We start from the raw sequence: 65,113 nt of genomic DNA, 5'->3' as shown, positions 1-65,113 counted from the left end.
ATATGCGCAAGAGCCCAAGATAACCCTCCTCCTCTGGAGGGTAACTTCAAAGCGCTGCCCTCCTGCTCTGTTTGAAGGTGTCTGCAAGCCGTTCAACCCTGGAGATGGGCTCCTTTGTGGAGACTCAATTAGTCTGAGCCCCATTTACATCACCCAATCTGGATGGCCCTGCATAATGTCTGAGATTGCCCTTCCTCCCCATCCTCTCTTATCTCACTGGGGCCCTCTTTGTATTGACCATGCCCCCAGGGAACTAAAGGGGCTCTTCCCCCAACCCCTAGCACAATCCAAGCGGTGACCCCTCTGCAGAGCCACAATTGTGGGAGTGCCAGAGACACCTGAGCCAGAGTTAAAGTTCATTGCCTACTTTTGAGCTTTTTCTACCCACAGGATCTGACCTGTCCTATCCTAGGCCCACAAGAGCTGGGTGCTGCCTGCAGGCTACGTTCCTCTGTTGGAATTTGTTTCTGTCATGATTTTAGCTCCAGTGAAATAGACTCTCAATAAGTCCAGGGTCACATCATTCTCACAGCTGACAGGGCAAGCTCAGGGAGGATTCAGCTCTGCTCCTGCCAGGGCATGGCATCCTTTGACATCCATAAACATGTTCCTGGGTGTAAGCACCCCTATCTTCATACTCCAAGTTACAGTGTGCTGCAGCCCCTGTGAAAGTCCCACAGGGAAGGTCATGTCTCTGTCCTCCCTTTGCAGGTGGAGCCATTTCTGATATGCCCCTTAGTTTATCCTGGTTGGGTCACACAGCCCAGTGCTGTATTGCTCTTGCCTTCTCCCTGACCAGGGAAGATAAAGAAAGTGCAACCAAATTTTGTTCTCCAGAGACCATGACAGCACTGCGTTTTCCTTTGGTCCAAGACAGAGCACTGGAAAGGTCTCAGTTCCCCCCCTCTCTTTCCTGGCTGCGACAGACAAACCCAAGGTGAATTTTGGAGGACCGTTCCCAGGGGGCAGGTCTTGGCCTCCCGAGGAACATCGACCCATCCAGATACCTCGGGGGCTACGGGCTTTGCAGGGCCTGGTGAGAGTGCCAGCCCGGGAGGGGGTGTCCCCCGGGCCGTGCCCAGCCCGGACCCGCTCCGGGGAGCCGCGGGGCCCGGCGCCGCCCGCGGGCAGGGCAGGGCAAGCCGCTGTCCGCGGTGCTGAACCCGGCCTGGCGCTGGGCTGCAGCACCCTCCGCTCCGCGGGCTGCCCCGCCCCCCCCTCAGCCCCCGGCCCGGCGCGTGTCCCAGCGGTGGCCGGGAGGGTAAGGGGGAACTTCAGAGGTGGCAGAATTACAGCTGCAAACTGAACGGGGCGGGAGAATAAGAATCGTAGAGTCATAGAATGGTTTAGGTTGGAAAGGACCTTGAAGATCATTGAGTTCCAACCCCCCTGCCATAGGCAGGGACACCTCCCACTACACCAGGTTGCCCAAGGCCACGTCCAGCCTGGCCTTGATCACCTCCAGGGACTGGGCCTCAACAACCTCTCTGGGCAACCTGTTCCAGTGCCTTACCACCCTTAAAGTGAAAAACTTCTTCCTAATGTTCAATCTGAACCTGCCCACTTTAAGGGGGAACAAGGCGCTCCCCACTCCCACGTTCCCCCAGCAGTGGTGGCTAGGCTGGGCACAGGAGAAACAGCTCAGCCGAGTATGAATATCTGAGTCCAGGCTGGGCCTTTCCCGTGAAGGATTAGATGCATGTATCCCCACATGCAGCCCACAGGCATGGCACGAATGACAAATGGCACAAGGTCTCCTACTCCAGCTACATGCAGACATGTAGGTGAAAGCCCCAGGGCTTGAGATGCATGTTTGAGACACTGGTCACAAATACTGTCAGCGCAGGGCCATCAGGCTCCTATGGTTGTCTTTATGCTCTAGTGTCCCATCTCTACATGTTTGTACAACACTAAGCATGGTGAAATGTTCTTCCCCAGCCAGTGGACACTCCAATACCACCTTGAATCCATGCCTGGAGCAGGCCCAAGAAGGCCTCACCCGTAATGTAAGTCAGCTCAGCTGAGACATCCCAGAGTCCTGCTTTCAGCTCTTTTGAGGACCACTAGGAGTGCAGGAGGAGAGGTCTCAGGCTGGGTGCTGCATTTTAAAGGGCTATGCAAGGATTGGAGCACAGTGCATCATCCTTTCCCATGGGGACAGGCAGCATCTCCCTGTAGGAGGGAGAGATCTCCCACCCCAAGAATTGGCTTACCCCCTCTTGTGCAGCCCTTGGGGTGGGTGCTTTTAAAAGGCCATGGTTGTTTGCCACAAACAACCTGCCCATTTTTGATCTGTTCCCATTGAAAATATCTCCATCCTGTATGAGCATAGTACTATTCATTTGAGATGGATGCAGCATTAATATTTCTGTTTATTTAGGTTAAATTAAATGGTTATGGTTGAACATTAAAAAAGTCTTTTCTGCCAACTGCCAGCGTGGTTTGAAGCAGCAAAAAGACAGGTTTTAAAAAAATGCGTTCCTGTAGAATCCTCTTGTGCTTAATCCCTTTTGCAACAATTTTGGCATCCTCTGGGGAATAAAGCATCCCTACTCCAAGGCTACTGCCATATCTAGGCATCTTAAGACACCCAGAGAAGACCACCTCCCTGCGTAATCTGTGCTGATAACTCCTCCCTCCATCACCATCACCAACTTTGGCCAAGGTCACTGCAAAGGAAAAGGGCCTTATGAAAGGGCTTCTTCGGTCACCTGAAACAGAGCTGGACATGGAGACATCAAAAATGTGATCATAGTGGGATAGAAGAGAGGAAGGTTTCTTAAAAGAGTAGCTTGGGATAGGTTAGTCAGGGTAGCATACAAAGATGTAGAGTATGATTTGTTGTACATTTCTAGCTCATTACACAATCAAGAGATTTATTTTTTTTTAATATCAGTTTCACTTTAGAGCTCCATGGTCTTGTCTGGATGAGCGATACTCAACCAGTGCAAGACAGCCTTTCTTGAGTTGGAAGCCACCTCAAATGGGCATTCCTCCCTACCTGGGTATTTAATTCTGATCAACCTGTGTGGCTTACCTTACAAAGAGGAGTTACAGTGGCCAGACAATACAAAAAGCATTTTGCTACACGACTTTAATTTTCTTTAGCATGGGAATAAAAAGTCACCCATTAAGAAGTACTATTTAAAATGCAATTTATTTGTACTATTTGAAGCACATATGCACGAGCTAACTTATTTTGCAAGAAAATCTACTTTCAATATATTTCCTCTGCTTTGAAAATACTGTTTAACTTTTTCTTATCTCTCAGTCTTGCTGAATAGCTATGTTATGCATCTTTGGCTGGAGTTATTGTTCATTTAAACCTGCATTACGGGACTCAGAATCAGACTTGTGGCATCGATATTCTTTAACCATTCCACTTGCACATAAAAAGACAACCGTGAATCCTGGTTCTCAATATCACTATAGATTTACTGCTGCTGTCACTCACAACAACAGCCAGTAGCAGAGGAGCTTGGAAAGCTGTCTCAGGATTAGTTTGAAAGACTTCACCCTTGGGGTGAAATTTTCTCTTTGTGGTACACAGTTACCTTATGGGTCCTATTATATTAAGAGGTAAAAATATAGGCTACATTCACACTGAAAATACATGCCAAGCAGGACTGAAAGATCTACACAGATGTTGTCATGAGAAAAAAAAAAAAAAAAGGAAGAAAAAAGATACAGAGATTAAAAAGCTTACTTCAAAGCACCAAAGTGATATCATTTTGCATAAGTATATGTCTATTGAAAAGGGTTCCAGCTGGTATCCTTAAATTAATGTTATTACCCACCATAAATATAATGGAAACAGCTGTACTTTCTATCTTCCTAAAGGATGATGCTTACATTAAAACTCCATTGATTTTCAAACTATAAATACAAGAGTAGTACAATGGTAGGTATGAGATTTGAGGACTTTCAAATCCCTCTCCATCTTTGGATCTTCTAACAGAAATGCAACTCCTGAATCATGTTAGTATCACGACACAGAATTGTTTCAAGCTGGAAGTACTGTTCTGCTTTGCTTTGCTCTATTCAGTTCCAATGTATCAGTGCTGATCTCCTCTCTCCTTCAACTAGGGAACTGCAGGGAGGCATTATACAATGTGGACCAGTCCAAAAGGTCATTTAGCTGCTTTGAGTGAAGGTCATTGGACAAAATACAGAAATAGATATCTGAACAGCAAAGTTTTTCTCTCAACCTTGCGTCCATTTGCTGTCTCAGTCAAGCTATCCTCCAGAAAGAATAAAACTGCTTTAACCAAAAAAGGGAGATTAAAGCTCAAGCAGAGCCTGAAAGGAAGGAGACTCTAAAAAGTATCATGACCTAGGAGCTGTCTTGAAATATATCATGTTTGGGTTTGAATGCACTCAGACTGGGACACAGCTAAGCCAGGTCTTCCATAGCTTTGGTGGGGACTCTAGTGACAGATACAGTGAGTTAGGAGTTGGAAGACTCTGATGTCTTCAGCTGCATTGGAAGAACGCACTTCTCCTCCATTTCCAAAGTGTTGGTATCCACCTTCTGGATTGTGAGTCCATAAAATCAGGAGACACTTTGTAGCAGCGCTGAATAAAGCATTCTCAGAGAAGGACATGCACAACACAAGATAGCCTTCACACGTCAGCCTTCCACAGTGACTAGCTGAGTGTGTCTGTTAAGAGAGGTCTCCCCGTTCTGCAAGCAGGCTCGTCCTGAATCAGCTCTGAATCCATGATGCTACACATTACAGCCAGCACAGCTCTGAGACTGGACTAAAAAAGTCTTGATGCCGTGGTAGAACATCTGCATGGTTTCTTGCTTGCACAAAGTATTGACAAACTGACCTCACATCCAACTGCAAAAAGGCACACAGACTTGCCTTTAGGTAACTCTTCTCTGAAGGGGCTTTTTTGTGGGTATTGTATTGAGGCACGGACTCCATGCCCTGAATATGCAGCCTCAGAGCCTTTGCTCTGCAAACCAATGACACAATGCAGCATACAGCATTCCTGACCTGCACAAACCTTTTGGGGATTGGTGCTTATGCAAATATAGTATATTTATTCATGGTGATAAATCTTTGTTAATGAGACTGCAGCATACTTGCTGTCTTTTCCACTATCATCTGTGCTTTGGATCAATGGCAACATTACATTTTTAGGAAAAAAAAATAATTTCAGGATGCTTGTATGTAAAAGTAGAGGTACAGAGGGCCAAGCAGTACACGTATATCCCCTGAAAGGTGTAGAGTTTGGGACTCCATGAGAACCTTGCAAAAATGTGAGCCTGAAGGAAGAGTGACTGTGGGACAAAACGAGGTGGATCGGCCTGTTAGCGTTGCCATCCTGTCCCTGGGCCCAGAGTGGAAATGCAGCCTCACAGCTGCAGCAGACTATAGCTCTGCAAGGTGGATATCTCCTTCTGCTTTGGCACAAGAGATGTGGAGCCTTTCCCCACATCCCCAGAACTAAGGGCACTTTTATGCATTAAGGAGAAAAACAGGATTAGCGTCTAAAGGCCAAAAGAGTCAAGGGTCACCTGCAGGTGTCGTTTTCTCTGCTAATCTACAGTAATTAAGATATATAACATAAGCATTCATGCAGTACACAGGAAGATAATAGACTGAGGCTAGATGAATACTGGCATTTGCACATGGCAGCTTCTAGTTAGTAGCCAGTGATTAGCAAGATGCAGCGAATCTTCATTTTATCTTCTGGAGGGCATTGCAAAGGATCCCCATCTCACCTGCAAAGGAAATAATCAGAGCAGTTAATCCTAGAGCTAGCTCATCTCTAACACTCCTGTATATATTTACCCTTTATATCCATTCCCTGAAAGAATAAGGTGAACACAGAAGTGCTGGATTGGACACATTTATTAGGGTCTTACTGGAGTAAGGTCTGCAGAGTCAGCCCTTTGCCTTCGTCAGCCATACAAGAATGGCTCACAAGAGCAGTGGTGCTGGTTCTCGGCAGGCTAGCCAATGTTAGGGGGAAAACGTATCAAGGAAAAGGCTAGAATGGCAAAAGGAAATGTGATCAAAGCCAAACTGTTCCTTTTCGTCCTTACTGAGAACAGCTAGAGCCACACATCAGAATCCACCACAAGGCCCTCTGGCCTTTCCTAGCAGCTCCACTAAAACTGGGTAGTTCAGATATAACAAACTGCACTCAAGTGGAAAAGCTATTTTGAAGCTTGGCTAGAGTTAGGAAGCAATTTTTGCACCAGAAAGGAGACGTGTGCTGCTTGACCTTGCTCAGGCTCGGAGCATTTAATGCAACCAGAAGAAATCTGCTTTATGGTTGCTATTTCTGATCCAAGTTTTGAGGTATTCACGGTAACAAGTCTGCAGTTCCTTACTATTGATAGTGTCGGCTAAGTTCTTCAGCTGCTTTGCGTTGTCCAGGACTTCAATCCTCTGGGTGTAGGGATTGTACCGAACAGAGAAAGGACGAGGGATTGTTTGAGCAAATTTCCTGAGGCAAAAATACAAAAACACATACAAACTTGAAACGCTCCTTTTTTTCAGTAACTCGCTCTTGGTGTGTGCATTTGTTGATGAGGGGAATAAGAAAATCTGCGAGAGGAAATAACTGAAATTCCTGCCGAGTGAGCTGAGACATACAGCATTCCATAACATGCTTGAATCTGGATTTGTCCTGACTACCTTTGCTTTTTTCCAAGCAGGACTAACCATGCTACTGGCATGGTAACAGTGCTCCTGGTATAGGCCAACTATGCAGCTATCGAGATTTGCCAAACTTGGAAACCTCATTTTCCTTTCTGTAATGCAAAACGTAGGAATCCTGATCCAAATTTGCAATTTCTGGGAAAGTAAGGTCAAGTACCTATGCCATCCTGGCATAACAAGGGGCAAACAAAGTTATAACTTCTAGCATGGTTGGTAGTGCCTTCCAGGTCATTGCGAAGATAGGAGATAGTCAACGGAGTGAAGCAGCATTCTTGCCACCCCTTATTTGCAGCCTTCCCTGATGCAAAACAGTTAATTCCATGGCAGAAACATTAAGATTTTGGTATCTTGGGAAAATGTTAATTTGCATAACCACAGAACTGTGGAAAGGAGGACTCTGAATGGGATGAGATGGTCAGAGCTATTGTTCCAGACTCCTTGTAGACCCCAGCAGGATGCTGGCTTATATATCTGCTTTGGATTACTGAAGTTATTTGCTGAAAGAGGAAGGAAAGCACGCAGGAGTTGATTATGGAGCCCCAGTATACAGACTGTGACTCAGCATGGCAAATCCCATATGCCCAGAACACTGGAATACGCTGGATGCCACCTCCACGTTGCTCCTTCAGTTTAGTCCTAATTATTATCTGCTAAGGCCATTGTCTCAGAGTTCAGTGTGAGCAGACCACAAGGTGTGACAGTAGAAAAAATTATGTTGGCTAGAATGAAAGTGTTTAGTGGCATCAGTCCAGTTTTTCTAAGGGGAGAGAGCCACAGTAGAAGACAGTCTTCCTAAATCCCAGCTGAAGGTAAGATCCTAATTAGAAGATGAATGCCTTAAACTGAAATATTTTAGGTCAGGCTCAGAATAATTTTTCAGGGAGTTTTTTTATTACACACAAACACACACGTCCAGGTGCAAGCCACAAACATGCTCACTGGACCAACCCCTAGACCTCTATTTCAGTTTAACTACTTTTCCAATTTGGTCATTGAAACAAATAACAGAAGCTCCAAGATCGTTTTTATAGAATAAGGCACCATCTTCCATTTTCTCAAGGAACTTGCTACTCTGTTAGAGAAGTATACAGAGAAGGTAGAAACTGTGTACAGGATATTAATAGCACAAACCAGAAGAGAAGGCCATCTTTCTCAGGTATTACCCCAAAGAAAAGGGCAGAAGGAGAGGCTGCAGGCTTATGATGACTGAGGAAGCAGCAGGGGAGGTATCTGGGAAGACCTTGGAGCTGGGGACCCTGGGGCAGCAGAATATCTTGGGTATCGGTATTTGTTTATCTTGAATGGGAGAGACTTCAGGTCTGGGATAAGTCCCTGTGTGGTACCTCCAAGCAAAAAATTTGTTGAGTGTGAACCAAGGCTAACCCCCAGTGTATTGGTTAACATCCAGAAATACGGTGGTGTTTTTTTTAAACAGAAATAGAAATATTGCTGTGAGGTGGAAACCAAGCTGAACCTCAAACACAGTCTGAGCCATTCCTGTTTCAAGAAAAAGAACTGAACCTGGACCATTATTTCGAAGTCTTGTTGAACTGGAACTGAATCTGTATTTCAGTCACACATGACTGAAAGATTTACTGTGTAGCCCTGTAGTCTTGTAAACACACTGCTGGTAACAAGCTGGAGGCTCTGTATTAAGCTAACCACACATGCCTCAGGACTGGGTTTATTAGGATTGCTTGTAGTTTTGTTTAGCTGTAATAGCAATTGTCTAATGACCATGTAGCTATTACCTAATTTGTTTTAGCTTTGCTTAATTCTGAATAACTGTGTGCTATAATGCCTTCCGTTAATAATTTTTATGCACGCAGGAATGGCAAATAGTTACCCTGTACATAGTGAACTGAGTCTGACCCTAAAGTAATGACGAGGCATAAAGAAATACCAGCATGGGCTGATGACAGAAGCCTTAAAGGCGCGAGCATAGGATGATGCTGGTGGTCCCTGGGCTATCAGGAACTCCCCACTGGTCAGTTATTCACAGTGAACCAAACTTAGGAGTTGAGGAAACAAAAGGGACAAAAAAAAAATATTTAACATAAATTGTAATGTCAGAAGTAACACAGTTTTGCAGACCTTTGTAGAAAGAGCAAGATGTAAAGCACATTAGAAAACATAAAAATGGCCCTGAGGAAACCTTGGGCTGAGGGGGAAGAAAGGAAGCATCAACACCATCCACCTCCTCACAAAAGAGAGGAAGAAACTCCATTCATTAAAATCATAGCCCTGTTCTGAAGACCTCAAGATGCTGACTACTTGACAACTCCACCCCCCACCACCAGTATGAAACTGTTCACTTAAGACACAAAAGAAAATGTAAGGATGAACATAACATCAGAGGAAAAGGAGTAGATACTAGGAGATTGTCTTGTACAAGAACTTTTAACTATAGTCTTGTCAAAGAGATTTGTTTTGCATTAATTAGCTAGCTTTGACCCTAAGGAGGAGGATCCAGGGAACTACAGAGCTGTCAGTCTGACCTCAGAGCCAGGGAAGGTTATGGAGCAGATCACCTTGAGTGCCATCACGTGGCACGTACAGGACAACCAGGTGATCAGACCCAGTCAGCATGGGTTTATGAAAGGCAGGTCCTGCTTGACTAACCTGATCTCCTTCTATGACAAGGTGACTCACTTAGTGGATGAGGGAAAGGCTGTGGATGTTGTTTACCTGGACTTAGTAAAGCCTTTGACACTGTTTCCCATGGCATTCTTCTGGAGACACTGGCTGCTCATGGCTTGGACAAACATATTCTTCGCTGGGTAAAAAAATGGCTGAATGGCCGGGCCCAAAGAGTTGTGGAAAATTGAGTTAATTCCAGTTGGCATCTGGTCACAAGTGGTGTTCCCCTGGGCTCAGTATTGGGGCCAGTTCTGTTTAATATCTTTATCAATGATCTGGATGATGGCATCCAGTGCACCTTCAATAAGTTTGCAGATGACACGCAGGTAGGCAGGAGTGTTGATCTGCTTGAGGGCAGGAAGGCTCTACAGAGGGATCTGGACAGGCTGGATCGATGGGCCGAGGCCACTGGTATGAGGTTCAACAAGGCCAAGTGCCGGGTCCTGCACTTGGGTCACAACAAACCCATGCAGCGCTACAGGCCTGGGGAAGAGTGACTGGGAGGCTGCTTAGCAGAAAAGCACCCGGGCGTGTTGGTTGACAGCCAGCTGAATATGAGCCAGCAGTGTGCCCAGGTGGCCAAGAAGATCAAGAGCATCCTGGTTTGTATCAGGAATAGTGTGGCCAGCAGGAGTACGGAAGTGACTGTCCCCCCGTACTTGGCACTGGTGAGGACCCACCTCCAATACTGCATTCAGTTTTGGGCCCCTCACTACAAGAAAGACATTGAGGTGCTGGAACATGTCCAAAGAAGGGCAACAAAGACGGTGAGGGGTCTAGAGAACAAGTCTTACGAGAAGCAGCTGAGGGAACTGGGATTGTTTAGTCTGGAGAAAAGGAAGCTGAGGAGAGACCTTATTGCTCTCTACAACTACCTGAAAGGAGGTTGCAGAAAGGTGAGGGTCGATCTCTCCTCCCAAGGAACAGAACAAACGGCCTCAAGTTGCACCAGAGGAGGTTTAGATTGGATATTAGGAAAAATTTCTTCATGGAAAGGATTTTTTTTAAAATAAAAAAAAATAAAAAAAAATAAAAACATCAAGTCTTGGAACAGGCTGTCCAGGGAAGTGGTTGAGTCACCATCCCTGGAGGTATTTAAAAGATATGTAGATATGGCGCTTAGAGACATGGTTTAGTGGTGAACTTGGCAGTGTTAGGTTTACGGTTGGACTCAATGATCATAGAGTTCTTTCCCAGCCTAAATGATTCTATGATTCTATCATTGCAATGGGACTAATAATATTTTTTATTGCATTTTGGTTATTTCGATTAAACTCTTAATTAGACTAACCACAAATTCCTTGCTTGATGTATAAGGTATGTTTGCCCTATCGCCCATAACAAGATTTTGAGTGTAACAACTGTTTAGTCTCCTTAAGCATTGCACATCTTTTTCTAATGCCTCTCAAAATGTTACTGTCAACCCCAGAGCTGTTATGGTAATGGGATCCAATGTATTGGCAATGGACAAGAAATCGGATCTTATATGGAATGACTGGATTACCTTAACTTATCTTTTGCATCTTTAAAACTTTCAGCAACATAGTAGATAGGCTGGAACTCAGTAACGGGGTACTTCTGCACAGCAGTCTTCTCCAGGACAAGAGGTTGAATCTCAGGTTTACTTGATAAACAATACTGTGAGCAAAAGAGTAAGAAATTTATTTCAGTTTTAAAGTGCTTGAATTTGCTGTGAAAGAAAGATAGAGCCTCTGAATGCCACCCAGTTTCAGACAGGAAAGAGTTGCTCCTGTGAAACACAATGATAACATCATTTACTAGGAAAGAAGCAGGTATGAGTCCCCTGTGTATGCATACACTGACACAATTATCAGAGCTCTTCAATGAAGTACAGCATTTCATGTATTTCTATGCACAAAGCATGAAGCAAAAGAAGGATCTGAAGACATTCAGAAGAGAAATGTTCCTTTCTAGAACTCACCTGCAGCTCCCCAAAAGAAGACAGCAGCCCAGCACCATATGCCTTGAGTGAATCGCCTTCCTTACATAGTCCAAACTCCACCGTAAACCAATAAACCTAATAAGAAAATTAGATAGAAATGCGTGATTCTTTGATCAAAAAAAGGAGGTGAACATCATTGATTTGAATACATTTGGAGTTCACATTTCTATTTAAATTTTTGCCATGTGTCAAATATCAACCCTATAAATACAATAAATGTCCCCACAAACTGAAATTCTTCTCCTAGAGGGGGCACGGTGCTAGACCCAGCGTGGCTGTGAATCGGTTCAGTGCCCTGACAAACACAGTTGTGCTTTACTGTGCTTACATTTGTCAGCAGAGCAGACACAATGAAACTATGGCAATTAAATTTCATTTTGGCTGGACAACCCAGTCAAAGTTTGAACCTTATTTGATAGAAATTTGTTTCCTGTTTCACATAGAGGGCATGTAGCTGCAGCAGCAAGAGAGGGAATGGGCTGTTAGTGCAATATTGAAGGAAGATGGTGTGTGGCCCAGCTTGACGTCTTGGTCTGTCATTTAGAAGGATACCTGCTCTGGCTCAGAAGAACTACCTCATCTATCAGAAACAGCAAAGATAGTGCATTGCTTTGCCCAGGTAAGTTGGCACTGGGGATGCTAATCTCACAGGCATATCTTTGGTTTTGTTTGAAGTTTGCAATTCTAGGTGTCCGTAGTCTCAGAGTAGAATTCAGATGAGGCACGCTGACTGCAGAGGACATTACCTGCCTAGAAGGGTGGAAGAGAAAGGACACTTACAGGTAGAACAGCTACTGAAGCTGCTTCCTGAAATTTCCTGTGGTGATGTAGTAACATGTAATCTCTTCTTGCCCAATATGTTTGTGCTGGAGGAAATCTTGTCTGGGCTTCTGTGTTTAATCACAACTGTCACTTTGAATAAAGGGTGCCAAAGTTATTTTCCTTTAATGCAACTGTTTCAGGGTGGGGTTTTCCAATCATGGACTTCACTCTGTTCCCATTCAACTCTATGGGAGTTCTATCAGTGACTTCAGTGGCAGCAGAATTAAGACAACACAGGGTGCTTTGGAAAATTGAGCCCTCATTTATTAAATTACCGTAGCAAGTTTCTCGATGAAATCATCTGGAGCTCCCAGAGATGCCAGTCCAATTTCCTGTAACAATAAACCATTATTCTTCAAGCTGTTTATTGCAAACATTCTTCCTGTCTTGTCTTATGTAATTTCTCACATTTTAAATGTTACCATCGCTTACTACCACACACAAATGTTTACAGGACATGTTCCTATCGTGCAACATCAATTTTAAACCAGAAATCTCTCCAGAAATGAACAAAGGGTCCTGTCCAAATGTCATTTACAAGGCATGATCCTTTGTGCCTGGTACAAAGCCCACTGAGGTCAAATAAAATTTTCCTCTTGCTTTGACAGGCTTTTGATTAAGTCTACAATGCACACCCGTGAGAATGATATGGTCAAAATGAGGTAAATCAGTCACATCTCCACACCTTAAATATTTCTCTTTGTTTTGATGGGCCCTGATTGCAGGAGTTTTCCTGCAGCCTCGAATGAGTTATTTTTTCTGAATGGCAAGGCACAATTTGAAAGAGCTTATTCATACCTTAGGAGTTAATGGAGACTGTCCTTGTAGGCATGCAATAGCTGGATTCAGAAGACAGCCACACAAGACAGTATATGACCAGGAACCTTGCTTGGTTTGCTCCAGTGAGGACTGTGCAGTGCAAAATCAGAGCCCCACACATGCCCACACCAAAAGCATGGGAGCAGCCATAACCATGTCAAATCCTAATAAGCTGAGGTGCAGTAGGGCTTATCTTGAAAGAAACCCCACTTCTGGGAAAGGGTAAAGCCTGAGGACAATACTGAATGCTTACTAACTATATCAAGTTGACTTTTGTCTTGTGAGTAACGTTACATCAAGTCCATTTTCCCTCCCTCCCTCCCTCCCTCCCTTCCTTCCTTCCTTCCTTCCTTCCTTCCTTCCTTCCTTCCTTCCTTCCTCCCTTCCTCCCTTCCTTCCTTCCTTCCTTCCTTCCTTCCTTCCTTCCTTCCTTCCTTCCTCCCTTCCTCCCTTCCTCCCTTCCTTCCTCCCTCCCTTCCTTCCTCCCTCCCTCCCCTCCTTCCTTCCTTCCTTCCTTCCTTCCTTCCTTTCTTCCTTCCTTCCTTCCTTCTTTCCTTCCTTCCTTCCTTCCTCCCCTACTTCCACCTTTCTGTCCTCCATCCTTCTTTCCATCCTTCTTTGTCTCCTTTTCTTTCTCTTCTTGTCTTTCCTTTTTTCCTTTTTCCCTTTTTCCTTCTTTTTCTTTCTTTCTCTTTCCTTCTCTTTCTTTCTCTTTCTTTCTCTTTCTTTCTTTCTTTCCTTCCTTCCTTCCTTATTTCCTTATTTCTTTCTTTCCCTCTTTCTCTCTCTCTCTCTTTCTGTCTGTCTGTCCTTCTCTCTTTCTGTCTTTTCACATTTTCTGATAAGATGCAGCCAAAAGTTTACTCCTTCACCAAGGTTTGGCTTCTTTTCCAGAGACATTAACACTACCAGAGAAAGCTCCTCTCCAGCCTTCTCCCATGCTTGCAGCTGGGACAGTTCCCCACTTTACTCAGCCTCCTCTGTGGCTTCAATAGAAAACAAACAAAAAAAGTATCTTCACTTTCCCTAACATTTGCACTGCAGGGTGGGGCAATAATTCATGTGACTCATGAGCCATTTAAGTTTGCTCAGAAGGATCAACATCTACAACAAGTTTTTTAGATGATGGCTTCACAAAGGGTTTGCCTGTAAAAAAAACAACTCACACAAGACCGGCATTTGGAGTTGGGGTGTATGAGTTCACCTAAGTGATTTCTGTCAAGATTTCAAGCAATAAATAAAACACCCCACCCCTCATAGCTCTTAATTCATCCTCTGAGTTACCTAGTCTCTGGTGTGTTCAATTATAAAACCAGTAAAACCACTGAGCAACTTACCTGGGAAAACTGAGCAAAACTGGGATCAGCAAAAAGAGGCACGTGTCCTAGCAGCTCATGGCAAATATCACTGCAGGAAAACATGACATCTGAATACCTTTAGTTTAGAAAAAGACCAGCAATGCTGGATGAATGCCCTAGAGTCTGCACATAGGCAGGAGTGCAGTGCATTTGCTCCTGCTAGCAAACGATGCTCAGGACTCATGGGAAAACGTTTTGCTCTAAAATTATTCTTGTGATGCAAACACTTGCACACTCCAGGATTTTTGGTGTTTTTATCATCACACATCCATAAGAGGAAGTATGATACATTATTTGCTTTTCCTTACGGAAGAAAAACACTCATTCAACTGCCCACCCAGCTCAGGAAGGCCCAGAAAGAAATCACCCCACCAAAGAGGATATGGACAAGAAACCTCTTTAGGTGAAGGTCAGGCTACTAAGACAATTCACCATGGTGTCAACATGTACCTCAAGAGCTCAGCTCTAGTCCCTGTTCAGGCCCACAGCCTCCCACTGAGAGATGGAAGCTCATCCTTCCTCAGGCAGGGCTATTTTCATCACAAGTTGAAGTTGGCAGCTGGACAGGCATGTTTGGGGAAGAACTCACCTAGGGACTGCTAGATTTTTCAAAGATAGAGAAGTGATTTGGTGAGACAGAAAGAGGGGAGGGATAAGGGCAACTAAGATGATTAAGGGGCTGGAGCATCTGCCTTATGAGGAAAGGCTGAGAGAGCTGGGACTCTAGCCTGGAGAAGAGAAGGCTGAGGGGAGACCTTATTATGGCATACAAGTATCTAAAGGGTGGGTTGAAGGAGGATGGAGCCAGGCTCTTTTCAATGGTTCCAAGTGACAGGATGAGGGCCAATGGGCACAAGTTAGAACACAGGAAGTTCCGTTCAAATACACGGAAAAACTTCTTTATGGTGAGGGTGACAGAGCACTGGAACAGGCTGCCCAGGGGGGTTGTGGAGTCCCCTTCCCTGGAGATTTTCAAGACCCGCCTGGATGCAGTCCTGAGTAATGTGCTCTAGGCAATCCTGCTTTAGCAGGGGAGTTGGACTAGATGATCTCTAGAGGTCCCTTCCAACTCTGAAAATTCTGTGATTCTGTGATAAGGTGCTCCCAGGAAGGCCAGATCTGGAAGACATTTCAGCCTGGCTTTGTGCAGGATGAGAAGGAGGTGAGCAGAAGCAGGGGGGAAAAATCAGAACAATGAGGGATAGAAAAATGGAGGGGAAAAGGAGGCTGTGGGAAGAAGCAGGAACCAAAGAAATGGTAAGGGAAGGGAGGAAGAATCGCAAAAATGTGAAGCAGAGGAAGAAAAATTTTGAAAATGGCAAGTGGAAAAGGACAATGGACAGGGACAAAAACATCACGGCATAAAAATGAAAAAGAGAAGGGATCTGGGCTTCCTCTATCTTGCTGCCAGAAGCTTGCTTGCAACGTGTTGAGTCATTCCTGCACTAGATTTCACACCCCTGTTTGGGTGCTAATAGCTAAGCTAAATGCCTTTGTACACTACTCTATCGCGTCCCAGCCACCACACAAGCATGCCTTCAGTAGCAAAACTGTCTGATCGGTCCCACAAGAATTCGCAGACGAGGATGCAGCTTGTTAAAAAGACTAGAAATCTTCTGAAAATGTTTTCAGAAGAGAGCAGTCGCTTGGCCGCTCTCCACTAGCTGTGTTCCCAGGAGTGCTTCAGAGTCCCACACGGTTATTATCAGTTGGGCTGACCCTGCTGTTAATCTGCTGCAACTTTACACACTCTCTGTGCCAAAGTACTTACGGCTCTGGTGTGTACATGGGTTTGGATGCATGGCGAATATACTGCGTGGAGTGAAATACTCGGAACGCCAGCCCGGCCAAGAAATCCCGAGAGGAGAGCAAGCCTGCAACAGGACGCAGGCGAAATCCAGTGCAGGCTGAAAGGATAAAAAAAAGGCATCTTAAAAACAGCTGGTGTGTTTGATTTATCCTTATCCAGACTCCTCACAGTGAAAAAAAGTTTGTTAATTGTCTTCTTTGCTCTCCTTATGTTAAATAGAGTTTAATTGTGAAAGAGCAGGTAATTTTCCACCCATGCGTACCACCATCACAGTATTTGAGCATGTGTACCATTGTACCCCCGGAAGTTTTAGAGAAAGACCTGAGACACAGGCTGAGTGTTGTGCCCAAGCACCACAGGGAGCCTGTGATAAAGCAGGGACTGCTTTTCTGCTTCTGGAAGCACTACCACTGACAGATGAGGCCTTTCATTCAATCTGGTTCTTTTATATGCTTCAAACTTACTCTGCAAGAACGTTGAAATATCTTCAAGCTGGGGAATGTTGTCCTCCCGGTAGCCACAGTACTTCTCCAGCAGTGGGAACACGTGGTTGTGTTCATAACAAGCATGAGTTGGATAGAGACTCTTCAGCTCCCTGAAGACGGTGCCCCACGTTTTCTTTTCTTCTTCTGTGTAGGTAACTCGAGGAATAGGTTGGCCACTGGAAGGAAAATGAATACCCTCCATAGCAGCGACAGCGAAAATGTCCTATGCCACCAGCATCATACTCAGGAGCTTAACACGGGCTGGCCAGGAGCTGCTGGTGCAGGAGGGGAGATGCTTTTGGTCTGACATGCAGGTGCAAAAGGAGCCTCACTTGCCCCTAGGCACAGGCTGAGAAACCCTCTACTGACCTCAGCTGAGATACTGGCCTTTAGAAACCTCCTTGCGTTATTGTGGTAAAAATAAATTAGTGATTATTTGTCTTATCAAGATGTTCTTCTAAAAATATTTGCTGGCTGTTAGTTTCAATTTATTTGCATTTCTAGATACGGAGCAGCTGTTGTATTTCTTGCTCTAATACACATTACATTAATTGTTTTGGTTACAACAGGGAAACCATCAGAAAACTCTTTCTTGGAGGGGCAGAGAAATTCTGATCTGTGCTTTATGCTGTAATAGATGCAGACTCCAGCCAGTTTGACTTTTTATAATTGTAATGAGTAATTTTGAGTCAAATCCCACCCTCAGGCCTCCGTGTGCTTAGCTCATGTTGAAGCTAGCAGGAATAAGACAATTACAAGCAATGTAGTTCGGCCTCCTGTGAATAGTCAATTCCTTAGCAATAATGATAGGGCCATAGGTGAATCCAGCAGCTTTGAAAAATCAAAGGGGTTTAAGTAACTTAATAGGGTTAACATCACTGCTGGAATAATGCTGGAGCTTTCCAAGCCCCAGAGACCCATTGTTAAACTCTTGATGACACCCCACCATCTCCCACTCCCTCATTTTTTCCTTGAGCCTCAGGGCAGCTCCTCTGGGGAATTGTCATTTTCTGTCTCTCTGTATCAGCCCTCCTTGATCTGCGGAGCTTTAAACACCATGTTGAATTATGAGGACTGCTGGGGGATTGTTGTTCCTATGGTACTCCTAAGTAATCCTCAACCACCTTCCAGGATTACAGGGGAAAGCTATGCCTTAAAAACCTTTCAAATTTCAATTAAAAAATGTCAAGGATCAACAGGGCCAGAAACAAAGGAAGGCAGAAGGAAGAGGCAAGCTAAAAGCGAAGGAAAGAGAAGTCCGGGAAATGAAGCATTCAACAAAAACAATCAGGAAATGTATCAGGAGAGAAGGCAAAAGAGCAAAGGCAGAGAGGCAAACAGCAGAAGGAAAGAGGACAAAATAGGTGCAAAAGAAGGGACACAGAAGAGGATAAAATTGATGGCAGGAAGAAGAGTACAAGACAAGAAAGCAGTAACCCACCTCACCTTTGTAGCTGAGCAGCACCTTCAGAAGCTAAAAACATTTGCCTTTTCAGATACTTCCCATGAAGTCTGATAACTTTGGTTGTCCCTCTTCTGCCTGGTTCTTTGCATCTCTGAAGACACCCCTTTGACCTTTCCCCACTGCAGACCTGGAAAGTCATGTCCGTCAGGTGTAGCACCCAGGGCAAAGACATCACAGATCCATCTGGGCCTTCCAGAATCAACACCCGAAGTCACAAAAAAACACGTGCCTTCTTTCCACGAGCCCCAGAAGCCCAGACATGGGCTTTCACTCCCTGCTTGCTGCTCTGTTACTGAAAGACCTAATCAGAAAGTCCAAGAACTTCACCTAAAAGGTGCTTTGGGGACATAGGTCCAGGTCTATATAGGCTTTGTTTCCGGTGTGTCTGAGGATCTGGATAACAGACTAAATATGAATTATTTACATCTTGGAATATAATGGTTTAATCTTCCTAAGATGGTTTCGGTCTGGATCTGGGGGGAAGGGAGTAGCTAACACTTTTTGTTTTATTTCTATGTAGGATTTAGTGAAAGCCTGCAAACTAGAGACCAGAATTTGCTATCTATTATGCAGGAAAGGTAAATCTTCTGTGGAATACCTATAAATGGGCATTAGATCCATCCACATCTGGCCACAAAGTCTTAACCAAATTTTCTAGCTATAAACCGGGGTCCTGACTTTTTTCGCTTTCCACCAATCAGTCCAATTTTCTCTCTCATTTGTGATTAGATCATTAGTTCTTTGGCTCAGAGACTATCTTTTCATCGCAGTCCTGTGCAAAGTGGAGCCCTAAATGTACAACATATGTTACTTTAATGTTTGCAATTACAATTTTTACCAGTCTCAGCAAGAATCAGGCCCAGCAGTACTGATGGAACTGTGTGAGTGGCTCTGGGAAGAGAATTTTATCTCCTCCAGATTTGATCACTGAAAGCAATCAAGCAAGCCTGTTCTAAGTGAATTTATCATCTCTATTCAATTTATTTTTCTTGGGAAATGAGAGCCCAAATTGCTGATTGCAGCTGGGTCAGACATGATAAAAGTAGAGTATCAGGCACTGGATTAGCATCAGAACCATAAGTTATTCATTATTTTAATAGTGTATGCAGCTCCTGCTTTAATGTAAATGATAGGCACTCCTCCTCCAGCCCTGGCTTAATGGGGAGAATACCAGAAGCAGCTTTATTCAATGCTCAGGTCTTTGTAGTAGAAACGGAGTCTGCTGCTCAATTAGACAACAAAGCCGGGGAAGAGGGGTGTTGTGGGGAAAGAAGGGAGGCGATGTTCTCTTCTGAACGTGTGCCTGGAACAATTTACTTTTGTTTTACTGCGATTTGGGGATAAATGCATGAAGAGGAAGACGTAAACACACGGCAGAGAAAAGCCAACAGCAGGAGGACGCTTGTGGAAAAATAGGGATAGCCAGCAGGGTGAGAGCCCTAGGAGAGGGCAGGAGATGTGGGCTTGCTCTCTGCCCATGCACTGAGCACTCACTGTCTGTAGTTGTAGGCGATGTCCGCAAACTCCTTCCTCCGGGCCCGGTACACGGGATCTTTGAACCCCTAAAGAGAAACAGTGATGGTCAGTCCCTGTGTAAGTGCAGGTGGTAAAGAGACGTCCTCTCACTGAGCACCCTCGGGCATGGCTGGTGCAATCCAAGAAGTGCAGAATGGTGAGCGGGGAAGCTGCCTCCATCCTGCCCAGCTCCACTCACACAGGGCACTGCTCCTTCCTGGTCTGAGGGGCCACCAGAGCAGCCATTCAGCCACAGCCTCCCAGCACTTCTTGCCCCTCAAGTCCTTTCATTTTCTCATTTCCACTTGCTACAAAAAAGAGAAACATGCTCCTTTACAGCGCTAACAAGGTGTTCCTGCAAGAGCAATACACTGAAGTAACGGCATTTAGATAACCATGTCCTTCTGGTTTCTCATGAACTGTCTTGCAGTTCCTGGCACAGCTGGGCTGATCTAGAGGAGCAGAGTTAAACTACATTAGAAACACACTCATCAATTCAGTCAGACTTTTTAGGTGGATTTTCAGCATGAACCATGCTTAAAGGTGCTCATTTTCAAACTGTGAGAAGAACAGTAGGCAATTGGCGGACCAAAAAGCCCTATTTGCTCTACAAATTCAACCACTTGAAAAGATTTAGTTACTACAGAGAATGTCTAATAGACCTTGTGGTTGGGAGCTTGACCTTTGCAGCTAATTACCAGTAAAACCTGGGGTAAGAAACATAATCTCTAAATCTTCATCTAGGATAACCACTCTCCTATCCCAGTGTGCCTGCTATTTAGACTAAAAGTTCCTCAGGGTTAGGAGTGTCTTCACCACCTAAAGTGGAGAAACGTCCTTCCAAGCTAGGACACACTTCTGCAGGGCAACTCACTGGGCACCGTGGCAGCTTATGAATGCATGTCTTAGTGGTGTACGGCACAACCGGTCTGAGGGGCCACAAAACACAACCAAGTACAGGAGGCAGCTGACATAGGGTGGAGATCTGAGACCGTGAGTCAAAAAGAGGCAGCCAATGGCCTAAAAAATGCACTGTCCAAAATTAACCTGACATAGAGGTATTTGTGATTAAATCCTATATCACTTAACTACTAAAACCACAGGCTTCTTTAATTTCTCTCTTTCTGCACTCTATGTACTGTCACACCTATTTACCCCAGCAGCTGGGTTTCCTTTTTAAGGCATAAAGTGCTCACTAGCTAATTCTAGGAACTGGAGCAGAGATGCTTCATTCCTTTTAATATCTTTTTTTTGTTGTTTTTTTTTTTTCAAATACAATCTTGGTCTATTCCAGCATGACACACAAGGGGGCCATTGACTCAGTGTATCTCCTTTCATTCTGCTTTTCATATGACCACACTGAACATCATGAATCATTGTACATGATACATAACACATCTCGAATTAAGCAATAGGTAGTGAATGACTAATCACCCCATCTCAATTAAACTAATAGCAGCAATTTTTGTTGCGCTGCATGTAATTTATTTATAATCACCCTATCTCAATTAAACTAATAGCAGCAATTTCTGTTGCACTGCATGGAACTCAGTGTGTTTTGACAAATGAAAACAAGTTGTTGTTTGCTTGGAGAGGGAATAGAGGCAGAAAGTATTCTTGTATCTGGAAGAGCTGAAAAACCACTGAATAAATTTTATCAGCTAAGCCAACGAACAAAACTCTGACACTACCATTTAAACCACAAACTTTTTGAAGCAAGGACCTTTTCTTTTGTTGTGCCTCATCATACAAGTATCATGTCAGATTTAACAACCGCATAACAAGGCACTAAGCTCAATCGTGTGTATGTAATCAAGGATGAAAAAAAAAAAGCAGTCTTCCTATCTCTGGGCAATAATATGTTGCTTCTGAAGTTTTTGTTGCTAGTGATTCACAAAATTAGTTTGAAGTCACCACATGAGAGCCACCTGGGAAAACTAGAGGTGTCCTTGTGGTGGTCCTGTGCGCTGATGACCGCTATGACTTTTAAGGTCTCCTGGTATTTGCTCAAATTAAAGCAACCTTTGGTCTGATTTACTTCATAACCAGGGATTGGGATGATTCTAACCCTAGAAATGTGGTACCTTTCTTGTGAGACTTAGTCTACTAGATCTATCTTAAAGCAGAGCAAATATAAATGAGAGAAACGTCTGTCTCAATAACTAGAAGCATGTTAAAAAAATAAAGCTCTATTTCTTACAGGATGATCAGCGTCCAATTCTGCCCCATAGCTTAGGATCTGATTGGCAAACCTGTCCAGCTCCTGGATACTTCTTGGGAACCATGGCACTGCAAAACAGAAAAGAAATAGAGACTGGTATGCTTCTTCATTACCTGGTTTGGGGTCGTCTTCTGGTCTTTCCATCTTTTCATCATAAACATAAAGAAACATACACAAGGGGCTAAATTCTTTGGGCAGCAATGACCTTTCCCTTTAGTAGGAGGCAAGAGAAAACCCTGCAAGTTGTCTTGAATTTCTGGCTGGTTTGCACTGTTGGAAGAGTACAGAGCGGCAGGAACGTCTAGCCCTTGGCACAGAGCTGGCTTGTAATGTTTATGATTTTCTGTTTATTATTCTGGTCTCTTGGCTTACCAAAATGTAGGATTTTTTCCAGAGTATCCTTCCTTTCACAGTAGCTAGAATCAGCCATTTCAAAGGAACAGCAAGAAATCCCACAACAAGAAGGAGAAGGGATTACTTGACCCTCTGAAAATCTCTTTCTAAGACCTACTTGGTGGCCCCACTTAAGCTAGGTTGCTGAAATAAAATGATAAATGGCACGCTAATACCTCAGACTAGCATTGTATTACTGCAGTCATTATACAGTAATGCATTCATTTAATTAAAATTCTGGGCCTGCTTCTCTATTGCCTTGTAACTCACATACTATACACATTGGCTACGGCACAGCCAAGATGTGAAATGGGACCACACTGACTACACAGCATGTAATGCCCATGTGGCCCTCCCTTTACAGAAGGACATAAGGTGGAGAGGGCAAGGAAGAACCACAGGGCTTTTGAGATGCAATGTGTTCAGATAGGAGAAAGCAGAAGGCAAGTTTCCTTATGGCAATTGCACTATGAGGAGAGGCTCTTTGCAGTTTGTGAGGTACATGGAACAGTCATCCCAGGTCAGACCTCTTTCCTGGAGCCACGAGTGTATTCACCCAGTGGTGCAGGCAGTCCCCTGCCACATCTCCCCTCAACAGCAAGAGGCCTGGCACGCACATGCAGTGGCTGTAGGAGGCTGCAGCCCCCTCTTCCATGTCCTCCAGGAGGATCCAGATGCATACCAAGCCAGAGACCCCCTTGTCAGCCACCAACTGGGCCTGGCCACCCCATCCCTCTGCAACAGTGAGACAGGGAAACTCAATGGAGGGAGCACAGGGACCGCGGGCCCTTTCTCCTCCCTTGCCTCGTCATCACTTCGGGAAGCACATCAATAGGTACCACCACTAGGTACCACTGGCAGCTGGGCACATCTTGGGAGCTGCCAGTGCTTGTTGGTTTCATTTTGCTTGGATTTTACTTCTGCTGCACCATTCTTACATTTTTAGCCCTTTGACCCTAACTGCCTGCCTCTTTTCTTTTTCCCTTCCCTTCTGCCTGACTCAAGTATAACTAATTGCTCTCTGAGCTTATGTACACATCTGTCTCCAGGAAACTCTGCAGCACCGAGCTCTATCTATCTTTTCTTTACATTTGATAGGAAAAATGACCCCCTTTGTTTTAAACGTATTTCATTTGATGTTAATTAGTTCCTGCATACAAACACCATTTGTTGTTACTCATCTTCTCCAGGCTGCCTAGGATTTCATAACTCCCTGTCAGATCCTTTGTCTACCATCCTTCTTCCTGGCTGGGACTTTGCCTGTTTATTTCAGGCACAGGAACCACGGGCTATCTTTGAGCACTCTCATCACTTCTCTGCACCGCTTTCTGGTTTTTCTAAGGAAAGGGCACAAGACCTCCATTTAAGTATGTACCTTAATAGCTTGGGCCATGCAATCATATCCCATATGCTCCCCACACTGAGTCAACAACATGGACTTGAAGGCTAGTATCAGCCAAAGGTTTACTGGTCCAAGCCCAGGGGGTCTCCGTAGTCTCTCTAGCAATTAAATGTTTGCAGTTCATTTAGTGACTTTCTCCACAAATGGGTGTCGCTTGCCCAGTCAGTGCTTGGAAAACAGCTCATTCGCTTGTGTGGCGCTCTGCTCAATTGGGAGCCCTGTCACTCAGCTGTACCTCCCTGTCTGGTTTTGGGTTTTGTGCCAAGGGAACCTGATCCCCAGCCAGCAGCTGCTGCATGAGCTCTGGGCAGCTGCTGCATGAGCTCCCTGCGGTGCCTTGCTGATGGGGCTCATCCCAACCTGATGGACCACCTACGGGATAAGAGGATCACTCTGTCTCCACGACTATTCAACCTCGCTTGCTGCTGAGCGTAACAACACGGAGGGCGCTTGCGGCGCTGGGTTTCTGCGAGGCACCTGCGCCTCTGCGCAGGGCCGGAGCAACAAGGGCAGGTTCACAGGGCACACGTTGGGCGGCTGCAGCTCGGCCCCACGCAAGACCGCTCGCTCCCCCTGACCCACTGTCCCACCACCAGCCTGGGTCCATCCAAGGCTTCCGCTGGCAGCCCTCGGAGTTGTTTCAGGCGGGCCAGGGAGAGCAGGCAGCTGGTGGCTGCCAGCCGGGGGAGGTCGCCGGCTGCCCGGGCTCCCCGGACTGCAGAGACCCGGCCCGGCGGCTCCGCAGCGCTCCCGCCTCTCCCTCCCCTTCTCCCCACCAGCAGAAGTGGGGTTTGGTCCCCCCTCCTCCCCGCCTTTCCGAGCTGCTTTGCCCTAAAAAACAGACCTGAACAAGTCGCTAGATGGCAGCAGCGGTCCCAGGAAGATCTTCCCCAAATGGCTTTATTTGGTGGGTGTACTGCTAGCTCTAGTGTCTCCAGAAAGGCTCTCCCACCTCGTCGTTAGCAACCTTCCTGCACCTCCAACCCCTTGAGTTAAACTAGTCAGAGGGGGTGAGTAGAAAAAGGTGTGTGTGAGTCCTAGAAAGGAGTCGCTACTCACACCACGTGGAGGGTGAGGACACCCTGCCATCCTGCCCCTATATTCTATACGGGCAGCCGGGCAGCGGGCTTCTCTCCTAGCTCTGCCCCTGAGCTTTGTGCGATGGTGGGGGAATCGCTTCACTGTTTTGTGCTTCAGACTCCCCACTATCAGCTTGGGGTGAGGCACACTGATAAAATTTTTGGATCAGGCACTGGAAAAATGAAAAAAAAACAAAGATGTCTGGCAGCCCCACAACCAAGGGTTTGTCATTTTTAGAGTGAATAAGCACTACTCTCAGGGACGCGCATTGACCTGAAGGGTCCGGGCTGTGCAGACAGATTGGTGGGGGCTGAAATCTGCAGTGGATTTCAGCAGTGATGTCTGTGGGGTTTTGCTGCCCTGAATCAGAAAGGTCGAGGTGGGCAGGGTTTGAATACACGGTTTCAAATACACGGAAACACTTCTTTACGGTGAGGGTGACAGAGCACTGGCACAGGCTGCCCAGGGAGGTTGTGGAGTCCCCTTCTCTGGAGATTTTCAAGACCCGCCTGGATGCAGTCCTGAGTCATGTGCTCTAGGCAATCCTGCTTTAGCAGGGGAGTTGGACTAGATGATCTCTAGAGGTCCCTTCCAACTCTGATAATTCTGTGATTCTGTGATTCTGTGAATCACTGCAACTTCAAGGGGTAAAATGGATATATAATAGTGACTTACTTTCATTAAATACACTTTATTCTCTCAAGTACTTGGTGCAGAACTCATGATAAACTCTGGGACAGACTGACTCCCAGGCTGATGCTGTGTAAGCCCCGGGCATGGAGATGGGTGGCTTGTTCTTCCCCTACGCAGAAGCAGCACCTTTTCTTCTAGGCATGCAGCTCCTATAGGTATCTGACCTATTTTCAGTAGATGTCTGCCCTCCTCCCAGGTCCCCCCAGACACCAGCAGTGGCTAAGAGAGGGCAGCACTTAACTTGCAGAGCTGGATGAAAGGGACAGGCTGAGAAAGAGAAATCCTGAGGACGCTTAGTGCTATTCGCACCAGCATAGGTGACGTTAAGTCAGGTCATGGAAAGTCCTGAGCCTCGTGGAAGCAAGAATCGAAGGTCCCGAGCACAGGCCCGGGGCAGGCAGCGCACCAAGTCCATACAGCCCTGGCATCAGGGACCAGGGTGCAAAAGGGCTACTGGGTCTTCTGCCCAGCTGTGGTGTGCCAGGAGGCTGTCCTCAGCCCTCCCAGCAACTATTTAAAAGATCAAATCCAATTACCCCCTGGCTGAATCTATCCTATATTTTGTTTGCAGCATCCTCCTCCAGCCCGTTCGCCAGACTCGCTGTCTGTCTGCATGGCCATTAATGAATTGCCAGGGCAAGCTGTTGCAACACTGGGCCTCTGTGAAGGTCTGAAGAGCAAACGTGGGCTGATCAGTAATAAATATTGATTTGTCTGTAAGTGAAACAGCAGCATTTATGGGATCGTGCTGGACACCCAAGTGGTGACCAAATTACCATGGGGTCAAAAGCTTAGCAGAATGCTAATAAGCCATTTATATGAGAGGCAGCAAAGCAGGGGCAGCGAGGACTTCTGCAGAACTCCTCCATTCGGACCATTGTGAGGAGGGTCAAAGACAGGTCTATGCAATTTATAGCAGTTCGAGGCCCAGGTTTAGCCCTTTTTTAAACAGTCCCAAATGGTTTGACCAGCCTCAGGGTTTAGCAAACAAGGCCCCTACAGAACCTCAGCTCCCAGTCTGTCTCAGAAATGCAATAAATTGTCTGCATTTCCCTAATGCTGCAACAGAATAATATTTAATCCTTTTTATTCATAGGCTCCAAGAGGACTGCAGATACCCAGCTTGTTTCCAAAAAGAGCCATGAAGAGCTGCACTGTGTTTTCACAACAAATCTTTCCATCTCTACAAAGGGCTTTTGGCCCAGTGACTGCTAGCCCATCTCATCTGACTCTCTAAAACTACCTTTGGATTTAGAGCATTTGCTGGCCTGCTCTGAGCTAGAAATTACACTGTTGATCCAAATCTGGTACTTGTGACTATTTGAGTCTGTCAAAGGGAAACCAAAATTACATTTTGCATTTAATTGAGAAAAGACCCTAAAAGCAGTTAAAGTGACCAGACAAAAAAAAAAAAAAAAAAAAAAAAAGCCATTCATTTGTCCCTTGCCCAATACAGCACATACACACGTGTTTGACACTGAACTATACAGAAGGGGCAGCATACAGAAATTTCTTCTGTCTGCAAAGCAGTGCCCCTGAGAAAAGTGTGACAATATCCCCATGAACCATATGTCTGAGATTTTGCTCCCCGGAGGCATATTGCTCTCATTCCGTGTTTTAGGAATAAAATTTCATTCTAGCACATCTGTGGATTATGACCAGATTTGCCAGGAGGATACATTTGAAAGGCAAGCTTACCTAAAAGGCACCACAGGGCCTGATATTTGTTAATGCCATCACTGATAAAGGACAGCATCTTGCCACATCTTCCTACAGCTCGGGCTGCTCCCTTCTCCCTCTGTCCTTGTAGCTGCCTCAGCCCAGAACTTGCCACCCACAGTTCATCCCCTAAGCGGGGCTTGTTCGACCTTTCAAAATATGGCTCTTTGGGGATTTCAGTTTGACTGGACCCTTACTACTCATGAGAGAAGTTGAAATTGAAAAAAAAAAAAAAAAAGGAAAAGAAAAGAAAAGAAAAGAAAAAGGGAAAAAAGGGAAAGAGCAAAAAGAAATGTCAATCTTCCTCTCTTTCCTTGGCAATAAATTGCTCCCACTTTATACTATTTCTGAATTACTGAAACTAACAAACAAACACAAGTTATCTTCTCAGACAGAAAGGGATCAAGTCCCTTTCTGCAGCACTGACGGGATAATCTAGCTCAAAAAACCTTTGATCAACCCAGTAACATGCAGTGAAATCCTAATCCTACAGCTGACCACGGGAGTTTTGATTTCTCTGAGGTCAGAATTTCACTCACAAGCCTTTCTTGGCTGATATTTAGAGCTGTATCTCTATCTGTTTCTGGCCTATGCTTATACACAACTTTATTGTTTAATTAAGTCTATTATTAACTTCTTAATAATAGTTAAAAAAAACAAAAGTAACGGCAAGCCCTGCTAGGCCCTGTAACTTTCTTCTGGAAATAAAGCAGCCCCCCAAAGAGAAGCTCTTTGATTTGACGTGATCATAAATCACCTAATCAACCTTTTGTCCCTTCGTCTCGTGAATGAAGAGAACTGAATCCGAAGAGTATCTGCCTTCTTCTTTTTCATCTTCAAATGTAATGTCATGGGTAGGGCACAAAGGAAACGGTAAAAGGATTACCAGCACTGATCTCAAGAAGGTATTAATGTCCTTTCATGTTGTTCCTAGGAAGGAAGAGGAAGATCCAGACCTAAAGTATTTAAAGTCTGAAATCCTATTAAAATCACATCTGTTATCTGAAGAGGCATTTAAGTATGTCTTGGACTGGACGCTGGGCAGCCACCACTGTGCTGTGCAGCCACCACTGTACCAAGCAGCCTCAACTCCGGCAAATCTCTGAGAATTAGGAGCATGGACAATTCACAAAATCTTTCCTTATTTCCCTCTGAAGGCAAAATTACAATTGACCTCCCTGGCATTTCTTACAGGAATGGAGAGTTATTCCTGCCCCCGCAAAAGTAGGTGGCAGAGCCTCCCTAGTTTCAATAACAGGAGTGAGGGGGATCCACAAGCCCAAGGAGTGGAGAGGCAGATGAATGGTGTTGGACTCACATGTACCTGGGAGGGGGGGGGGACGGGGGGGGGGACACGGGACACGGGACACATGACACTGTCACCCTGTAGGACTTTTCCTTCCCTCCTCTCATCTCAGGCCAGAGGTGCAAGGGTCCCATAAGGATGGGGCTGCAGCAGCCAGCAGCCAGGGTCCACGGGACCAAAATTGGAAAGCAAATCCAGGTGTTCAAAGGCGCATGCCAACCCTGGCAAGCACAGGAGGGCAATCCTTCCCTCTGTCCCATGAGGATGCCACCACTCCATACCAGGTCTTGCACAGGACTGGGCTCTTGTCGCCTCTGCCACACCACAAGGTTTATGCCAGAGCAATCTGTGAGGTCCCAGAGATATTTGGCAAGGGGGAGGGCGCTGCAACAGCACTTCGCTGTCACTTTTTTTTTCGTTATGCTGCACTTTACCATCAGCTCCTACCTGAATAAGGAGAATCTGGAAAGCAGATGGGCTTTGTGTGAAGGATCCATTGAATAAACCACCAAATGAGCAATAACTGGTTTAATAAGTAGTTAATGAATTGCTCAACGGAGAAATAGAGTCCTTATAGCCCATAGTTACACCCAGGTTTTATCTAATCTACTGGAGACACTCCAGAGAAGAGCAACAAGACAGGCCATGAGCCTAGAAACCAGGCGTCCTGAGAAGGGAAGGCTGAGGTTGGGCAGGATACTGTCACCAGCGACTGGAAAGGCTAGTCTAAAGAGGAAGAGCATCTTCTGTTGCCAGTGTCCCAGGCAGGCAGGGGGAGAAGTCATCAGCTCTCATGCAGCAAGTGAGACTCGTCAGAGCAGGGCAGTCCCGCAGTGCGGAGTCGTGGAGCCCAGGAGACCTGCACTGCTCAGGGCGGATGGTGATTTAGCTGGTCCCGCCTTTTTCCGTGGCAAGATGGCAAAGTCTGACTGGGTTCATAGGGTCTGTGTATCACTTAGAAGTTAAAATACAGCTTGTTTTCACCTGAGCACTCTCTGGGAGAAGTGTTCAAGATAGGGCAGTACCCCAACTGGGATGCACGATGCACAGGCTTTGTAAATGTCTCCAGGACACCCTCTTAGTGACCTCCCTGGGGACTCCAGGGATCCTTAGGAAGGCAAAAGGCAGACTTCAATAGGTGACATTTTTCCACAACATGGAACTGTAGAGGCTTGACTCTGCTGGGTACTGAACAGACACAGATTATTATGGGGACAGGGTAGGAGAGAAAAGGAGGCAGATCAAGGCCTGGGTTTCTCAGGGGAATTGATCTACCATGTACAAGCCAAGTCTGTGTATGCAGCTGCAGATTTTGCTGGAAATGTTTGCCCTTTTAAGTTGTGATCAAGTTTATGTTGGGTTTTTGAATCAGGGCAGAGAGTAACTAAACAGATGTAGTGCATCCCACATGGCGATACTTGTTGTCTCTCTTAAGTTCTCATGTGGGCAGAGAACATAGGAAAAGGCTAAAAGTGTACAAGCCCTGCAGTGGCTTTCAGTGCTCAGTGGTCCAAAGGCTATGGGATGGTAGTCAAAGATTCAGGGGAGATGTCATTGGGCTTGACAAGCTAACCTGTCTGCATTAAATATGGTGGTATGGGTCCCACCTGCACCTCTGTTATTCCTTCACGTTACAGGTGTGTATCAAGAGCAAAAGTTGCCACCCTGCATGACTTGCCAAAAACTGTGTATATAAATGCTGCCTATTTTAAAATAAGGAAGAGACTGGGAGCAGAAGATAGATGTACATACAACTTCCTACACCATTGCTTAGGGATTTACAAGTTGAGACCTTAGCCTGTAACTCCAATCATCCTTTGATCCCTGTTAATTTCTGCAGGTAGCATAACAAGCTACCACAACAAGGCTTTAAGAGACTGTGAGTGCTGCCAACCAATCAGACATATGACAACATAACACCATAACACCCGTTCCCAGGAGACCTAGTCAGAAGCATGGAAAAAGATGGAGCATGGCAGTTTACACTGAAAGAAAATCTCCAAATGAAAAAGCTTACAAAGTAGGCAAAATAGGCAGAGGGAGGGAAATGCAGCCATACAGATCCAAGAGGAACTCCTTTGCTACAGGAAAAAGAAGTCATTTAATTATGCGACGTAAATACTCCTTGTCAATGTTACCTTTGTCAGTGTATCCTTACCCGTGTCCTTCTTCTTTGTTCGTGAAAGCTCGTGGACTGTTGCTCCGATATCATTTCTCAAGGACTTGATGATCTTGTCCAGTGCTGGGACATTCTTGCCTTCCAAGTTAATGAAAAATTCATACTCATCTTTGTTGAGACGGGAAGGTCGGGACTCAATGTGGGTCAGGTTTATACCTTTTTCCTATAAGAAAGAGAGATTTTGGTCCCACAGGGATAGGGGAAGAAACATGACGTAAAGACTAGCTAAAATTCATGTGTCAGCCAACAACCCATACTATACAATCCAAATAACACAAAAGTAGAAACTTGCCTCTGGTGGCCACTGAACTGAGGGCTTTCACAACAGGGAGAGAGACAAAAAGGAAGAATGAGAAGGATGAGGGATTCACCCTTGTGCAGAGTGCCAACATAATGACTATGCACTACATAAACCTCTGAAAAAGATGGAAGCAGCATACAAGTTGTAAACAGGATTTGCACTGTAAATGGTGACTCCGGTACTGCAAGTACATAATGGGAGCTTGTCTGTGTGGACAAGAACGTTTCCCCAGGATCAACAGGGGAAGTAAGTGTTCCACCTGTAGAGAACCCTCTCATGAGAAAGTAAATGCTGTATTTATGAGCATCTTGAAAGCAGGTTGGAAAACCAAGCAGCTGGGCACCCTGTGAGATAAGCTTCTGCCAAGCCACTGCACAGTCACCTGCAAAGCCACCTGCAGAGTTTTCAGGGCTGTGAGCAGGTGTTGGGCAGAGATCCAATGGGAAACATGGATCTGCACCAAAAAGGCAGCCCAGATTTGTGCAAATAAAAAGATGGGTGTTTTAAATCACAGAGTCACTAAATCACAGAATCGCACAGTTGCTGAGGTTGATGGGGCCTCTGGAGATCATCTAATCCAACAACCTGCTCAGGCAGGGTCCTGTTGAGTTTTGAGTATCTCCACAGAGGGAGACTCCACAAACTCTCTGAGCAACTGCTCCAGAGTCTGATCACTCTCGCAGCAAAGTCTTTTCTTTAGCACAGAAATTCAAATTCCATATCACCAAATATCTTCACTGACCAGCAGCAGTGCCTCCTAGCGCTGAAGGAAGCGATCACTGGGAACTATAGTCTTCATGACTATGACCAGTGGGTGCCTGACCTCAGACATGTCACCATGTCAATGTGTAAAGCAACAAGTAGATAAAAATTCTATTTTTCCAGTGACTTAAACAGAAGTCCAGGAAAATCTACCATGGTTTATCTGAATTCAAATGTTTTCCTGAGCACTGTAATATGAATATGTATATATTACTTTCTTTTTCTTTTTCTTTTTTTTGAGAAAAACCTTTTAAACAGATTTCAGTTGGTGCTGATGTTATCGCATGACCTTCCTGTCAGGCTCACACTGGAGCCACACCACGGCATGCTGAGGCCAGGTCTGGGCTTTGGTCCCCTGGGAGGAACAGGCAAACCCCCTGGAGGAAATTTGGGCTGAAGATCAACCACAGAAGAGTCAGAGGAGCTGGCACTCAGCAGCCCTGGAGAAGCTTTTGTTTTGCTGCTTTCAGGCTTAAGAAGATCCCAAACTACATGGGGTGAAGTGTTGGCCCCACTGGTGTCTGTGTCAAACCCCCTGCTGCACTGGGGTCGGGGTTTCATCCACGGAGAAACACTGCGAGGATCTACTTGTGACCTACAGGGAAGAAAGAAGGAAGCTTTTTTTTTGTGTACCTCCCTCTAGTTTGAGCTTCTCAAGCCCTTTAAGGTTTTCTTTGCTGCTCTCGGTGCTTGGACAGTGCAGGGGGGCATCTGGCCATCAGCGGCAAAGGCCTCATTCACTCCGCCACAAAAGGCAGTTTATTACTTGGTAGGAAACAGCATGCATGTCATTCCTCTGTTTCCTGAGTGTCGCACGCTACAGATGAACTTAAATTGTTTGGCTAGATACCAATACAATAAGTTGAAAAGGTCAAAAGCACATTCGCCAACTGCTGCTCTCCAGAGATGCCGTCCTCGCGGGGCCGTCGGGGGGTGGGGGGAGAGAATGGCCGCCACTGTCCTGAGCCTGGAGGACAATTTGTTTTAGGCCTCCAAAGCCCCATTTCACAAACAGACCGCGCATTGTACCCTCCGCTCGGTGAGGCGCGGGGAGGTGGGGACGGCCCCAGAGCTGGAAATTCAGATGAGTCGGGGCTGGAAAGCTTTTGCTGGTGAGTAGGCGCAAGGGGCTGCCGGCCATTTCGCTGCGGCCATGCCATGGAGAGCTGTGCGGCCACGTGGGGCTTTGCAGCCGGAGCCCGGGGCCGCTCGGCTGCTCTGTGTAGCCGCTCACAAAGGTGGGGAGTGGGTGTGAAACTTCCCCCTGTCGAAGGCTGGGCTCGGGCACGCTGCGGGGCTGCTTTGCTTCCACCTTGCACTGGTGTGTCAGCATGTTGCACTCTGTCTCTGTGCAGATTCACGGGGGAATGGGGTCCTGGGCCCTGACCGAGCTTTCTACATTTTGCAGAGGCTGTGGTACCATGGACCTCTCTTCGGTGGCTGTTGTCCCCTGCTTCCCTCCCCCAACCACAAGTGTTCATACCCACCTCAGCATCCCTCATCCCCTTGGAGACAGCAAAGCTGTGTGAGAGCTCACACAGGTACCACAACTATATCCTTTTTTTTTTTTTTTTTTTTGGCCAGGTGACTTTTCTGCTGTACCAGCTCTCCAACCTGGCTCAGCGAGCAGCTGCGCAAACAGCAGTGCCCACAAAATGGAGGGAGTGATGCAGGGGCTGGAAACGATGAGACAAGCTGCAGGGTGGGCACAAGGCATGCTTAAGGCAGCAGGAGCATCAATGCCTCCTAAAGTATTGCCACAACCTAAGAGAGTAGGAAAAAGGGGGGACGGGGGGGGGAAGCAGACAGGGAGGAAGGGGCTCAAGGAGAGAGTCACCTCCTTTCTTACACTTGAGATAAGCAGAACAGCTTCCCGCAGAGCATGAAGCTGGTTTGCTGTTTATTTGAGGGGTGCCTGCAGCTCAGCAATGTGCAGAGACAACCCGTTACCTTTTTGTGCCAAGGTCTGAGGACCTCACAGCAGAGAAGCGGAAGGGAGAACTCTTCTGGTGACTGTTTTCAAAGCAAGAATTCGGCAGCATAAATCCAACTCCCTGAACTGGGGCTCCTGGAGAAACAAGCTCTCATATGCTGTGCCTTGCTACTAAGCCCCTGATTTCAAAATATTTACAGTGGCTCTGTTATGAGACAATTTCATTCTAGTCCAACTACTCCATCTAGTGTTTAATCTTCATAGTTTCACATTGTTCAAAACTTTTTGTATCCTCAGTATTGCTAAATCTTGCGATTGCATCGGGTTTCTCACAGTAGTTGATGCTTTATTTAAAGCTCCAACTTCTGGAGACAGATGGTTACCTGAGAAAGCAGAATGGGGGGAGGTTTTTGTGTTTAGTTGCTTAGTTTGAGCAGTTTTCAATATCTCTGTGGGTTTTTTTAGTAGGACTTGAAATCTTGGCAACATATGCCCTCAAAGGACAGCTAATAAAAATTCTGTATTTATTTTATGGGACTTCCTGATTTCTGAGCTATTCTTTGTTGATGGAACCTAACTCCTAACCTAACTGGTTTTGAAGATCTGGGCTGCCACATGTTTTTGGCTGGATTCACACCTGAGCTATTAACATTGGTGTCTTCGGCCTCTCCTATTTCAGAGCTGGGAGGAATCAGATGAGCCCATGGCTTGAGATTATATGTGCCTTTGCTGAATTCACCCTATTGTCCATGGCAACTGCGAAGAACTTGCAGCAGGTTGGTGCTTCCATACTTCTCCTCAGGTTTACGACCAGCATAGAGGTTGAGTCTGTCCTAGACAGACTATCATGCAACCACATATCCGCTGGACTGCTTCTCTGTTGGTAGAGGAGGGGTAGCTGTTCACCTTCCATTCATTTCAAAGCAGGCCATTTCTAATATACTTTTTAGCAAGTATTAAAAATTCAGAACAGAATTTTCCTTGAGGACTGAGGGTATCATTAGGTGTAACATTTAATGGAGATCACAGGGGTACAGTATTGCCAGATCCCTTGAAGTTAGCAGATGTCACTCCAAATTTCTTGCTTTTCTTTCTTAAAACCTCCACTCCTGGGCGTGACACATCTCAGCTTGCATTATTTGAATATCTAAGTTAACTATATCTCTATCATTCCCCATTAGAGAAAGAAATCTCAAGACATGCTCTCAGAGCTCAAAAATCAAGTTAGAACTAAGTCCATTTTGTGTAAGTCATGACTTTTGAATGACAGGGGTTAGCAATGCAGACATCAATTTACAACAGAGGGAATGGTGGACGCAGGCGAGGATTGCCCATCTCCCTGCCTGCCTTACCCCACAGTGCTGGTTTTCAGACTTGGCTCCCTCTCAGAGGCTGTGAAGCAGCTCCAGCCCCTTCCCCAGCTTATTTCAGTGATGCCATCCCAACTGAGTGTCTCTGGCGCTGCAGCTGCCCCACATGGGTGGGATCAAACCAGCCTGGTGTTACACTACATCGGCAGTCTTGCAGAGGTCACTGCCAAGAGAATTTAGTCCCACCCTCAAAGAGTTTAATGGCCTGATCATTGGAAAAGAAAAGTTGTGTTTTCATAGCTACATGGGAATGTTATGGGCTACTACTTCCCATGGCGTTCATATGTCTTTCCGTTGATGCGTTGCTAAATGCTCCTGTATACGGTTGCTAAAACTAAATACAGCTGTGAAATCCATCTGGAGCTTGTTTTCATGACTGTTGTCATTAAGCAACTTTGGCTTCATCAGAAGACCTCACACTGTTACCAGATGAAGATCCATCAGCAGCACTATGGTGCTGCTAATCAACATTCAGAGAGAACTTGGGTGAAATCGCCCAAACCAAGGATTTACTTGCACTTTCCCGATACAAAAAAAAAAAGTGACAAGTTCTTTTAATCCTTGCCACAGGCTAGTTCAGGGCTTCCTGAAGGAGGACACTTTCGGAAGCACAAGTAGAAACTCAGTGCCTAATTTTCACAGGAGATCAGGGGAGTTGGGAGGTGACAGTGATGCCTTCAGCCATAGTTTCCCAAAGTGAAGGCAAAAGCAGCTGTCTGGTTCAGCTTTACTGTCCAAGGACCTGCTTCTTAGCTGAAGACAGTGATTCCCCATCTTCTCCTTCACATCTGCTAGGGTATTCCTCGCATGACAAGTTCACCGAAGCAAAGGGACCCAGAGCTGGCCCCTGCCAGCAAACAGTTCCAGAGGGCAGTTGGCCCTGGAGCAGCCCCTGGTGTCCATCACTCGGCACTTCTGCTCCAACCCTAAAGTTTGGTATGAGGCACTCAGCACAATCTAGCCACAAAACACATGGAGGGGCACAAACTAAAAAGCCTATGTAACAACATGTGGCACTGCACAAGCACCTAGCAAGAGGACATTCCTTTCTTTAAACTCATGCTGGTTTACTAGATCAAGGGGTCCTGCTCTCCTGGCCCTGAAAAGAGGAAAACTCAGACTGAGGGAACGGATTTGGAGCAGTGAGTTCAGGTGTAATAAAATGACTGTAGCTGTGCATACACATACTATGATGAAAAAACAAGTCTCTTGGTAGAGCCATGCCTGGCCTGTTCGCCTATCACTGCAGATGCCTCCAGCACACCCCCTGGCCAAAGTAACTGCTCGCTTCTCCTGATTTGGAAACAACCCAAAACACTGCAGAGCCAATACCTTCCCAAGGGACAAAGAGATAACAGTCACTTTGGACTTTCTGTTGAATAAAGTAAGCTCCCAGACAGAAAAAGAGAACAGTCCTCTTTGTTGGCTACAGAAGTGCAGGGTCTGGTGTCATACAGCCCATTGCTCCCACCCAGTCCTCCCGCGGAGCAGTAACTTATTCGGGGAGCAGCAGTACTATTCAGTGGAAATTGATGGGGCTGCTTTTGAGCTAGAGCCCTACTCGCTGCAAGTAATACCAGTGATGGCTGGACCTCGTACTGAAGTCCTGCTCTATATTTGGGAACGTCATGTCAGTGAAGAGAAGATGAAAGGCTCCTCTCTGAGAATGGGTTGAGCAAACTTGTAATATATTCCAACCCGATGTTTGCCACATACTACAGCTGACATGTCTTCTACTACTTGTAAATCCATCAGGAAAAGGACTTCAGAGGAGTTTAATGTATTCCCAAATTCATGTGGAAAAATTTCAATTACCACCGAGGGCAATCCTTTTTACATATTGAAATGTTTAGTTCTGATATTTTTAATGATGAATTTAATGTTGGAGATGCCGGTCTTCGAGGGGGGACAACTTTTTTTCTTTTCACCTTTTTTCTTTCAGAATGGACTTTGCTGTTGTTTAAAAAAGTGATGTCAATTTCAGTAGGCTTTTATCACTACAGAGAAAAATAAACATTCCCATCAAGTGTAACATTTGGGTTAACCTGAAATGCTCTGCTTTGCTTTTTCAGTTTTGATAAGAAACCTGGAAGGTTTCCATCTTTTTCTGACCTGCACTTGTACTCTGTAACTTTTTGATGTGTCCAGTGAATCAAAAAAGAAGCATAATTCCACAGTGACTCTTCTGTCTTCCTGATTTTAAGCATGATATTTTACTTATGTGTGATGTTATGTTTCAGACTAAGATATTTATTCAAGTTTTGGCTTCCTGGCTATCATCTTCTGTAATAGCATGAGACAAACAAAGAGCATATGGCTGCACCGAGCAGTGCCTTAGTGTATAGTGGGTCGTGTTAAAATGAAGTCGGTATAAAGACTCTGCTGGTGGGTTTATGCTGTCTCTATGGCCACCCTCGAGCCTGCAATCAGGACAGAGGTGTTGTGCAAGCAAAACCCATAAGGAAGCTGTATGCACACTAGGACAGGTAAAGATTAGGGACAAATAGATTTTTCAAGTGCAAAATAATTGGGTTTGATAAGTGAAAAGTGAATCTTTACCACACCCCAATATAAAAAGAGAGCAGCTAGTGTGGAAGCAAAGTGGATTCAGATTTAAAAATCTTCTTCTTGCTGGGCATGATTGAGCTGCTATTACATTACAGCACATGTCAGAGTGAGAATCTGGCCACGCAGGCACTGCCTCGCCACAGGGAAGGTGGAGAAGGGGCCGCAGGGACGGTACTGCCAGCAGTGGCACAGGGCACCCTGAGTACAGAGCGGTCCAGGAGGAGCAGTTTCACACAGCCAGGCAAGGCTTTGCAAAGCAGAGGAGGAACAAGAGGCAGGGGTCAGAATGGTTTAGGAGCATGCTGAGGTCTGGTGTTTGGGGGGAGGGTGTCTTCCTGAGCGCTGCTTAATTTTCTGTGTGAGACTGGGAAAGGACTCTCCTCCCACCCAAAGCGAATGTGGAAACCTTCCACAGACGTGGTCTGGGTTTGCTTTTAGAGGCAGAAATACTCTCAACTTAAAAAGCCATATAGTCTTTCTTTGAATATGTGCCTGCCCTTTTGAGGGTCCAGCCCTTCTTCCATACAGACTGCTTGCTCTTTCTGGACATTGTGTATTGGCCCAACACTGAAACGCATTAGAGGGAATGTGAATCAAGAGTAAACATAAGAAAAAAAGGGAATATAATCAAGTACATTTTGGACATAAAGCCAGCAGACACAAGGAACTGAGTACATAGAAAAGATTTCTCAGAAAAAAAGTCTTCAAGCTACATAGGAAAAGCAACAGTTGTCACTGTAAGCCACATACTTGTGTGCAACTGGGACCTGAGCGGAAAAGCAAGCGTGAGAGCATGCAGCACTTTGTCAACTGCATGAGCAACCCTGAGGGATGTTTGAGTAGGACAAACATTAATGTTTCCCCAAAACACACTGAAATTCTCTTAAACTTGGTGTCTCAGTTACAAGATGTAATTCTGTGCCATGACCGCTCTCTCTGTAGCCACTGGCCTTATGCCTTCACCTACCTGGATATGAGGCTCCCCTACCTTCAATCCAAACTGGCCCACAATGAGGGCTTACACAGTTCATCTGGGCCGTGTTTGGACACTACTTCTTTCCCTGGAAGGTTTTCCTCCTGGGTCAGTACAGATTACATTTGGACTGGGAAACGGCCATGGTGCTTGATGAGCCAGCAGTCCTGGACCTCCTACTATCCAGGAGCAGGGCCAGGCTGGAGCACAGCCCAGCTCCCTTTGGGCTCTTGCTCCCTGTGGAGACCAAGCTGTGGTGAGAGCCAATGCCTGGCCAAGTTTGGCCCCAGCACGGAAGTAGGACATGGGCAGGATGGGAACCTGGGAGCGAGGAGCTGCTCCTGCATCCCAGGCAGGAACAAAAGAGTGACTGAACAGCTCTCCCAGAGTAACAGAAATTTCTTCTCCAGCTCTTAAACCAAGGAGAAGATGAACCTCCCCAGGTTCACACAGACACCTTTACAGAAAGGCAACCTGGCTGCTGGTGGCACCACAAGATCTCTCCTTTCTTTAGGTATCCCCTCAATCCCCTGTGTCTCAGCCTGGATCTTGCTTCCATGTTTTCTCCCCGGTCTTGAGAGAGGACTTATTTTCAAGGCTTTCTTATTTACAACTCTCTTAACCCTCCTCCTCCCCGCTTCGTGACCCAGAGTAGTTTTGTAGATTGGCTAGAGAAGAGGCAGAATCCTCAAAGCCTGGGCTGGAGGCACTGTTCCTTAATCACTTCCAAGCTGAGCTGGGAGAAATAGAGGGTTGAGCTGTGCTGTCTGCCTGCATTCCCATGCGTGAGTGCCCAGAGAGACCCCGGCAGCCTGGGCAGCCCCCAGCCTCAGCAAGGATCTGAGAGGCTCCAAATGTGCCACGCATGGCCATCAGCATCAGCAGCCACACAAGGTCTGACCCTTCATGGGGGTTGACAGCTGCAGTGCCACATTCGCTCCAGGGAACAGTCTGGTCATATTTTGTGTTTTCTGTGTTTTTTTCCTACTTCATGTGGTTGCATGAGGCAACGACAGCCACAGCAACCGTCCCCACATCTCCTCCCTGCGCCGACCCTCTAAGACAAACCCACTGCGTTTCCCCAGGCCAGCGCCGAGCCGGCGAGACAAACCCTGGGAACTAGGCAAAGGGTCTCCTTGCCCAGAGTACCCCACCAACAGAGAGCCTGAACTAACTCCTGTAGCTAACCTGCATCTCACCGTTGATTTTATTAAGCAGGGAAGGGGCACAAGAGGAAAAAATCCTCTCGAGGTCTTCCTTCTTGTCCCCACCCTTCACCTGCGTATCACCACCTTCCCCGTCTCTGCTGTGGATGTCTCTGAGCACAAAGTCTGTGTCTCTGAGGCACCATGGTTATGGCCCAGGTGGGAAAGGGTGGAGGTTATGTGGGCCGTGCGTGCACATGAGTCTTACACAGCTGTACGCAGGGCAAGGTCCTTTGCACTGAGTTAGAACAGCCCAAGGGCTGCTCTGGTTTACGCACCCCAATGCTCACGAATTCACTAATGACAGCCCTGAGGAGCTGAAGCTGCAGGTAAGGCTTCTACCATCAAATCCGTTTCCTCCAGCCACCCATCCGTTTCCCTACTACATTGCCAACAGCACGCAAAACTGATACAAGAGCAGCTATGTCGGGTCTCTTGTCAAGCCTTCGTGCTGGGGGACCCTGCAAGTCTGCACAGAAAGAATTGGTTTCAACGGGATGGGAAACCATCCAACCACCAGTGCAGAAATCTTTAGCTGAGCCCCATCCCCTCAGTTGCCGTCAGGGTCACTGGAAAAAGCCATGACTCAGCTGGTCTATTTAGGTACCTGCTTTAGGGCAAGAAGAGTCACGTCCCAGAAGTGGCTACTTCTCTCTTTCCTGTACTAGGTTCCCTGCAGATTTTCCTTTAGACCTGACAGCAATTTGGTTAGTAGACAGCAATGCGTTTAACCACAGAATGTCAACAACCTCCTTAATCGGCTTACAGATATGCACGCCACCAACATACAGACATTTTGCAGGGCTGTATTGCAGTGGACACATCACAAATTTAGACTAGCTCTGCTGTCATTGGGATGAATTTCCTTTCATCTTAATGAATCAAATATGTCCTGTAACTCGTAATTATTTTTCATTTGTACTAATACCACACAAACCTTTTATTTGCTAGTCAATTCAGTTCATGAATGGAAAATATGCAGGCTGCAACTTTTTACAGTGTGCTATAGAAAGAGTTGCTTTCAGGCGCCACTATTACATAATGATGTTCTAGAAAAAAAAAAAAACTCACAAAACCAATATAACAGTGTATTTGCTTGGGAGCACAGAGTACATAGCTGTGTCTGTTGCAACACAACCATCCTGAATTGCAAGAATTTCATGTTTTTTAAACAGCATCCATGACATCTGGGAAAAATTTCTGCAAAAATAAATAGGCACACAATGTCCTGAAAGGTAAACGGCTCCTTGTTTCCCCAAAAGCTTTCCAAATCAGTCAGTACAAGTTGCTGAGTCCCTTTGGTGTAAACAAAGTGCTGTCATTTTGACGCTGTTTTGTAGGTACCCTCTATGCCCTCTGTAGAAGTACCGCTGGTGGGAGATGGTGGGCTTATTTATACAAGATTTACTGAGGTGGACAAGGGCAAAGAGGACAGTAGCTTCCCCCAGTAGAAATACTTCATGCAACACGTGCACTACGAGTCATGCAGCTCACATGCAAGTTATATTTACCTTTCTATACATATACATATACATATACATACACATATACACATATACACATACTCAGATGTCAACCTCAGGTTATGGCCCAATTCACTTCTACTCTTACTCAACCAGTTAGTGGAATATTTCCTTCTTAAGTAGAGAAAATGCATTTTTTTACACCCTCATATCAGTTAAAAGTAGAGATTCTAATTTAAAAGCTTGAAATTGAGTTTTAACTTAAGAAGGCTACTTCTGCTCCAAGATTTTAAGGGATTTTAACCCCAGAACAGAAATGCATGCTGCTTTCCCCCATCACAAACGTGACCACAAATACTCTGAGCAAATGTTGCTGCAGTGCAAAAGTGGAAAGACCTGGTCAGGTCTCCTGAAGGAAAATATTTACCTCAAATGTGCGCAGAACTTTAGCCAATGCCCCAACTTCTTCTTTCAGAGAGAAAATCAAAGAAATCACACCACTTTTATTTGAGGACTCTTCAATGTACATAGATTCCTGAAAGGAAAACAAACAAACAAACAAACAAAGATTTACATTCACCCCGGGGAATGAGTTTTGCTTTGTTCTGTTTCCCTTTTGTACAACATCAGCAATGTAAAGAGGATATAGAGTTGCTTTAAGTGGGAATCAAGGCAACTGTTGCTGCCAGAAGTAGAGCAGCTCTGGGGCCGCTCTGATTTATGATGGTAGAGATACAAATCCCTTCTGTCGAACTAGGGCCCGTGTGCAAGCGAGGTAGTCAAAAAGGACATGAAAATAGTCTAATATCATCTCTGCCTTACTTCAGCTCTCAAGTGTATCAAGCTCAGGGTTGACTGGAAACATTACTGCACTTTGGTTTCAGCTACAGTTCAAAGACCTTCCCTCAGGCTTTCTTTTCATTAACACTCAGGACGAAGCAGAGCAATGTAGATGAGCTCTGTGCAGAGATGCGGGCCATGATCTACATTTCCCTCCAGTTCTGCTTGTACCTTCCAGGTAGCCCCAGGAGAGGGGGTATTCACAAGAGGGATATGGAAAGTAGTTTAAAAACAAAATAACAACAAGAACCACCACCCCCACCAAAAAAAAAAGGAAAATGTTAAGGCAAACGTTTAGACCTTCCCTAAATCTCACAGTGAGTAAAGACTCAGTTAGGGCAAGATGTGTTTTCATTTATGTTTGCTCCCTTTCTCCTATTGATTTTCTGCTCTGCAAATTCCAAAAGGCAATTTCCAGTATTCCCAACAAGGAGAATGTTTATTTTAATTATTTTCATGGTTGTCATGACCAAAATGTCTTAGTATGTCTCAGTACATGTGTTTCTTTTCACAAAACCCCTGTTAAGTAGGGAAGCGCTACTTCACCACTTCAAAAACAGAAAACTGAGTCTCAGAGTGGGGCCAAATTTTTAAGTTTATCTGGGTACCTGACATGGCAGGTAAGTGCCTGCTGAGATTTCCAGAATAGCTGTGTTTTTCTGATGTCAGAGTAAATTTGATGCACAAACATCACAAACTTTTGGAAGTCACATTAATGCTTTATTTGTTTGGAGTTTTTTTAACATCTTCTGGCCTTGGGCAAATTGCCCCTGGTTGATATTTCAAAGTTTACACCAGACATCTGCAACACAGACCAGTACTGATGTAACAAGTCCTGGGCCAAAACATGACTCAAGATATCCATTCAATTTTTCTTTATGAAGATCTGTATTTTCGGTCAGACCCTGTCCTCATTGCAGCTATTGCTTAATTTAACATATAAATCAGAGTATAAAGAGTGTCAGTTCCCAGATATTGTCCTTAGAAAAGACGGTCTTTGTAGCAGACAAATTAATAACCAAATGCAGCTGCCCTGAAGCCGTAAAGTTCTTGGTGGGACTGCATTTTCTGAGACAGTGTTATAAGGAACTGCCTTCTTCTGTAAAGTAAACAATTGCTGATTCTTCAGGCTCTCTGAGGCTGCTGCTAACCTGAGAATTCATTGCCAAAGACTGGCAACAGATTTTTTCTACCTGGCGTTATTTCCAGAGGTTGCAAAGGTTAGCCAAATATTTTCCATCTTTATGGAGAACCTCTAGTGGGAACTGCAGTAGAAATAGTGGGTTTATGCACCAGAGGGAAGATTGTTGTCTGTTCAACTGTGACACTTCCCGCAGCATCTCCGTGTCTCCTGGGTCCTCACCCAGCCAGGGAGCTGGCCCAGCTCTAATGTGGTGGGAACCGAGAAGACAAGCAGTCAGGAGTGGTGTGGCAGCTGGCTAATGAAACCCATTTACACCTCGAGCAGCCACAAGGGAAAACAACAACTGACAGGAGCCTGTCAGAAGGCAAACCAAATGTTAGTAGTCCAGAAAGTTTATAATAACGTAACCAAAATTGTCATCTCAAACACTGTTCATGCATTGCTTTGCCCTTCTGTTTTCCCCCACCACAACCAAAACTGATCTTAAGGACACAACTGTGCTACACCAGTTTCTGCCTGATGGACCAAGAATTTGGTTTTCACGGTCTGCACTGGAACTCTTTTAAAAGCTATGCAGTTATGTATTTAAAATACTTTTACCAAGGCATGCCGTGAGGACCAACTTCTATGGCAGGTTGACTTGAATCTGGGTGACAGAGGAAGAATTTGTGATTTGGACACATGCAGGGGATATAACGCAAGGTTCAAGTTCTGCAAGGTGATTCTAATGTTAATTGATCTCTTTATACCATGAGATTACCCAAAAAAAGCCTTAAAAACCTTCTTTCCAACCCGGATAGATTCTCATTGGTCACTAGCCTTGATGTGTTGAGATCAGCCACTTTCAATCTGTCCTCACTCATTTTCCCACTCTTGTAAATTGATTTATGTCAGTGCTTAAAAGTAAGACACATTGCAGTAGGGAGTAGGCACTAATCCTACAAACGGAGTGACACTTGCTTAATTTCTTGCACATTCGCATATGCAGTCAGTTCACTGGAAGAACTTTGTACAAATGTTAGTTCATGCCTGAGTCTGTCCACAGAGATGACAACTTTCATTGCAAGGGGAAAGAAGAGTAAAATGATTGTTTTCCTGGTACTCAATTCTTATCGATATATATGGAGGCAATAGAAATCAATGCACACTGGAGACAATATACATCAATAGATACACTGGAGGTAATATACATGAACAAACACATTTATTGCTGAGCTTTTTGTAGTACCTATGCATAGTTTAACTGTTGATCACAGTTTATTCATTCTCAATTCAAATTCTAATTTCTTGTTTTTCAACATACAGAGAGGAATTGTAGCTTTGGGGTAGTTCTACTGTTCTCTTACTACTGTGATTATGATTAAGAGTTGAACAAATTGTTTCACTGTCATTGAAATATTGCCTGTATGACATGTATATGTGATTTATAAATGTAGTGTGGGATAAATTAAGCTCTAATTTTCTTCCACCTCCTTTTTTTTTCAGGAAGAATAATAAGAACCAATTGATGAACATTCCCGGACCTAGTACAATTTCAAAGATAGGTGGTGTGTAGATGCAAGGACAGGTTTACCTGAGCACAATGCAAATCCACATTTTAAGTTAACCACTTCACACATAGATGGATATTGCCTTTCTGATACCTGTGGCAGTATTGGGGGTCAATAACACAGACCTGTCAGCCTTCTAATCCATTTCTGTGCTGGTTAGCTAAAGCCCTTCAGAGGGAATTCCAACACTGTTGAAGCCAGAGGAAATTTTCCTTGCAGTTTCAGGGAGAGAAAAATTTCACCTCTGCGTCATAAATTACAGACTTACTAGATATACAAAATCCCGGGGGGGGGGAAAGGACGGGGAGGAAGAGGGGGAAGAACATTTCAAAGGAAGTAAGATTCTGAAGTTACTTCTGAAAATGGGACTAGTTTCCAAGTTAGTTTTCTTAAGCCATTTAGATGCTCAGCTCCCATGGATGTCACTGGGACCAAGAAATCGAACAACTTGGAAAAGTAGCAAGGGTAGACCCTAGAGAATTGTTGTGGGAGTTCAGCTTCAGCACACAAAGCAGTAGGAAGCCAGGCTTCCTTGGCTGTTCTGCTCTTAAAAAGCCTTGTAGAAACAGAAGCCCTTTTTTGCACATCTTCTGCAGTTTGTCTCTGGCTTCAGCAGCATTGCATAGGACACATACATGCAGAATTTGGTCCTAATAATTAACCATGCTGGCCTCAGGTTACATCACTTGCCCCTGCAGTAACTACAGTGCCTGCAATCCAAAGGCATGGGCTTCGGGACTTTCCCAAAGCAAAGGGTTCAAAGTAAGTCAGTAAACATTAAAAAAGGGGATGTAAGAGTCTCAAAACTTAACAAATTGCTCCATCGAAAGAACACATAAATTCAGCTGCTTTCCTCTAACAGAAGACAGCTTTCTTTCATCACACAGGTTTAAGACCTCTAATTAGCTGCTGGGCTTTTCTGCTTCTTCTTCTCTTTGCCATATATTCAAGGATACTGTTGCAATGTTCATTTTCATTCCCACTGCACTTCTGTGAGCACAATTAACAACAGACAAGTATGCCGCCTGCCGAAAGGAAGAATGGTGGCAACCAGGCACCGCAAAGCATCGAGACAGGCGCCTTGCTTTCTCCCATCTTGTGTCACGCTGCCTCTCAGAGAGAGGGGGGACAAAATTTGCAAGCATGGGGGGGGGCAGGAGGGAGGCAGCCACAGCCCTCCCTGCGAAGACCGGGCACACAGACCCCATCGCTTACCTGGAAAGGGTCGCCATTCATTTTGCAGTGCTGCGCGTCCATGTTGCAGAGGCAGCGATGCCCACTCAGGGAGGCCCTTTCGTCGCTGCAGGTGAAGCCTTCTAACCTTACTACAGTGGCCAGAACTCTGTGCAAAGGTATTTAAAGCAGAGCAAGAGAGGCAAAGCCATCCCCTTCCCCCCCCTTCTTCCCCAGCTCCCTCCCCCAGGACACGGTGCCAAGGGGGCGTTCTTCGTACACGCCCCCCCCACACACACCCACCCCTGGCACATGGACCAGCCTCTCCACGCCAGCCGGCCCCTGTGAGTTCCACCCCAGCGCGTAGCGGCTCTCCAGCATATTGTTTCTATCTGCGTCCAACGTGGACGAGCGGTATGCTTTGAATTAACAGCCTTCCTCCTCCTGATTGACATCAGCCGCTGTTTTCATCTGTGCACGTCAACGCGTCGTCTTCAGTTCAGCCTTCCCCCCCATCCATTCCCACCACTACGTGCGTGTTCAGCCTCAGGTGGGTTTCCCACTGGGGCTCGCTCCACGTGACCAGGGATCAGATGTTCTCCAGGATCTGCTCTTTGGATGCCAAACACAAGCCAGAGAGGGTGGTGGCACAGCGTAGCAGCTGAAGTATTTGTCCTTTAGTAGGACCTTTTGGGGCTGTATCCAAGAGGTCAGAGAGCAGGAGACATCACTCTAGACATTGGAGAGAGACCCGGTGTAAAGGAAGCATGAGATAGAAGTTAGCTGCATGAACCTCACACTGGGATATGAGTCTGGACATGGAGAAAGGGAAGAAGGTAAAGGAAGAAAATGAGCAGGGAAGAGCAGATCAGAGCTAGGGGGCAGGAGGATGCAGAAGTGCAGAAGATGTATATGCATTTGTATATAGTGTCAGCTGCAGAGAGCTACAAGGGGTGTAAACGATTTCAGAAAAGGCTGGCAGAGGATTGGTGTAAAAGAGCCCAGATTTGGTTTAAAAAGAGTGACCAAAGCAGTTGAGGGAATAATGGAAAGCTGTAGCCCAATACCTGAGGGCAGTGAAAAAAAAAAAAAACCAACAACTGGTCAAGTATCTGTCTTGCTATTCGGAAAGATGAAGTCTGTACTGAGACAAACTGTGTCAAGGCAGGTAATCTTGCTATATTTTTGTGAAGAAGATAAATTCTGTGGAATAGACAAATCAGCTCTTTGCAGTTATTTTAACCTTGAGGGAGGCTCTGCTGCATGCACCAGTGCAAACTCAAGTTGGTGAATACTAACAAAGACTTGCCATGAATTATTGGTACTTACAAAATCCAAAGCTGTTAAATCTGATCAGCCTTGCAGTAAGGAAACTGAGTGGAGTCACTTTTAGGGATCTCAGTCCTCAGTTGAAGCCCACGGCTGTAGAGTCAGAATCCAGTCCACTGCAATTATTGACTGTACAATGTGCATCTGAAGTAACTCAGTGTTTTGGATGTGAAGACGTGCCTTTTTCAGAAGAGCTGTTGGTTTGTGCATCCTGCAGCCGCACACAAGAGTAGAAAGTTACTTTCTGAAGTGACCAGCAAGCCTGTGGTACGGGCTGGCAGGTCAAGGTAGGCACCCAAATGCGATACACGCATAAAACACTGGGCCCTGCTGACACCATGGCAGCAGATTGGGGCAAGGGGAGACGGGGCAGTAGGAGAAAAGGAGGTTAAGCTCAGTAATTGCCAGCAGTTTAAAAACTGCTGGGTTTGAACTGCTCAGCCAGTAAATTCACTACGGGAGGCAGTATTTTGTGTCCCGTGTTTGTACAGCACCAGGCACAGTCCTATCCGTGACAGGGACATTGAAGGTCCCCTTGCAAAAAAAACCAAACAGTGAGATGAGGGTGGTGACAACACTGATTATAGTAGTCCCTGTGCAGGACAAGACAGACTCCAGCAACTAGTTTTGTGTACTTACCTCACACACCATGCCTCACTACCTGGTATATTTTTCAACTAGGTTTTAAAAAACTTAAATGCATGTCCTAAGGCTGGCCAAAATAACTGTGGCATCCAAAGTCATAAACAATTTTTTTCTGTCATTTGTTTCTGCCTTCCTTTTTCTTTCTTTTTTTTTCTTCTCTTTTTACTAGCCTTTGATCAATCTTTTTTCCTTCTCTGTGGTTTTTACATGAATTTAGTCTTTTTTTCCTTTCTTCCATCCCTTTGCTTAATGGCAAGGCAAAGTGAAATACCGGGTATGCAAAATATTGCTCATTCCAACTCCTTGTAATTATCTATTTTGCCTTCTCCTCCCTGCTTTTTCTGTTTATGCTGCAAGCTTCTCTCTTACCCTTATTGCTACATAATCATAATATCATCAGTATATTGTCACCAGTTTAATCAGCCGGGTAGCAAAAGGCACTAGCTTGAGGAAGCAAAGTTTCTTCTTGCCAGGAGGAATTCCCAAATTCTCTTGTTCCGGAGCAAAGCTGGGGTGGGTGTGTATGTGTGTGTCCAGTGCCATTACAATATGAACACACAATTGCATCAGTGCTGGTTACCTTGGACCATTTCAGAGTCCAAGCTGCCTCAGCTTCCCTGTCCCCTTTGAAGTACTGGTTGAGCGTATGGGTTCATTCCCCTGCAGTGACATTGCTAACTGGGATTTCCCACTTGGGTTTCAAGTTTCCCCACGCATCTGGTTCCCCATACTCCAGGTGAGCACCTCAGCTTTGGGTCCACTAGTCATGCTCCGGGCTCTCGCTGCAGCACTGCACAACCCAACTCCTTTCAACCACCCGCAGATATGCACTGATGTCCCATATCACCTCCATCTAAAAACACCTTTTCGCCCTGGGAAACACATACCTTCTTGTGGCACGCATACACGTGTACACACACAGTACACATCCATTCCTGGCTGTGCTGCTCAGCCACAACTAAGAGGGCTCTTTGCACTGAAAGTCGGCCAACTTTCAGTGCAAAGAGCCCTCTTAGTCTGTGGCCTGAGCAGCACAGCCAGGAATGGATGTGTACTGCTCTTCCGCTTCTGCCTTTACACGTGTATGGGCGCAGCGGCTTCAGAAGGTGTGTGTTTCCGGTCTGTGGCAGGAATGTCCCTTCCCATGCACGGACACTGAGACTATCTTTGGCCTGAAGCTCCCTGCCTGCCCTGCTGCTTCAGGATGTCCCAGCAGATTTGAGGGAGCAGTGAGCAATGGAGAGAAGCTCCATTTTCTGGTAAAACCAGAAGCTCCTGAAAAATTCCCAAATGAGGATTCAGTGAGTATCTCAGGGGTTGTGTGTGTGATGACAGGGAGCGGGCGAGGGTCCTCCCCTTATCGATATCGTGTGTGCATTTACCAGAGGTCTTCGGGTGCTGCAGCTCTCCGGTACGTGCCAGCCGGGCTGCCTTTCCTTACATCCCGCTCTACATCGCGGTTGCAAAACTGCCCGGCCGCATCCCCCATCCTGGCAGAGCCCGGCTCCCCGACATCTCCCGCAGCTAAACCCTTTTTGGCCGCACCTCATCCCCTTCCCCAGACCAGTTTCCCCCGTCCTCTTCCCTCCGGAGCGCGGCGTGGCCGAGAGGTGGCACTGTGTCCTCACGGCAGCGGCCGCCGAACCGGGAGCCGGGTGGAGGGGGGGGGGGGGGGGACACGGACACTGGGCCGCCTGCCCCCGAGGGGGTGGGAGTGGGGGGGTGTCCGCCTCCCAGGCTGCGGCAGGCATCACCCAAACCCCTTCCCACCCTTCCTGCCAGGGGACTGCCACCGCGGAGGCGCCGGGCAAAACACCCCCCGGCCTCCCAAATTTAGCTCTCCAAAAAGTGGCGGCGGGGGGAGGCGGGGAGGGAAGAGGACGGGGGGGCAGCCCGGTGTGATTTATCCCCCGGGCCTGTGATGGACGCGGGACGCGTGGCTGCACAACGGGGCCACCCCGGCAGGACCGGCGGGCGAAGGGCCCCGTCCCGCGGGCGCGGAGGGCCGGGGGCGCCGCGTAGCCCGGCGAGACCCGCGGGAGCGGCGGAGGGGCGAGCGGGCCGGGGCCGGGGCAGCGCTGGGGCCAGGGAGGGGGATGGGGGGGGCGACTGCCACGGCTGCTGCTTTTTTTTTTTTTTTTTTTTTCTTTTTCTTTTTTTTTTGCAGCCCTATATGCAAACTGTCACTTCAGGTTAGCACAAGACCTGATGTAGCTCATTAGCATGAGCTGTATCTAATATGCTTAAAACCTCTAATTATTTATTATGCCCTAATTGGCAGCCCAAGAAATGTCCGCAAAATGATGAGTGTTCATCCCGAGACGCCTTTCGAGAAGAATTCAGCAGTGTCCCTGGTCAAACGTCATTTTTAATTCTTCATTTGGGGCACAGGCTTTATTCCTCTAATAGAAGATACAACGCTAAAAAACTCGTTCAGCTCGCTAGCCCGAGAACTAGCCTCCCTCCGCCCTGGGCCGGGTGGGCAACAATTACTCACGAACACGGTTTAACGCTAAAAGTCCTTCTTTCTGTGAAGGGACGCTTGGGAAGAGACGTTAAAGTTCCTCAAGTACGCAAAAGTGTAGGCAGATGCTCCTCGGAAATTACTTACCCTAAGGAACTAGTCGTCCGCGGAAAAATCGCTTTCCTGCCTTCTGAAAGTAGCAAAGTTTTGAAAATTATATTCGCATAGAAACTGTTTCAAAATCAGTTTACCTCTCTGGGGTCGCCCTCCCCTCCCTCCTAATTGCCTTTTTTTTTTTTTTTCTACCAAGCCTGTATTATGTTTCTTCAGGTTGCGCCAACTATTTATTTATCTTTATTCTTTCTCTCTTTCTTTTCATTCATTATTCTCTCTCCCTCTCTTTTTTTTTTTTTTTTTCTTCCTTGTGTGTGTGGCTTCCCGGTCTGATCTGTAGCTTGTTACCACCCACTGCACGCTCTCTCCTGCAGCCGAGGTGTTTCTATACAAACTTCAGCGTCCAGTTGTCATATTAATTATTACACTGAGTAATGACTGAAATAGTCAAAATAAGGGGAGACTCAAGAGAGCTTTTTCTTGCTGCTCAAAGATTCAGCAAAGAAGCCTTGCAACAAAGCACTAATTGGTCCCCAGAAATACTCTGACAAGGCATGGAAGATAGGTTTCATAAAGCCCAGCAATTGTGAAGGGGGAAAAGATCCTTGAATAGACCCCACGCTTCTTTTCTAAACTCTCTTGCTGAGCAAAAAATGGACTGCTTCTTGAATACTGGACTGATCTTGAATGCTATACCCAGCAGAGAAAAAAATGCACCATTTATTGTAAGTTTTTTTTCCAGCTATTCATGTGTTCTATGTGGAGAATAAGCTGGTTTTGTTTACCATGAAAGACCTTTTACTTTATTTTCACTCTTGGGGGGGAAGCTGGAAAGGGGAGGGGGAGGGCAAGGGGAGGGAGAGAAACACATGTGCCCAAATCCAGACGAGCTGCCTACTGTAACAAAATGGAGTGTAACAAATCCTACAGAAGTCCCGAATGTATCGATTCTTTGAAGATCTATATAGATTAACGACTTTCGTTCTGCTTTTCCAAGACGGCATTTAATCATAACGTAAATGGCCTTTAAAAAAAGAAAAGGGACGGGAAAAAAAAGCATACCAAAGTTTAAAAAAAAAAAATAAAAAAAAAGCAAGGACTTCAAAAGACCTCATGAGTGTGGCTACAATTTAGGCACACAAAAAAGCCACTATAAAATAATGACAGTTCAAGATTTAAAAAAAAAAAAAAAAAAAAAGAAAGAAAAAAGAAGAAAAAGAAAAAAAAGTCCAATGAAAAGGGCAAGAGCTATTTATCATTATGTTAGAATTAAGAATTTCAAAGTGCAGGTGCAGGACCGTGCATACGAGTGAGTGGAGGCGGGGGACCTTGAAACAATATTTATTATCTATAAATCTGGCAGCCCCAGACCCCCTAGTCTGCGCAGTGAGCAGAGAGGGGAGTTGGCAAGATTGGCATTACCTCGGACAAGGCAAGGGGTGAGTTTGTTCCCCGGCGGCAGGGAATGGCGAGGGACGTGTTGGCAAGGAAGGAAAAGTCTCTGCCTCACCCCCCCGGGCCCCGGGGCTGGGGAAGCCGAGTGGGGACAGAGCCACGGAGGCAAAATTACATGCAAATTACGTTCGGTGACCTCTGGGACTCACATCTTTTGCCTTTTTTAAGAGCCCTCTGAGACTCAAGAAGGAGGGACCCAGAAACTCCAGTCTCATTCTGCCATTTCAGGGAAAAAGGACAGGAATTCCCCTACATGGTGTTTCCATGCCAGTTCTGCTAGTGGGCTGCTCCAGAAGAATTACTCTGTTTAAATATGTATATAGTTTACAGGGCTGCAATTATTTTTATATTCCTGTTGCCGTTTCCCAAAGCACTAGGATGCGAATCAAAGCACTGGTCCATTACTGTTCATTATTCCCGTGATATCACAACGTGGAGCTGATGACGCAAAAGCTATTTCCAGCACAGAGAATTATGATGTCAGACAAGGGATGTTGAACAAACCATCCAGAAGGCTTGCAACTGAAGAGGGAGAGCTCCCTATACAGAAAATAAAAACGAATGTTTTACCCTGCTTCGGTCTGGCTGTCCTGCCCAAGGGAGATTAAAATCATTTAATACGTTTCACACGCAACGAGACAGTAGGCTAAAAATCAGAAACTCAGTGACCAGTGAAGAGGACCCTGAAATAAATATGGCAGAAGCTAGAGCAGACAGAACTACTTCACCTTTTTTCATCATACATATGCATTAAAAGCTGCCACGTTAAAAATTACCAAAAGACTAGTTAGCAGGTGCACCTTAAGGTTCCGACGTTGCTGCTTAGCCCTGTTTAAACTCACGTGCATGTGCCAGCCAGGGTCAGGGATCCAGTGGCAGATGAGAAGTAGTGATCTCTACAGCTCCAGCCTGCTGTAGTGGAGACCAGCAGCAGAGTGGGGCTTATTTTTGCACACATTTCCACCGAAACCCAAACAGGGACTGTGCAGGTCTTCTCCTTCCACGCTTTAGGGCTGGTGTGAGCACCGAGGATGAAAGCCACTTGCCCGGGACTTCCTAGAGCCATAATCTCATCCATGGCAAGACTGTCATACCATGGCTCTGCTTTTTTTAGGGGGCTACACAGCACCCACCTCTGAGTCTTCAGAGTGGAGAGGTGCAGAGAGAGGTGGAGATGAGACAGAGCTGAAGGGAGAAAAAATGGGTTAAAGCTTGCACAGATACGTGGATATGTAAAAGACAGGAGGGCAGGGAGAGAAGGTCCTCACTGCTGCTCGGGCCAACAGCAGGACCACCAGCCCGCCCAGGTGCTGAGCCTGGCCATGTCTCCCAGGCTGCCCACACCCCCGCAGCCCCAAGGGTTGGTGTGACCACCCAGTCGTGCCAACCTTAAGCTCTCACCACCTCAGCGCTGCCTTTCCACATTTGGCCCTGAGTCGCCCGCGAGACTTCACCTGGCAGCAGGAGGAATTTCCTCTGCGTAGGCCAGGTCCATCCTGACTCTCCAGTTACAAGCAAATGCCGTCGCCCGCTTGGAAAGGTGGTGACCTGCTCCCACTTTTTGCTGGGTGCCACAGAAGGCAGCAGAGGCTTGGAGAGTTCCCTGGGACCAGCAAGCGGACAGCGTGACCTGGGAAACGGGCTCCAGCGGCGAAGGGAGAGCTGTCTCATCTGCTTGCTCTGCTCAGCACACCCATACTTCATGTCACCCGTTGAGACAAACCTCCTCCCCCGTGCCGGTGGCAGTACTGTGCCACTCAGACCTCACGGGTACCGTCCACCAACCCAAGGGGGTTTTGTCCTTTCTCTCCGGACAGGCTCCCCCCTCGGCACCCAGCATTTCCAAGGGGTAACTCCAGTTGACCTCTCCCCAGGCCACACACGCTGCTGCTCGGAGCAGTACGCCCCGAAACACCCGCACCCCCGTCACCCGCCGTTGTCGCAAGCTGATAGAGCCATCGGCTCCGGCTGCCGTGCGTGGAGCAGCGCCCGGGACACGCAGGGGACTCAGGCTGGCAGCAGCCGGCGAGCGGAGGAAGCGGTACGGGGCATCCCGGCGCTTCCCAGGGACCGGGATAAAACCGCTCTTCCGCGGTCCCGCACACGGAGAGGTTTCCCTTCCCGCCTGCCTGCGCACACGCGCATCTCCCGCGGGCATGCCCCGGCCTGCCTGCCCACGCCACGGGGACGCCTCCGGGCCAGCGGTCCTCCCCTCCGGACCCTCGCAGGTGGCCGCGGAGGTCACCCCCAGCCCCCCGAGGCCCCCGGCGGCAGCCGGCGCAGAGGATGTCCCGCACCTTCCCGCATCCCCGCAGCCACCTCCCCCTACCCCCCCTTCCCTCGCCCTCACCCCTCCGCGGCAGCGCCGCGCACCCCACGGCAGCACAACGGCGCTCGGGGACCCCCGTCCCCGGGGAGGGCCCCCCGCTTTCCCCTGCACCCCCTCACCCTCCACGGGGAGCCGCGACTCCCAGCCCCCCCCTTCACCTCCGCGCCCCCCCTCTCTTCCCCCCCCCCCCCCCCGCGGCGGCCCACGCGCGCCGCCTCCCGCCCCGCCGCCGCCCCGCGCGGCGCCCCGGCGCGGGTGTTTGCTCAGGGCCGGGAGCGCGGCACGCGCCGGGCGCACGCACTTGCGACAACAAACCCGCGAGGGGCGGGGGGGCGGCGGGGCCGGCGGGGGGGGGAGCGGGCACCGAGGGGGCGGCGGGAGGCGGGGCCGCGCGGCGGCCAGCGCGTGTGTGCGCCGGGGGCGGCGGCGGGGGGGCGTGTGTATGTGTGTGTGTGAGACCGTGGAAGGCGCAAGGTGCAGAGCGTGTGCGTGTGTGTGTGTGGAGGGGGGCGGCGGGGGGGGGGGGGGGAGTGCGTGTGTGCGCGCGTGTGTGTGTGTGTGTGTGTGTGCCGGGGGGGGGTGGGGGGGGAAGAGCCCCGTCCGCCCCTTATAAGAGACACAATCCCCAGCCACTTTTTTGCAAAAGGGGCTTTGCAAAGCAGCCTGCGCACACGCGAGCGCCACGAGCCTCCCCGCCGCCGCCGCCGCCGCACGGAGGGCGAGAAGGGAGGGAGGGGGGCGGGCAGAGCCGCTCGCCATCCCCGGCCGCCCGCCCGGCTCCGCCGCCCCGCTCCCTGTGGTCGCCGCTGCCCCTCTCCCCCTGCCCTCCGTCGCCTTTCTCTCCTTTTTTTTTTTCTAAGCGAACGCCGCCAATTATTATTATTTTTCCCCTCTTTTTAGATTTTTTTTTTTTTGGGGGGGGGGGGGGGAGCACGGGGACCGGCCGTCTCTCGGGTGCCGCCGCCTCGCAGGACGCCCATGGCCAGCGGTAGCCCCGCCAGGATGGCCACGGGGGCCGGGCAGCCGCCCTTCCTGCAGCCGGCCTGCTTCTTCGCCGCGGCGGTGGCCGCCGCCGCCGCCGCCGCTCCGCCGGGGCCGCCTCCGGGAGCGCCGCCGCCGCCGGGGCCGCCGCCGCCGCCGCAGCTGAGCCCGGCGGGCGGGCAGCCCTCTCCGGGCGGCAAGCCCTCGGGGCCGCGGGCCGCCAAGCGGCAGCGCTCGGCCTCGCCGGAGCTGATGCGCTGCAAGCGGCGGCTGAACTTCAGCGGCTTCGGGTACAGCCTGCCGCAGCAGCAGCCGGCGGCCGTGGCGCGGCGCAACGAGCGGGAGCGCAACCGGGTGAAGCTGGTGAACCTGGGCTTCGCCACCCTGCGGGAGCACGTCCCCAACGGCGCCGCCAACAAGAAGATGAGCAAAGTGGAGACGCTCCGCTCCGCCGTCGAGTACATCCGCGCCCTGCAGCAGCTGCTCGACGAGCACGACGCCGTCAGCGCCGCCTTCCAGGCCGGCGTCCTCTCGCCCACCATCTCGCCCAGCTACTCCCACGACATGAACTCCATGGCGGGCTCCCCCGTCTCCTCCTACTCCTCCGACGAGGGCTCCTACGACCCGCTCAGCCCCGAGGAGCAGGAGCTGCTCGACTTCACCAGCTGGTTCTGAGCGCCGGCGGGCCCCCGCGGCAGGTGGGTGCGCGCCCGCGGAGGGACGGGGCGCCGGGAAGTTGGGGGGGGACGGGAGATGGTGGACGGGGACGACGCGGGGTGGCTGGGGGGGGGTGGGGGCTGGGAGGTTCAGCCGCCGGGGAAGGGGCGGGGGGGTTGGAACCGCAGCCGAAGTGCCCCCGTGGTACTTACGAGCGGCTCCGGCAACCCGACGCTTCGCTGGTCCCGGCGCGTCTCTGATCTCCTCTTTCTTTTATTGTTACAGGACAGTTGCAAAAGGGAAAAAAAAAAATATATATATATATATATCACACACAGAAAGACAGAGAAAAAGCCACCCAGAAAAAGAACCTGTTGCGTTTCCCTCTCCCCCGCCGTCGGAGGGCGGTGCGGGCACGTCTCTCGGCGGGCGGGCACAGCGCTGCGCGCCGCGGGGGCGGTCGCCCCCAGCCCCGGAGCCCGACCGGCCTTTGCACTCCGTCGCGCCGCCCGCCACGGACTGAGCCCCGGCGGAGCGGGTGTCCCGCGGGGGAGCCGCGGGGAAGGGCGCTGCGCTCCTCGGCCTGCGGAGGAGCTCTTTCTCATCCCCAGCAGAGAGGCACCCCCACATAACCATCATACCCCCCCCGCCCCCCCCCGCACCCCGCCGCGGCCCTTCAGAGACTGGCGTTCATCACTCTGTGGACAAAGTTAGTTCCCCGATGTTTGTGGAGATGTCGAAATTAAGCTATGCTGTACTCAAAGAAGCCCCTGGAGGCCCCGTCTCCCCGTCCCGTCCCCGCGCCTCTCCCTCCCCTCGCTCCGAGCTTTTCCTCTCGTTTCCATCATAGAATGCTTCCAATCTTTTTTTTTTTTTTTGTGAATTTTTTTATTATAAGAAAATCTATTTGTATCTATCCTACCCAGTTTGGGGATATATTAAGCTATTTTTGTACATAAGAGAGAGAGAGATTTATAGAGGTTTTGTACAAATGGTTTAAAATGTGTATATCTTGATACTTTTTTTAATATGTAATGCTTATTACCTCTTCATGTTTAGACTTGTAGTCGACGTTAACTTACAACTGCCATTTTTGTATGTGGTTTTGTAAAGGACTTGGATTTCCTCCAGATGTACTTTAGCACCAACGTGTCTTACTTTATAGAAACTTTGTTAATGTATTAATAATGTTATTAAACAATGTTCAAAGTGAACAAAGTTTATGCAGCTATTGTCCAAACGCAAAATGGTAGCCATTTGTTTATATATGCTGCCTTTGAAAAAAAAAAAATACACAAGCAAACAAACAAACAAACAAAACCCCTATGCCACTGCCTTTTCTTACTGTTTTATTACAAACTTACAAAGGTCCTGTATAACCCTGTTTTATACAAACTAGTTTCGTAATAAAACTTTTTTTAATTAAAATGATCTGCTGCCTACTGCATGCAATTTTTTTTTTTCTTTCTGCCATTGACAACGATGAATGTAAGGACAAAATGTTAAATGGTGTTATGCCGGAGCTGAGTTGCATATGAAGTGTTTGTATATCTGATGGATGTAACATATATATCTTTATCTATCTCTATATAAATATGCAAAGATCTAGCGGTATCACCATTGTTTTCTTGCCCTTCTGTGTTGCAAATGTGTACCCAAATCAAAAGGCGAAGGGATGATTAATGATTGCATTGTCCTTCCTGAAATCACTGCACGTTAAAGAATTCCCCCCCAAAAGCCCAAGTCCTAAAAAAAGAGGGCGCTCCATCCCGCATTTCGGCGGCGTGACCCCGTCCTCCGCGGCTCTGACCCAACGGGGCAGAAACACGCGGGGGAAGACACAGCCGCCGCCACCGAAATCACGGGCTGCTGTGTCGCCTGGATAGGTAGCGGCTGGATAAATAAAACCGTCGGGGGAAGACGGGAAGCGAGAGGCGAAGGGAGATAAAATTAAATAAATAAATGAAGTAGTAGGAATGGGTGGCAGCTTAGAGACACTGGTCTTTCTAAGCTTGTTATTCTACCCAAATAGCGTGATCTGCCTGTAAAAGTACCCAATTACCAAGACTCAAAAAGAAATTGGACTCTTCCCGCCCCCCTCCGCACTATTTTTTTTTTTTTTTTTTTTTTTGGCTAGCCTGCTTGTTGTCAGTTAGCAAGGACGTGACCAGAATTCGCCTTCTCCTTTTTCGCCTGGCTCCTGCATCACTTGCAAATTCAGTTTGCGTGCACCAAGCCAAGCGGAAAGCAAAGCGCAAAATGCATCTTACAAAAAAAAAAAAAAAAAAAATCCCAACAAAGACCGGGGAGAGCCAGTGTGTCATAGGGAGTTAAAAGAGATCTAGCCTCCTCCGCTACAACCGTGCCGTCGGGTTGCGAGGGATGCACTGTTTTTCAAAAAGAGGAGGGAAAAACTTTGGTGGAGCACCCCGGAATTTTCTCTGTGTGCGTATGTATGTGTAACTGTATATACGCGCACACAAGCATATACAGAGATTGACACATATACGTGTGCATATCAATGTATAGTCCTTTCTGCATTGCTTTAAAAGTATACACACATTTGCCCCTTCACCTCCTCCCCTCCCCGCCCCCCCCCGCCCTGAAATGATCAATATGTGATTTAATCGGGGGACGGACGGGGGGGTGGACGGGGACGGGATACGCTGGGGTCAAGAAAGCCCTCATTACTTCAGCACAAACACTCATTGTTTTAACCGCTCGTGGAACTAATGTTTAGTTATGAAAATAATAACCGTTATATGCCTCCATCCGCTCTCCCTTTACAGCATCTCCCTTTTTATTTACTCACTTTTGCAAGTGTACAGATAAGATATGCAAAGAAAGTGTAGCGAGTAATTTATAGCTATGAATATAACATTAGGATAATGTTTCATTCTGTTACAAAGGCGAAATTTCTCTTCCTTGTGTAGACAGGTGTTCTTTTTTGCTCACTTCTGAATAGTAAATATCCAGACTCATTAAACTAAAGGCAAAGTTACGCTCTTGTTCGCTACAATGTATAAGGCAGGCCCAGAAATTCACCACCTCCTCCCTCCTTTTTCCCCTCAGCCCCCTCCCGAAAGAAAGAAGAAAGAAAGGAAGAAAGAAAGAAAGGAAGAAAGAAAGGAAGGAAGAAAGAAAGAAAAGAAAGAAAGCAAGAAAGAAAAGACAGAAAGAAAGAAAGAAAGAAAACACACACACACAATTTTCCTGAAGATAGGGAAAGGGCAAAGCAGGATTGGGGTAAATCTCATTACATCTGCTCTAATCGCTTAGCAACACAAAGCCTTTTCTTGTATTAGCGCGGAGAGCCTTTCAGCGCTGCCTGACAGACAGTATTCAGTTAGCATTAGTAAACTCCATAAATCAGGGACTTCTTTGGGCGCAGTATAAGTTTTAGAGCTACTCAGGCCGGGGGGGGGGGGGAGGGGGGGGCACGACATAGAAAGGGGGCGTGTGTGTGCAGAGGGGGGTGGCCGGGCCACGGATTTATTAATTTATTTACCTGTGTATTTATTTCTCGTAATGCTGGAAAAGTGTCCCGTTAACAAATGCCTTTTCCCGAGTCGTCGTCCCCCTGCCCCCCCCCCCAACCTCCACCCTAATCAAGACCCTCGGGCAGCGACGGGGAAGCTCAGCGAGACCCCCACCATCGGGCCGCGGAGGTGGGCAGCGCCGCACCCCCTCCTCCCTTCCCCCCCATCCCCCAGCTCCGCGCCCGCGGAGTCGGGGGGAGCCTCCCCGCGGCGTGGGCTTTCTCCTCGCCCCCCATCCACGCACCAGCCGCTGCCCCCTCCCCACAGGCCTCCCCCGCCCCACGCTGCCCAAACATTTTTCCGCGCGCGGGACCAGCGCAGCCCCGCGGAGCCTCCGCGCCCCCCCGCGCTCAGGTAAGAGCGGAGAGGGGGGCCGCCCCCTGAAAGGGGCGCGGGCACCCCGGCGAGCCCCTCCATCCCGCCTCCCCCACCTTCCCCGACCCGCCCCCAGCCCCGCAAGCACCGGGTTGTGGCGCGCCCGGGGCGCTTTCCCCCTTTTTCAAAACTTTTTTTCCCCCTCTTTTTCCTTTTTTTTAAATTTTGTTTGTTAGTTTGTTTGTTCCCCCTCGTCTTCCCCCCCACCCCCCCTCTTTTCCTTTTTTATTTTTCTCCCCTCCCCCCCCCCCCGTTCCCGCCTTTTCTGTGCGGGCACACGGAGGGGTGGGGGGGTAGAGGTGGCGGGGAGGGGGGGGTGGGGGTGGCGGCGGCGGGGGCCGGGCAGGCAGCGGGCAGCGCTGCCCCCGCGCGTGTCACGCCTCAGCCCTTTATTCCGCCCCCGGCGGCGGCGGCGGCGGCGGCGGCGGCGCGGCGGGGGCCCGCCGGGATCGGGGGGCGGCGTGCGCCCTCCCGCCCGCAGCTGCCGCCCGCCCGCCCGCCTCGCTCCGCGCCTCTCCGCGCCCCTCCGCGCCCGCGCTCGACGGGGCGGGCAGCACGCGAGGAGAACGGGCACCTGCCCACGGCGAGGCGGGCGCGGCCGGGGCCGGGGGCGCGCAGCTCCATAATGCAGCGCCTGTTACTCAGTGCATTCAGGGGATTAGCTCGCCTTGAAGTTTGGGGATTGTGGGGGTGGGAGGGATTCTGCGTCTCCCCTCTCCCCACCTCTTGGAAAGGGGAGCGGGGAGAAGCGCTCCCCCCCCCTCCCTCGCCCCCTCGGCCGCCCCCGGCCGCCACCCCCGTCCGTCCCAGCGCACGGCAACTTCTTGCTCCCAAGCGAGCCCGCTTTTAGCGTGTCAGGCCGCACAATGCAGGGCTAATTCCTGCTGCAAAAGGCAAGTGGTGAGGAATCAATCGCAGGCTTTATGCAATCAAAAGGGATGATGGGTTTGGGGTTGGTTTCTTTTTTTTTTTTTTTTTTTTTAAAGTTCCCTGCCCCAGACTGAATTTCTCCTGCTCCTTACCCCCGTCCTATTAATAATCCCATGCAGGCGATTGCAGACCGAGGTAAAGCTATCATTTGTATGCGCCTGAAGATTAATTTCCCCCATGTACCAACTCAACGGCATAGTTATCTCTTTAACAGGGAAAACAGTTTGGCTCCATTGTCGGGTTGCCAAGACCGCCTTTTGAGAAAGGGAGCCCGGCTAGCCTCTGATCAAACTCAAAGGTTAGTTAAAAGACAAAAACAGCTGAAAATCTTCATGAATAATGCTGTTTCCCCGAGCCCAGTGTACTGCAAGCGCACATTTCAATGCCAGAGCATTTTGTTATGCTGCTCGCCTAAGTCAGAATTTCACAGAAAAGGCAGAGAAGAAAAGCTCCAACAATTAGAGGGGGCCTGTCAGAAAACATTAACGCCTTCCTCGCCCAGCCTGTCAAGCGTGCTGGAAATAAAAAACTGGCATAGCGAATCGCACCTCCACCCTCCAGAGCTGCGGGAGGGAAGAGGGAGGGGGGGTTAGGGACAGAGAAGTAGAGAGAGAGACAAATGGCCAGGCCCGGGCTGTTAAAAGTCTCCCTCGGCTTTGCAGTTCATCCAAAAGCTGGAAAAAGAAGGGGAAAGAACCTGCAGCTGGATGTTCTCTCTTGATATTCATCCCTCTGTTTCATGCTCCAGAATTATATTTCCTCTCAGGACCACCACACGCACTCATGCTGTCTCTCTGCATCTTCAGCCCTTTCCTGCATTGGTCCTGCAAAGCACACGTGAGGTGCCTGGTGAAACAGCAGCGTGGCAGAGCTGTTACCACCTTTTGCTTTCTCCAAAGTCACGCTTCTAAGTTTGGGTGTCTGTGGCCATGCAGATGTCCAGCGTGGCTGATCCACACCAGGGCTGAAGCACCTCACGCCAGAGGAGCTGTGCTCATGTATAGCAAAAGACGTATCTTGGTATACAGATTTTTTATGAAAGCATATTTCAAATGTACAGCTTTAACTACCCAGACTGTATAACCGCATGCTCGCGTCCTTTCCCCTGGTGAAATACCTACTGACAAGGACAACAAACTCTTTAAAACCTCCCTTACACTTGCCTGTAAGTGAACATCTTGGCTTTTACTTTCCTAGCCAAAGCATGGATTTTTCCCAAGCATCTCAATTACAAGAGAGGTGTGTTCCTTTCCTTACTGTAAATAAAACTCAGATCACCACTTGAATTCCCTTTTTTTTTTTTTTTCCCCTTGTTGCCTTTGTTGTCCCATTGCAAATACATGTACGTGTTAATATCTGATAAGGACCAGATCACTACTGTGCAGCTCCTATAGCCAGCCTTTTGCTGGGGGGAGGGAGGGAGGCGAGGAGAGGAGAGTACTGCTGTGCATTGTAGTATTCACATGTGGGTTGAAAATATAAAATTAGAGCAAAATATGAAGTGACTGAAGGAAAAAAGAGTATCTCTAAACGTCATCTGAGGCGTTCCAGGGGGTTATACCAGTAAAGGGACACGGCAACACAGCTCAGACAACATGTGAAAGAAAGACAAGTCAGACTTTGCCCATGGTTAGAGAGCTGAGTGATTCCTACACATCCCATGAGGAAGGAGCTCTGGGAGCCCCATCCATCCATCCCACGTACACCCTGGAGCAGCACAGTGCACCCCGGCAATACGGTACTTGCTGTCCCCCTTCAGAGTAGGCAGGTGTTCCCTGTGGCTTTGGAGCCAGATGTGTCCCCAGAAGGATGTAAGCAAAGGAAGAGTCCCACTGAGCACTGGTACCTTCATTGGCTCTGACACTTCTGTCCTGGGCAAACGTAAGCAACCAGTAGGAGAGGGGAGAAGTTTCATGAGGTCCCTTCTCTCCCTCTACGTGCCTACCTGCAAGGGGAGAAGTTGGGTGAAAATGCAGGGAAGGGTAACTAAGGGAAAACTGCTTTTTTTCTGACCAGGCATTGATCTTGAACTGAAGCTATCTAGATTCATCGCTGGCTGTGATTTGGTCTTGTCTCAATCTATTCTAGCCTGAGACCCACAACTGCTAAACAGAGTAGTTCCTCACATGTGCCCGGGCACACGCAGCATTAGGAGACAGTGAGAAGACCGGCAAGACCAAGGCAGTCACTGCTGCAGACTCTGCTCCTCTGCAAAGTGCTGTGGGAAGAGCTGGTGCATATTAATAATCTGGTTTATTTTTCTGAGGGACAGACAATCTGCCTTTCCTTTCACCCCACTGTGAGAAGGATTCAATCCTCTTTGTGCTCATCTACCACCTCAAAAAGGGACAGTCAAGTTTTTTCCCAGAAGAGCTTCACTCCCCCTAAAACATCAGAGCAAACATCTGTATGTTGTCCTATACGTTACCTGGGAGCTGCTTGGGAGCAAAATTCCTTTGAAAATGTGACCCACCAGGCTGTGTGTTTCAACCCTCTCAGTACAGGGGTCAAGTCGCCCAAGTTTTCTGCTGGTCACTCCTACTTTGCAGTAACACGTTGCTTCCTTGCTTTCTGCTTTTATAAACTCCTAATTGCACTCGGGAAGGAAAGTAAAAATTGCAAAGACCCCTATAATCAGCCTCAGAGGTGTAAGTCCAGGCTTTTGCCGTAGGGCTGGGGATTGTCTTCTGAAATGGAGCCCAAACGCATTTGGTCCAATATCACAGAAGCAGATCACAGAAAGAGCCCCTGTTCCCCTTTTGGGATGGGGTCCTCCTCCCTCCCTCCCAGCCACACCGCTCTCTCGCTGGCTGTCTCCTCCTGCTGCTGGTTGGAGCTGTGAGCTATTTTAATTTGCACTTGCTCCACCGGCAGGGCTGTATTACTCTGGAACAGGAAAGGAAAAGCCCCATATTAGTAAAGTGTGAAATGCAGTTTTCACTGAAAAGGGAAGCCATTTCGACAGGATTATACCGTGACAGTGCAGATTAAAACCTTGCCATATGGCCTAAGATAGGCTTGCTTTTACTTTCAGGTAACAACGCATTGCTAATTAAGTGGCGATGACATTTCTAAATTAAAAAAAAAAAAAAAGAAAAAAGAAAAAAAAAGCCACCTGTATGTGAAATAAAGACAGTCAAGTGAAAGGAAGACATTAATCGGCGCTAATCATACTGGGAATGAGCCCTCTTTTATCATTGCGGTTTGCTTTGAATAGGAGAGGGAATTTGTTTGATTTGTTATTGAGTAAACAACAATTCACGTGTGCACTCAGAGAGGTGAACGCGGTGCTCCTGAAAGGTGCCCAACTGACAGCGCGGTAGAGCAAAGTCCTGCATCCTAGCCGGGACAAACACGACCTGGAAAATAACATGGAGAGGTTCCCCACCCTGCTTTGCCAAGGGCCTGTAAGAGGGTGATGGAGGGCCTCCTTGAACCAGGCAGGAGGCCAGCCTGCCCACTTAAGTGTCAGTAACATTTAAGCACGTTCTTAAATGCCTCACTGTACTGGAGGTCTTCGCTGTTGCGTCTCTGAAGATACACCAGTGAACGATGGTAATAACCAGTCAACACAAAACCTACAGCCTCTCCCACATCCACTACTGTGTCACTATGGGACAGCAATAGCTTTCAGACAATATATGGGATAACATCAGACTGTTGGTCTACAAGCAAAGGGTCACTGGTTATTAATAACCCCTTCAGGCTTTCAGATGAAGGGTATTCTTCAAAGACCTGAGTCGTTGACTTGAAGTTTCTAATCGGTGTCTGCGCATATTTCTCCACGCCATACAAACTGCATTTGGAGTTACTGACCCAAGAGGCTGAAGAACAGGCAGCGGGACGCACTTTGCTTCATCCCGTTTTAAATTTCATAGCAAACCACATTTTAGGCTATTATAATGTATATCAGGTTGGTTTGCTCAGCTATGGGCCCTGACCTAGCAAGGAGACTTACAGTGTTTCATATCCTGCCAAAAAAAAGAAACTCAGCTTCTCTCTCACATCTCTCACTGACCATGGTGCTGCTCAGATGAACTCCAATGTTTCATGCGGTCTTCACAGATTTTGCATGCTTGATGATTTGAGGTTGGAATTGAGCACCCAGGTGAGGTTCCAGACGGATGTATGTCCACGGATGAGCCTGGCACTTTCTGCTGTCAAATTTTTGCTTTCTTCTCCTCCACAACTTTGGTCTCCTCTTTAGCCTCTATTGCTTCTCATATCTGGGGCTGCAGCAGCTCAAGAGTTACAGCTTGAACCAGACTCCAGGGTAAGTATCTATTTGCATACACCTTCATCCAGTTAGGCTCGCATCCCCCACCAGCACAGTATATCGAGAACAAGTGTGGGGCAGAAAGAGACCGGCAAACCAAGGAGAAAGCACAGACATGACTTTCAGAAGTATCTCGTTGCAAACACTACCCGTCCGAATTCTAAGTTCCCCTGACCTTCACCAAAGA

General features: G+C 47.5%; 2 protein-coding genes across 2 annotated transcripts; one reads left to right on the top strand and one right to left on the bottom strand.

The window, feature by feature from the left end:
* Positions 1 to 5,690: 5,690 nt before the first annotated feature.
* On the bottom strand, positions 5,691 to 46,213 carry PAH (phenylalanine hydroxylase; the record flags this gene model as incomplete). Its single annotated transcript, XM_082497725.1, has 14 exons — positions 5,691 to 5,734; positions 6,350 to 6,465; positions 10,825 to 10,958; positions 11,263 to 11,358; positions 12,381 to 12,437; positions 14,262 to 14,331; positions 16,054 to 16,189; positions 16,557 to 16,753; positions 19,537 to 19,604; positions 21,758 to 21,846; positions 30,530 to 30,713; positions 41,553 to 41,660; positions 45,875 to 46,001; positions 46,188 to 46,213. 14 exons carry the CDS (start codon positions 46,211 to 46,213, stop codon positions 5,691 to 5,693), a joined length of 1,452 nt encoding a protein of 483 aa, XP_082353851.1.
* An 8,933-nt stretch (positions 46,214 to 55,146) lies between these two features.
* Positions 55,147 to 55,824, top strand: ASCL1 (achaete-scute family bHLH transcription factor 1; the record flags this gene model as incomplete). Its single annotated transcript, XM_082497898.1, has 1 exon — positions 55,147 to 55,824. One exon carries the CDS (start codon positions 55,147 to 55,149, stop codon positions 55,822 to 55,824), a length of 678 nt encoding a protein of 225 aa, XP_082354024.1.
* Between the last annotated feature and the right edge of the window lie 9,289 nt (positions 55,825 to 65,113).

This window comes from Vanellus vanellus (assembly GCF_965231255.1).
Source record: "Vanellus vanellus genome assembly, chromosome: 1".
Taxonomy (NCBI): Eukaryota; Metazoa; Chordata; class Aves; order Charadriiformes; family Charadriidae; genus Vanellus; species Vanellus vanellus.
Note: the sequence above shows the minus strand (reverse complement) of the source record. Positions and strands in the feature narration are given on the sequence as shown.